Source organism: Thermobia domestica, chromosome 12 (assembly GCF_964235325.1).
Source record: "Thermobia domestica chromosome 12, izTheDome1.hap1.1, whole genome shotgun sequence".
Lineage (NCBI taxonomy): Eukaryota > Metazoa > Arthropoda > Insecta > Zygentoma > Lepismatidae > Thermobia > Thermobia domestica.
In genome coordinates, this window is record NC_137465.1 from 202,852,592 (window position 1) to 202,914,847 (window position 62,256).

The 62,256-nt window shown below is 36.7% G+C and overlaps 2 protein-coding genes across 5 annotated transcripts; both read right to left on the reverse strand.

The window, feature by feature from the left end:
- Positions 1–1,255: 1,255 nt before the first annotated feature.
- Positions 1,256–47,391, reverse strand: LOC145666940 (retinol dehydrogenase 14-like). 4 transcript variants are annotated; one of them, XM_081734556.1, is made up of 9 exons: positions 44,224–44,399; positions 32,115–32,256; positions 28,855–29,024; positions 23,704–23,796; positions 22,002–22,238; positions 12,386–12,571; positions 9,313–9,422; positions 8,234–8,323; positions 3,484–4,316 (listed from the first exon to the last, which is right to left on the reverse strand). In XM_081734556.1, exons 3-9 carry the CDS (start codon positions 29,009–29,011, stop codon positions 4,215–4,217), a joined length of 975 nt encoding a protein of 324 aa, XP_081590682.1. In that variant the 5' UTR covers positions 29,012–29,024; positions 32,115–32,256; positions 44,224–44,399; the 3' UTR covers positions 3,484–4,214. The 4 variants fall into 4 exon arrangements, with proteins under 4 accessions (XP_081590683.1, XP_081590682.1, XP_081590681.1 ...); XM_081734555.1 differs by lacking the exon at positions 32,115–32,256; XM_081734554.1 differs by lacking the exons at positions 32,115–32,256; positions 44,224–44,399 and adding an exon at positions 47,199–47,386 and having other exon boundaries at positions 3,485–4,316.
- Positions 47,392–49,667: 2,276 nt separating this feature from the next.
- Positions 49,668–60,117, reverse strand: LOC145665859 (sperm flagellar protein 1-like). The gene is made up of 4 exons (XM_081732973.1): positions 59,990–60,117; positions 57,349–57,464; positions 52,922–53,090; positions 49,668–50,103 (listed from the first exon to the last, which is right to left on the reverse strand). Exons 1-4 carry the CDS (start codon positions 60,114–60,116, stop codon positions 49,808–49,810), a joined length of 708 nt encoding a protein of 235 aa, XP_081589099.1. The 5' UTR covers position 60,117; the 3' UTR covers positions 49,668–49,807.
- Positions 60,118–62,256: the final 2,139 nt, after the last annotated feature.

Below are 62,256 nucleotides of genomic sequence, written 5' to 3' on the forward strand. Positions count from 1 at the left end.
TATAAATAAAGTGCGAAAAAGCACACAATAGGCAACAGGAACGAAAATCCACATAAATCAGAAAATGCACCCATGCGATATCTTACTAAAAACCTGTTATGTATATTCCGCAGCAAAACACCTGCAACATGAGCATGAAAGTTTATTGTGAAACGACGAAGTGTTTTGCTCCAAAATAAGTGTGCAGGAAAGGATAAGGAGGTTTCTCCTGGCATGATTCGTGCCACTTAAACGTCATATTGATTCCGTGCGCTGTAAGGCGTAATTTCACAATAAATTTACATGCTCATGTTACAGGTTTTTATGCTGTGAACTGTACATTCGTAGTGCGTGTGATCGCCCCGCACTGGTAGACGTGATTGCCTGCTGAGGATTAGGTTACCAATATGTGGCTGGAATTTGGCTCGCCATTGTTGGGATGGTACCTCCCTGAGCGTGGGATTGCATGTTAGGGCCATGTGGCGGCGTGCAATTCGCCTACCAAGCATGTTTCACGCATGTTGTAATGGGTTCAAGTCCAGTGATCGAGTTGGTAGAAACGAATCGTCGAATGTTTAAGTTTCAAGGTATTCATCCACTAATCTAGATCGATGGGGATGTATCATTCATACGAATAAAATCATGGTCCACTGTATCCGACACAGATGAGCATACTGGTCCAGGATATCATCCTGATTCTGTACACCTGTGATAGTATCCCGTGGGAAGATATAAAGGGGTTGAGAGACCCGAACATGATCCCAAACAACCCTACAATTTATGCACTGCTGTAATGGTCTAATTCAGTAACGTTAGCTGGAAAGAACCACACTCCAAGCTCTATTCAGATAAATATGCCGTGAATCACTGGAGAGACTACACCCGGATTCATTTGTAAATAGGGCGTAACTTCATTGTTCCTGGTTCACGTGTTATGTTCTCTGCAATATTCACGGCATTGAACAATTTATCATTGACAGTCGTTTTATAACCTGTCGTGAAGGTGTTGAATGGTCCAAGCGCATCAAGAATGGCCGTACATATTCTTGCTGTACTGTGCTGTGGGGTTACAACAACAGTTATTTGCTCAATTATCAGTTCTTTACTAAAAGAATGTGGGGATAGCACTTCGCATGGCAAGAGAGAAAGTACGTGGGGATCTGAGCAGTACAGCGCTGAAGTAATTAATTGGGGATGAATGAAATGAAATGCATGTTTTCTAATAGAAGAGATCACAGAGACGCAAAGGTTAGAAAAGGAAAAGGTTTACTGTACCTCAGCCATTTCATTGTGATGAGCCTCTTCAAATATTGGGTGAAGCCTTATCCTCCAATCCGTTGAGTGGTTCCGTCTGGTATCGATCTTGGACCTCACGTTCGAGAGTGAAGAACCTCTCGACCTCAGGGCAACAACTCTCAGATGTCCTGGCCTCTTTGGAATGACACCTCTGTCATGCAATGGATGGTGAGGGCCCAGGCGTGCCGACCGTCTCTCAATTGCTGCTACGACGACTCTTCTGAATAGGGGTCCAAGGTGTGTTTCTGGCGGCTTCTGTCACACCTCTCACCTGGAGGGTTCCGTGTCCCCTGGTTTTGTTCTACTTCCTAGCTTTCGCTTCTTCCTGGTGCTCCGCACGTGGATGACTAGCTCATCACAATTATCTTGGTTAATAGGGAAGTTTAATTGCTGAAACGGCGTGGCTGAACTTGTTTTGATGAAGTTACGGAAACTAGGAAGAGAATGGTAAGCATGAATTTGTATTGGGATGAGGTGACAACATAGGGAAGTCTCTTCTTTATTATTTAATAATTACAATTTCTTGTTTGAAGAACAATAACAACATACAGGGAGAATTCAAAATAGGCGCTAAGCCTGATATCCTCTACAATATGTCACTGACGATCTCGATCGAGATGAATCCCAGTCGACAGCAGTTATTTCTGGGAACATTCAGGGCATTGAACAGTTTATCATTGACAATTCTCTTCCAACTTGTCGTGAAATGGCAAAAATATTATCTTTTGTTAGGAACAGTAAACACTATAATTTATAACACTATAATTTATAATTCTAAAACATTTTTCCAGTCTTGACCGACGCAGAAGAGTTGAAATATGCAGTCGAATGATGGACCACTATGACCAGGAAGGCCAGTTTGAACCTCTAAAAGTATTCCTCGGAGGTCAACATTCCTATATGGATGATAAAGTTAAGAAGTGTGTATTAATATGGTATAGACGTGCTGACAAATCTTCCGATGCCGAAGTCTTCTACTCATCATTTAATCGCTAACGTACGAGAAGATTGTGCAATATATATATATGCAGTTCGCAATCCTTGATTGGTTCTTTTATTTATTTGTTTATTTAAGAAAAAGTTTCAGATTGAGTTGATCGCCCCTCGTATTTCATCTTTTACTTGTTTCCTTTGTATGAATTAGTTTGTATACCCTAGTATAGTGATAGATTGTTTGGTTAATTTAAGTTCAGCGTGCCTTTCAACATCGAGGCTAAATGGGTTGTGGATCTACAGCTTAACGTGGGGTGCGAACCACATGAGCTCTCACTGTCTTTCTTCACGCGTCTGCTTCCTTTTACAACTTGTCGTCTTGTCCAAGCTCGATCCACATAGCCTCCCATAGCCTTTGCTGAGAAGGGTAAACCTCCATTCGATCAATCTATCAGTCTGAGGTGTTCTCTATATCAGGAGTAAAAGTGAGGGGGAAACGCGGGGGTAGCCGCTACCTCACTTCCTAAAAAATATCTATGACATCCCTTCACTTCCTGAAAAATTACAATAGGCAAAGATAGGTACGGGGGACGGCATGACGTCATGTGCCCCCTTACCTTTTACCCCTGCTCTATACCCATTCAGACTGTAATTGAAGTGTGAAACAACGGGTAACAAAAGCACCGTGATAGTGTTACGAATCGAAAGAATCCAGTAATAAACCCCACCGATATCTAATCCGAATAAACGATTGCGTTAATAGATGTTGCTTGCCTGTATAATGAATTTCTTCAATCTGTACAAATAAATATCCAAGAGACTATGTTTGTGACTTCATCACTCTTAAACCACCCAACCTATCTCCATCAAATTTTCCCCATAGATGAGGTTTGGATATTGGATGCTTCTTGTCATTTCACTTTCACGCTGCAACTTACGGGTCAATATAAATGATTGAAAATCACCCATATGAGTGTCGAATCCATAGTTTACGGGGTCGCTGAGATGAACAATAACACTTCCGATGTCGTTTAAATCCAAATTCAGCCCAGCAACTTGGAGAAGGGGGAGGGTTTTGATTGATTTTTTTTAGATTTGATTTAGTATCTCTTTCAGCAGCGAGGCTATAAGAGACGTGGCCCTACAGCTTAACGTGGGATAGAACAACATGAGCTCCCACCGAGAATCAAACCAGGATCTCCCACGCCAAAGGCACGTACGCTAAGTGCTTAGCCACCAGGGAGCTCTGGGAAGGGGATATATATGTGTATATATATATATATATATATATATATAGATAGATAGATAGATAGATATAGATATAGATATATATAAGAGAAAATGATCGAAAATGAGCGCGCTTCAGTTATAGTAAAAAGTGACTGACTAAGGAAGCATATTACTAACTTTTCATATTTTAACCCAGCGAAGCGGGTAATTGTCGCTAATGATTTCATAAATATGTAATGGTGATTGGATAATTCAAAATTAATAAATTTGTTAAACGAAAACAGTGAGCGCTATTAATTAAGCACACTATTTGATATGCTGATCAGTCAATTAATTAACAAGAGAATACATTTTTAATCAACACATCCGCAACTGTTATGATTGTTTATCACCTCTTTTACATACATCAAAAATATTACATGCGAAATTAATATTATGTAATACAAAATACTTTACTATAGTGTACATTATTCGTGTATTATAACAATTCAAAATATATAAACGTGTGAAGTCATTTAACACTAAAAACAAATTCAGAGTAATTTTGCAAGGAGATATACACAGAGGCTATATTTTGACTACTCTATCCCAGCAGTCTTGTGATACGATTGACGTACAGACTCTGGCAGGCCTCTGTCAGGATGGTGTGTCCTGTGTCAATTCACAAATGTTTATGTATTAAACTTTTTTGCACAATGAAGAATTATTATTAGTAGTACATCCACACACGATCACAGCCACGCTTTCCTTTAACAAACATCGTTATTCTGTAAAAGCTAGGAGTCCACTCTAGGTCTGAGTCCCACATACATCTCACACTTTTCCCACAACTTCCTAGCCAGTGTTTCATCCTGAGCTTCTGACGACATTGCTGCCTCCTGAAATGATTCAAAATTGTCCTTATACAGAACTAACAATCATGCCAGTAATAAAAAGTACCAACGCTTGAGTAAAATTATAATTGCGCTTTTTATACTGATTCCAGAATGGTAAACCCAACGAGAGTATTTTTCAAATATATCCGCTCATGGCGCCACGAGGAAAATGACCTCAAAATTGGGATTTCTGATGCACCGCTTATACCAATAGTAAAAGTATCCAGGCTTCTACACGTTTCTAGTTGGACATTTTATATTAATTTGAAGACCCTGAATACAACGCAAGTATTTTCAGGCATTTCCGTCTGTAGAGTCACAAATGCATCAAGCTTGGGACATTTATGTTTAATTATATCTCAAATTTCAGATCACTCTTCTAGGCACCCTATGGAAACGTATTCTTAAAAACAGTTCTATTGGGTTCAAATTAATATAAAAATTGCAATTTGAAACTTATCTACGGGGTAACTGTTTACTACTGTTACTGTAACATCCTTAATCTTTTAAACATTACCACGTTAAATGCCAACATGTTAAAATTAAATGCATACATAGATCTATCTATTTATAATATACTTGAAATTATATATATAGTAGAATTATATATATACTGTATATAGTAGAAATGTTGTGTGTCCCTGCGAAAGCTGGAAGTACAAACGGTTGTCAAAAATGGATTATGACTAGACTACCAATATCTACTCTAATTTTGTGAATATTACTTTTGTCTGAATATTACTTTCTACATATTCTCAAAATGGTATTAGTATAGCGTCAACGAACTCATGTCGCTGTCGCACTCACACATGATTCTGAGGTGTTGAAAACATACCGAAACGTGTTGCCAACTTAACTTCAAGTTCCACAGTTATTTTTTTTTTTAACCCCAAGGGAGTAGTATGGATGGAAGAAAGATGTGAATGTTGGAGCAATGTTAAAAATACCAGTTTCGAATTGCACTAATTCACAGTAACACTCAGTTCTCTTCTAATGTACACTAGAACCTGAAACTTTAAAACACAAAGGTAATTTAGTGTGGCTGCAAGAGAAAGAAATATACGCGCATACATATTGAAATTATAACTTTAAAAACTATAAAATCTCCAACTAAACACGTTAAACACTTCTGAAAGAAGAAAACGTTATTTATAATGGAACTTTCAATGGAACTTATAATGGCAGAAAGAAGAAAACGTTATTTATAATGGAACTTTCAATAGAACTTATAATGGCAGAAAGAAGAAAACGTTATTTATAATGGAACTTTCAATAGAACTTATAATGGCAGAAAGAAGAAAACGTTATTTATAATGGAACTTTCAATGGAACTTATAATGGCAGAAAGAAGAAAACGTTATTTATAATGGAACTTTCAATGGAACTTATAATGGCAGAAAGAAGAAAACGTTATTTATAATGGAACTTTCAAGTAAGAACAAAGTAACTTTAAAAGCAAAGGGCCTTATGCAGAGTCGTTCTGACAGGTGATGAGTGCCATACTAAAGAGTCCGTCTAACATATGTTTCCTGTAGTAGTCAAGGTTTTAGTATGACGTTAATCAGACGTCAAAACGACTCTGCATAAGGCCCAAAGACTCTATTTACATATTATTATTCAGCGAACTATGGTCTATGCCACCCGAAAGTTCAGTGTCGCATTCACTAACTCCATTGACTTGTGTCCTTAGCCAACTACATCCTGTTTCTACTTTATATTCCTATTCCTATTTCTGTGAGTTCCATCTTAGTATTGTCCTCCTATCTGCGTCTAGTTCTTCCTATTGGTATTTTCCCGACTGAGTTTCCAGTTAAAGTTTGGAAAGCGTTTCTACTTCCTCCCATTCTGGCTACATGACCTGGCCACCTGAGCTTCCTAAGCCCGATTACTCTAACAATGTTTGCTAAACAGTAGAAATTATGCAATTACTCGTTATGAAGTTTCCGTCATTTCCGAGCGATTGAAACGTCCACCGAACAGTGGATATAAACACAACCAGTGGATAAATCGAGATCACAAGTACTACATTACAAACTCCATACATGCTCAGAAAACAGGTTAAGGTGCCCCATTCGTCGAGTTGTTGAAAAGGTAGGGTAAAAGTAAATTTCCCACTGATTTTTATTTACAAGCTCAAACCGAAATGTTTTGCATATTCAGTCACGAAAAAAATCGAATGTTCATTTGCACTAGGAGTGGGGAATAAACGTATCATACGGTGTTAGTTTGTGAACTTTCGTGCTGGTAATGCAACATTCAAACCTGATCCGGCAGTCACTGCATGTTCTGATGATTTCCTCAGGAACAACATGGTAGCGGATCCTCAGAAAAGTGTTTCTGTAATTGCACAAAAGTTACGTGTGCACACACCACTGTTCTTCGGCGGCTTCGTGCAATCGGTAATGACTCATGGGTACTACACCAGTTCAGTTCACTTCCCATATCAGTTGACACCGGTTAACAAGGATTGTTGTTTGCAGATGTGCAGTTCACTGATTGTAGGCATAACCAGGAAGGTTTCCTGCACCGGTTGTCACTTCCAGTGAAAAATTGATCTGGTGTAACAATCATAAATGCTTGGAATGTGGTCAATTTCTATGATTGTATCCAAAGCCACCGCTGTACACATAGAGTTGTTCCTGGTATGATGGTCTGGTCGGTGGTGTGGTGATCCGTCCTGGTTTTTTCGCGAGGCAGCACCTACCTTCAGATCGTTACAGTGCTGAACTTGACAAAATGTTCTCCAAATCTGTCAGCAAGCATAAAGAAATGATCGACAGATCTGATGTCCTCTTGACGCCCACACGTCGCTCAAACCATGGTGCTCTTCGTAACTTGTGCTATGATACCCTTCCTAATCTATCTATGCTTCTGACGCCTCTCCCACCGACTACCACCTCTATCGAAATTTCAATTATTTCTTGGCAATAGGAATTTCTCTGATGATTGGGAGATCCTTTGTGTCGTTGAGCATTTTTTCCTATGGCAAAGTCCAGGCTTCCTTCTTTATCAAATCTAAGTGTTGGCTGAGCGATGGCAGAAGGGTTTGGTTCTAGCCAGAGACCAGTTTGATTAATCAAGTATTAAAGTTTCATTTTTCTTTTTGAAATCGACGCACGTCGCTTGGACATTTCAATGCACCAACCCAATCATTCCGTATGGGTTTGCGTCAACACAACGCAAAGTTTTTTATTTTTCGATAATTGGTATTGCATATACAAATGCTTGTTCCAGGTTTCGCATAGCGTTGCAGTTAGCAAAATTTTGCGAAGACTGGTAGAGAATGTAGCCCGTTACACAAATTCTTTTATGTCTTCCCTTTAGCTTCAGCTCTGAAAAGAACAAATGTCGAAGAAACAAAAGGCCTTATGCAGAGTCGTTTTGATGTATGATTAGCGTCGTACTAAAGGCCTGACTACTGCAGAAAACTTGTTAGTCGAACACTTTAGTATGACACTAATCGTGCAATCCGAACAACTCTGCATAAGGCCCAAACTGTTCTGGGGATTTGGATCCCAAAAACCAGAAGACATTTGATGAAATATTATAAAAATTTACGCTCTGCTCAGTATTTTGTCGGAAAAGCTTCATCCCCTCTCCTCCCTGGAATTAACATAATGCCCCCTGTAGCTAAAATAAATTCAATTGCTATTAGATATAACTCTTGTATAGGCCACGTTTTCTAGCACATAGTAACTCAGTGCAGTCCGCTCACATTTTGATCCCTCCCTAGACAACTTTTTTAATTCAAAGTGAATGTAAAAAAGCATTTGGATCCATTGCAGCACCTTCCATTAAACTTGTGTTGTGTATAAGCCTGATATTATTATTATTATTATTATTATTATTATTATTATTATTATTATTATTATTATTATTATTATTATTATTATTATTATTATTATTATCTTTGTACAAACCTTACAATCGACGAAATATTTGCCAGTTACTCCTTCCACTTCTTCAGAAACTGATAAATAGATGGTTGTTTGGGCTCCTTCCTCTGGAGTCTAGAAGAAGGCACCAAAGCAAATGGTCGGACGATTAATTAATAACAAGATTTTGGTTTTAGAAGAAACACAATGATTGACTATATGCATACACCAAAATAACTGTTTGTTTATATTTCTAGTTATAAATATTATAGTCTTGTAATTAATAACTAACAGAACAAAACAATTTCAATATTAATAGAACTAAAAAAAATTATCTTTAATGAAATCACGTTACAAAATTCATGAACAATGACCACCGTTAAATCCTACCATCAAACTCACAAGAAAAGGACATGAACCTGTGAATGGGACGTCCTAATCAAACCTAATACATTCGATAAACATAACAAAGATATATTCATGCTCAAAAAATTAGGTGCCATGGACAACAGAGGAAGTCCTTTGGGCCCATTAACCCTGTTAGTATAGGGTTAATGCTGAAGAGAATGAACTGTAAATCATGACTTTCCATATAAACAGTGTTTATGCCATAGCTATTTCACTATGAACCTACGATTTTCTTTATAATAACAGGGCCCCAAGGACTTACTCTGTTGTCCATGGCACCTAAGTTTTTGTGCACGAACATATCTTTGTTATGTTTATCGAATGGACTAGATTTGATCCCGTTGACTGGATCATGTTCTTTCCTTGTCAGTAGCAAATTTCAATGAAATAAAAATAGAGAATATCCGTCGCATTTTAACATCACAACTAGTTAGAAGTGTGATGAAGAGAGACTTTTCTATTACGTGTATATATTTGCATGTTCTGAAGATATCTCTTTCAATTAGTGTCTGATGAAGATAACATTAAGTTGTTGAAACCGTTACACTGTAATGAACAATTGTATATACTCTGGCCAGAAGTGTTAATTATTCCTTTAGTAACAATAGATTGTTGTTACTTTGTCTTAAGAAAACTTCCATATCAAACTCATGGGTTTCGAAACGAAATTATTTATAGATTGAAGCTAGACTAACTTATTGTTAATAGTTACAAACCTTAAACAATTGTCTCGCAATATAATCAAGAATTGGAAGAATAAACTGCGGGACGTGTCTGAATATTTCTGTGTGGACTACTCCCGGATGAAGGCTGTTCACAGTCACTCCTAAAGAAAAAAAAAATACAATTTTAATATATTAATAATGGCAAGTAAATACAGAAATACAGACACAGTATATTAAAACTCTCACTGCGATTTGAAGAAATGTATCAAAATATATCATGGGTTGACCTAATATTACATCAAAATTAAAGTGATTTATAACTCCCCTTGAGGTCCAATTTCAACTGCATCAAGTAGCAATTACGAACCTTGATAGTACTTTAGAATGGACACAACGAAACATATGCGTGTTTAGCTCCGGTATATGCATGTGTATGTGCTATGTTCCGTAATAGCCCATTATCATTATAATCGATAACAATTCCCAAATCAACTGGACAGAGGGTTGTGGTTCCTTACAAACGTTCCAAATACCCCATTTTTATGTCAATAATACGCAAAGTCGACGAACAAAAACTGTGACTCTATACGACAAGGTTCAATGTGTGCCATAGTATGCGGAGACCAAGTTGCAGTTCATAGTACCGAAGCACTTTCGCGATCAATATCGGCGCAATCCTTCCTGTTAAAGATTGTATGTTTGATCCCTGTTTAGGATATTGCTACACTTTGCTGGCTATTGGTGCTGTACACACTTTTTAGATTGATATGCTGGAGTGTGAATGAGTACAGGTGGAATATTCCTTTGACGTCCGCAAAAAACGAATGGAGTACACGTTGAGGTTCTTTGATGACGAAGGAAACTTGATGACTTGCAGTATATTATGCTATGTCATTTCATTAATGCTAGTTAAGTATAGTTTATTCGTAAATTATAGTTTTGTAGAAGTTACGTATGTAAGTAATAAAGTCAAAAATAATTAAATAAGGCAAAACATCTACACACTTCTCCTGCTGAATTATTGGTGCTTAAAGCGTTCTCAAAAAGATATCAGTCTAAGATTTTAAACGAAGTTCTTATGTTTACTGTGCACAAATCCAAAATAGTATTTAATCTTGGGGATCTTCATAATCGTGAGTAGTCTTTAATCATGGATCATGGAGTAGTCCAAAGAAAATATCTCGATTAGCACTATAACTCTCTAAATATCCCTTTGTCTATAAGCTATGGAAGTTCTCCTAGAACGACCAAACATATCCATTCTGCGCCATTTGGACAAGTGGTGTACGTTCTTTAAGTTAAAATGGTTTTAATTTTAAGTTAAAATAAAGTAAATCTTTAAGTTAAAATAAGACTTTTCCTAATAGCTACACTAGTATCAAAGTAAGTTTCCCTATTGCGAGTCATGATCCCAACGCTCTTTACGATATTTCACTCCCATCCTTTGACAAGCAATTCTCAGTACAACCACGGTGGATAATTCTACATACAATGGCAGCCTGAAAACGAAGTTGTGTAAAAGGAATTTCTTAGAGCTGTATAAGCAAGGTTTTTCTGGAAAATTTTGTCCTGGAGGCAAAATCAAAGTGTGAGGGAGAGGGGACTACTGAGATACTATGTTGGTATATTGGCAATAGAAAATTAGGCCTCACTAATTTCTTGGTTTCCGCGGGCAAAGCCCTCTCAAAAGTATACCTGGAAGTGACACTTCTTGTAAGACTAGCCCTACAGAAACTTCTACGAGGTATCTAGACAGTGTAGCTACATACAGTGTTAGTCGAATATCTTCGGATATTTGGGTTTACATAGTTATCAATCAGGATTTTGATTATATTCTGAGTAAACCTACCTGTTTTTTTTTTTTTTTTCTTCTTCGATCTGTCTCCAATCTTTTCACTATCCAACCAAGTAGAATTCCAACAAGATGTATCATTTTGTGCCTATTACTACTGTGTTGTGAGACATCGTTTCATTAAATAGTTGTTCCTACTCTGACTATTCACGACAGATTAACCTGGATTGTTTTGTCGCCCACCTGCATGAAGCTCACATATCGTGTTCAACGGTGCCATAATATATTGTGTGCGTGGGTTTTCTCGGGATTCTTCCGTTTCCTCCCACATTCTTCAATCCACCATTTTATTCATTACTCATCATTACCGTCTCCTTTAGCCTAACCGGCATAACCGTGGGACGTAAAACTCAAAGATTTCATTTCATTTCATTTTCCATAACATATTGTGATACTTATACCGTCTAAGTGCTACAATGGTTTCTAGCGGATTTCGAAAATTCTTTAAGTCAGGCTTTCCTCCAGAAAATGTTGTCCAGAGGGGCTGCACTGGGATATTATTTGCTCAAGAGTAATTTGTAATCGCGATTTAATTTATAGTAGTTCCTGGGGCTCCCCCTCTCAGAAGTATACCTAAGAAAAACACTGCCTTAAGTCATAAGCGTCGTTGTAAATGTACTTGAACCTGTCACTATACAGGGCAAGTCAAAATGATGGACCCGATTCCAGGATTTTATTCTGTGAAATCTAAGAAACATATGTTATTGTGAAACATGTGCTAAGAAAGGTAAACACTGTCAAAGTTTTCTTCAAACATATCACCTCGCGTAGCACGACACACATCAAGCCGATGGTCATATCTCCTGCCAAACCTTTTGTGGCATGTTCAGGGCAATATCAACAATTCATTTCATGCTCACGTCTGACTCGTAGTGGTAGAAAGTGGAAACATTGTGTGGAAGCTAAACTTTGAAAGTTAACCTCTTCATATGTCTTACACCATACAAGACTATTATGACTATTACAAGTAGCATATCTTACAACATTTGATTATTAGATTTCGCAGAATAAATTTTTGAAATCGGGTTCACCATTTTGATTTACCCTGTATAAAGTGTCAATGCACACTCGCAATAATATCGGATATATCTTAATGCCAATAGTGCAGTGTTAGAAGTTTATTTTTACCTTAGCAAGTTTTCTATTTACTTATTTTACTTACACTTAAAATGTTTCCATATTTAAATTTTGAACAAACCTCTGAAAAGAGATCAACTGTGATCGTTTATTCCTATTGAAAGATAGATATCATGAATTTGGAACTTTACTTACCTGTTCCAGCCAGTCTCCTCGACAGTTCGTTTGCAAACAGAACGTTAGCCAGTTTGCAATGATTGTAAAGCGAAGTTTTCGGAAAATGTCTCTCTGAATTTAAGTTATCTAATTCGATATGGCCCCATTTGTGGGCGACAGATGATACCACGACAATTCGACTGGGGGCGCTTTTCTTTAGCAGATCTACAAAGAAAATTCATTCAACCATTCCAACAAATTCAATTCGTTCAGAACTACTTCTTGTAAACACAAGAAATAAATTTAAGTATTTTTCGTTAAGGATATCGTCAACCAACACAGATAAATTATTATAGTGATCGCAACGATTCGTGAAGCTTGGCCTAGATTTACTAATTTCACCACCCAATATAAAGCGAGAGTGGGTCCCTGTTCTCAACCCCACCCATGAAATGTTGCAATGTCATCTCTCACGCTATACAGACAACATCTCCTGAGGATGCAGTGTTGCCGGATTGCCGCTAAGTTTCGTTTTGTTACTGTTGTTATCGTTATTTTATATTTCTACTATTATTATTGTTACAATTTAATTTGAATAATTGTTAGTGTTGGTGTTATACTTCTTTAAGTGCTGTACTTTGTCGCTCGTTCGCTACGTTTCCTAAGTTGGACAACATTATTGCTGCATTTCTGTTGTTTCACGTTTTCTTAAGCAGCAGACGATTTAGAAAGTAGCTCCACGAATTGTACCGAATTCTTCCGATGTATTACACGTGAAAGAAAGCAGTTCTATGATTGCTGTAGAGTCCAGGCTTCACGAATCGTCGCTGTTACTATAGCAAAACATATTATTGTTAAATTTAAGATAAAGATAATTTTAAAAATACAATACGCTATACCAGCGTTTCCCAACCGGTGTGCCGCGGCACAGTGGTGTGCCGCGAATGGGTCGCTGGTGTGCCGCGAGGAAATCGGAACAAAATTATTAATTCTATAGCAATCAAATTGCAAGACATACAGAAAAAGGTATATTTGTATTTCAAATTACTACTATGAATCTAAAATTTAAAGTTTCATACTGTGTTACTTTTCTGTAGAACATTTTTCTGTACATTTCTAATTTTGAAAAAAAAAAAGTATTTGTTATCATTGTTATGACCATTATTGCTTCTTTATTGTTGCAGACTATTTCGTAACTTGAAATTTTAAAATATTATTCAATCCTTCCGGCAAAGTAAACATGCATACGAATTACCTATATTTGTGTTTTAAAAGTAAAAGAGATTCGTTTGTTCGTTCGTTATTTAGTGATCCTCCTTCTTAATGAAAGGTTGGATACAGTTTTCGAAAAAAAAAAAAGTGTATTTTTAACAACTTGAGCCCTAAATCTGATTGTAATTGTTTTCTATTTTTAAATTAAAATGAAAAATAAGCATAATGATTTACCACGGGGAAAAAACAGTGGTCTAGCTTTCTTCTCTGTGAGAAGGATGTCAGTAATCAGAAAAAAATACTACAGTATTTTATATTTTCAAATAATAATAATAATAATAATAATAATAATATGTGTGCCGCGAGAATTCAAGTTACCCTGAAGTGTGCCGCAAGTTGAAAAAGGTTGGGAAACGCTGCGCTATACAATGACTTCAGTTGATTAACAAGAAAGAATTAACTGTGTTAATAGCATCACAAAAAATATCTCTTCGTTCTATAGTTTAAAAAGATAGAAAATTTTACAAAATAAATAAACTCATATTTTGTTATTCATATGAAATCAAATAAATGGTGACAATATTAACTCAGTTTATTTTCAGTTGCGTACAAGACTCCATTACCAATATGCAGACACCATCCGCCTTTCGTTACATTTCAAGAGCAATTCCCTGAATTTTACATATGCAGATATTTCTGCAGAAAATTCCATGTCAGGATTATCTCTGGGGACACTGCAGCGAGGACTCTGGACCATCATATATGGAACACTGAAACAAATATAGTGAAACATGCGAGACAGTCTGTTAGAAATTGTGACGACGTCTAGGGATGCAAGGGCTCAGGGGAAAAATTGCTTTTTTTCAGGGGCAAAAATCCCCTTTATAACACTAAAAGCTACTATACAGGGTGGCCCACATGGTGTTTGACTGACTGTAATATTTGTAATTCTGGACAAAAAGTTTCGATATGGCAACAATATTAATACTAAGAGTGGGAATAACTGTTACTAGACACAGAACCATTAGTATATGCCAGGCGAAATGGTTATCTCTGAAACAGTGTGTGCGTTGTGTCCATTTGTATTCAGTAACAAACAATTACGCGGATATGAGACAGAGCTCGATCTCCCGATTTGAAACTACGTGACTTTTTCTTACGGGACATTTTAAAGGACAAAGTGTATCAACATCACATACGCAATGTGTTCGAACCTCGGGAAGCTATCACAGATGAGTTCTACAGAATACCAGTACATGTCTGTTAAGCAGCTTATGATAACGATGCTCTTCGTCTCTAGGCATATATGGATTTAGATGGTGCATTGGTGGACCATGCCATGTTGAACAGAGATTAAAATTCTTGTAAGGAAAGATATGAGAGTAATGTATTTATATTCTATTTTATGTTCAAGTTACGTTGTTAGTTTCTTTAACGCAATCTTTGAAACATCATTTACATAATTATCAGTGGTGCCCCCCTCATGTCCATGACGCACCCCCTCAATTGTCTATCCGTAGGTGTTCTGCCATGAAAAAAAAAACTTTTCGATTAATTTTTACACCCCCTCAAACATATTTATATAGATTTTTACCCCCCCCAAATATTCCAATGACGCAGTTTGCGTCATAGCCCCCCACTTGTGGGCACCCCTGTAATTATGGATCACCCTGTACAGAATTACTGTGTTCTCAAACAGAAACAACAGAAAATTCAAGAATAAGAGAAAACCGGTCATGCGAAAGGAAACATACGGCCGTTTGGTGGATTTTCTAGTTCCAACGAATATTATTTGTAGACTTATTACAGTATTGTTGAACGACAAAAATGTTTTAGTAAAAAGTTTCATACAGAAAGCAATAACTGTTCTGAAAATGATAGTTAGACTTCATAGAACAAAGTTATCATTTACAGTTTATTCATAAATTAAAACCTTAATTAGTAAAATACATTTTAGAAGCTAAAGACTATTTTTATGTAGAAGCAGACAAGGATATGTGACAAGGATATACAGTGAGACCTCAATAACTCAAAGCTGAAGAGAATAGATAAAAATTCGAGTTATCGAGTTTTTCGAATAATCGAGGTTGGAGTTATCGAAGTGGCCACAACAAAAATTAGAGATACCGAGATTCCGCGTTCCTCATGAGAAGCGATTAAATAACCTTTTTAACCCTTATCCGGGAAACCGGGGCCTCTCAGGCCCAGTAGCTTCATATTTTTCTTCGAATTTCTTAATAACCATAAATATTTCGATGCCATAAAATTCTGAATTCTTCTATCTTTAGTCGAAGTTAAAGTTATGAAGATATCGAGTTGGTAAGGCCCCAGTTGCAGTCTACGTTACAAAAATAGCTTGCCCGGATAAGGGTTAACTCGAAGTTCTATTCATTCAACCTCTATAACTCGAAATTGTGAAAGTTCCTTAAATTAAAATAAGGTGTCTAATAATAATAAAATACTAAATATTAAGCACAATTCTAATACGCATTAGCAACAATGATAATTACGTAAAAGCATAGAGCTATAGCTTTGTGTAATCGAGATCACATTAACAGATGAGACTTCGTGTCATCGACTTACAGAGGTAAACTTCGACTCGTAGAGGTTCGCAAATACGAAAGTTCGAATTACCGAGCTTTTTAAATATGATTATGAAACCCTTAAAACTCGATTTATCCGAGTTGTAGTTTTTAAACATTTGATTTACTGACAAGTAAACCTTACGTTTGGGTGAATCGAGTTGCTGACTGAGACACATATGAGAAAGTAGTACTAAATGTGGTCAGTATTTCAGTGAAGTTGTAGCTGCGAAGCTCCAGGGGTTTAGGAGATACAGCTACCAGAACATCACATGGAAGTACAGAATAATCTTCATACAGTTGGAGGTAAAATCTCTGTAAGACCTCTTGTAACGACAAAAGGTGAATAACAAATATATGGGTATATATTAGGACTAGGGGGAAGTCATATAGTAAGGGTATACCTGACGGCAGCCATCTTAAAATCCGCCATTTTGAATTAAAGTTAAGTTTTTAAAATAGGAATAGGGTCATGTGATACATGATTTAAGGCGCAAATTTAATCAGAAGAACAATGGTCACGTTAATTTTGAGTTACGCACAATTGGTAAAAAGTTACAGGGAAATTAAATATTGTTGCAGCATATGTATTAGTCCTTTACCCCACCTTGTAAATTTTGTTTTAATGATAATAATTAAATAAAAAGCAGGTGGATAAATATTAGGTCTATGGTAAGAGTTGCCTTGATGGTGGCCATGTTCAAATCCGACATTTTGAATCAGACAAAATTTTTAAACAAAACGCATAACAGTGATACCTTATTAATAGCAAATTTTACCATAAATCCAACGGTATAACAATTTTTGCTTTATCATGAACCAGATTTGTTATCGCATTCACAAGTTGCTAATTTAAGGAAAAATGACCAAAGAGGAATTGATTCATAATTGAACTTGGGTCTTTCTTCCAGAAAAGTCCTCAATTAGTACAATCAATATGTAGTTCAGAAAAGAGTGCATCACTTGCACAAATGCTCTGCTCACAGTGAGCACACCTGACAAAGGCAATCGAGTTACACTTGACACATCTGTCGTTAACAATTCCGTCAAAGCAGTAGTCGTAAGGAGCGATCCATTTAATTTTGTGCTCGTTAATGAAAAAGCAAAAATGGTTATACCGTTGGAGTTATGGTAAAATTTGCTATTAATAAAATATCACTGTTATGCGTTTTGTTTAAAAATTTTGTCTGATTCAAAGTGTCGGATTTGAACATGGCCACCATCAAGGCAACTCTTACCATAGACCTAATATTTATCCACCTGCTTTTTATTTAATTATTATCATTAAAACAAAATTTACAAGGTGGGGTAAAGGACTAATACATATGCTGCAACAATATTTAATTTCCCTGTAACTTTTTACCAATTGTGCGTAACTCAAAATTAACGTGACCATTGTACTTCTGATTAAATTTGCGCCTTAAATCATGTATCACATGACCCTATTCCTATTTTAAAAACTTAACTTTAATTCAAAATGGCGGATTTCAAGATGGCTGCCGTCAGGTATACCCTTACTATATGACTTCCCCCTAGTCCTAATATATACCCATATATTTGTTATTCACCTTTTGTCGTTACAAGAGGTCTTACAGAGATTTTACCTCCAACTGTATGAAGACTATTCTGTACTTCCATGTGATGTTCTGGTAGCTGTATCTTCTAAACCCCTGGAGCTTCGCACCTACAATTTCACTGAAATACTAACCACATTTAGTACTACTTTCTCATATGTGTCTCAGTCAGCAACTCGATTCACCCAAACGTAAGGTTTACTTGTGAGATTATTTTAACATTGAGTATTATGGAGTATTCAAAGAAATGTGAAAAAATTCAAGTTATTAAGGTCCAACTGTATATTGAAGCTTAAAATTCAAGGGAAAGAAAGTTGAAAACACTATCCACCCACAACTTCCCCATTTCAAAACATACTGATGCAATACAATAGTAAACAGAGAAGACATTTTGTGAATAATCAAGTTTTACCACCGTGTATATGACTTTAATTTTGTAAGCTGAACTTATATTAGTACTTTCTAAAAGAATATCAGAAGTTCACAATAAAATGTCTCCTAAACGAAGAGTGCAATTTAAGGCAAATTTTACACGAGAGTAAAAAATGTTTTTCTACCCGTTTCTTCGTTTATTGTACTTCCTTCTTGTCTGCCAGCCTTAATTCAGGCAACCCACAAAACTCATATATCAAGACGTATGTAACTTTGAGATACTTTAGTATGGATGTTATGCAACCAAAACGGCACTTGTAGTGTATTTGGTTACATAACTTATACTTGTTGGCAACCAATGCAATGCTAGTTTGAAAACCATTCCCATGGTCAACACAGAGCTTACAAGTACTTAAAGTTGTAAAGGAATGTTTTTAATAGTAGACTCCACGTTAGGAAAACAAAGATAGTACTTGAAGAAAATAATAAAAAGCCCAAAAAGCGAAAATTTCTGTTTTTTGTTAGTCACACATCGTTTCATGAAAAAACACCTCAAAAAGCTGCCTTTTTTCATCTCTAGTGAACGACTTTCTCCGCCAAGTGAACTTTGTGGTGGACAAACATCGAGTGCGAGAGTTTTCTCAGGGTTCTCCCGTTTCCTCCTAATTTCTTCATTCCACGATTTCATTCATTTCTCATTATAACAGTCTCCTTTAGCCTAGCCGGTATAATCGTGGGATCTAAAACTTGAAGTTTCATTTTATTTAACGACTTTCTATAGCAAGTTATGGCTGGATAGAATTCTTTATTATTAATTATATTTATTTAGTAACAATTGACAAGGAACATTTTTCAACTTAGTGTTACAATAGAGAAACACATATTTCTACCAGAAGATTACATGATTAGTCCATTATTCTACTACTACAACTCCATGTGAATGAAATAACCCTTCTCTATTCAAAAATGCTAGAATGATTATCATTATCTTCTTTATTAGTTCCAAGTACTGTGACCATTTTACACCTTGGTAAACATTTCCTGGGTAACACTTAAGAGCTCTAATCACTGCGAAATTAAAATACCCCTAATTTTACATTAATTATGTGATATCTTCAAATAGATAAAAGATCATCAAAATGTGGAACAAGAGCGCCATGGACAATATCATTTTACATGAAGTATTTTATCACGACTCACTTATCTGCTTTCGATTTCCAAGCCATTTAGAAACGCGAAATTAAATACCGATTTTCTAAATGGCTGGAAATTGAGAGCAGATAAGTGAGTCGTGATAACGGTACCTCATGTAAAATAATATTGTCTAACTCCACTCTCTTCGAGCTCTCGTTCCACTTTTCGATTATCTTTTATCTATTTGAAGAAATCACATAATTACTGTAAAATTAGCGGTATTTTAATTTTCGCCGTGATGAGGCCTCTTAAGGAAGCTTGTAAACTCTACATATGTATTTTTACAAGTCATTAACTAATATAAAGCACAAAGAATAAAACAACTAAAAAACTTATTTGTAAATGCTATTTGTAATCTGTAATAATTTTATAGTTTTATGTAAGTTGTATACAGCTCCTACTTCATTAATCTACAACCAGCACCTTCGTGAATATTACCCCTTTAAAATGGTTCAGTGATAGATTCTTAGCACAATGACTGTCAGCCATTTAGCGATGGAGAAGGAAGAAAAAACACAAATAACAAAATACAGTAGACTCTCGATTATCCGGCCTAGTTCCCAAACAGAAAAAGAAGAAACAAAAAGCTCCGTAATAAAATGAGCAACAATTTTCTTGAACGATCTACTTGACTGGTAACGCAATCATAAAAATGACTTTGCCAAGTAAAATAAGTCATCAATCAAGAACTTTTTAAAAAACTAAAAGCTGTAAGGTTTGAGTCTTTTACGCTTACCGTTTCACATTTGTGTAATTATTTATTAATGAACAGTGAAAGAAGATTAAAACATTTGTTGAAGAGTTGCGTCTACGTTTTATGTTAATATTTTGTTTATTTTAAAATTGTGAGTACATACATTGTAAATCATTTTATGTTTCCTACAATTGAGTTAGACACTGCGGCCAGTATTCAGCGAGAATTCGTTAATAGAACATTAGTCACGCTATTAGTTAGTGTCGCATTAGCTCCGTACTAAGGAGGATGTTATTGTTATTATTATTATTATTATTATTATTATTATTATTATTATTATTATTATTATTATTATTATTATTATTATTATTATTATTATTCAGAGTCTGCTTGGAGTTCAGCTAATAAGCTGGTTTGGGTGTAATTAACTAATATAATCCCAGTACCTCGAGTGAGAAAAATAAATGTGGCAATTACGGAAATCTAGATATGAACATACGTAGTCTGTAAAAATGAAAAATATTAGATACGAAATTCGAAATCTTTTCTTTGTAGTTTGACATCGTAACAACTTATAAATAGTTACGAAATTGAATAATAATTGAAGTATCATTTCTGAGGGATACAATTATGGGGAAATAAGTAGAAGTCAATTAATATTAGCGACAATAGAAGGATTATGTTGTAATTATAAGGGAAAATAATTTATTGATCAGCTTTGTGTTCCCTCAGAAAAGTGGAAATTTTCTACTCATCTCTTACTGTTCACTTTAAGAAACACTTCTGCTACTGTAAAGTACTCGGCTTAATAGCTGCTTCATAGTTTATTCAGCCAATGAGATGAAAGGAAAGAAAGAAAGACAGATAATTAATTGCTTTTACATTCTCATAATGTAAGTTTACTGTGGCTAAACCAGGATACCCTCTGCTCTAAATTAGTTAGTCACCTGTAGTTAGTTACCTTAGTCAACTATTACGCGCTTATCAGTTATTCTGAATACACTTCTGATAATCATACGTTAGTGAGTCACTTAGTTGGCGCTAATCATACGTCAAAACAACTGCGTAAGGCCCTGCAAATTTATCTTTAAAACTGTATAATATTTTTTTATTCAGTAATAAATAATTGGAACGCACAGTGGCTACACGTCATGGCAGTGCCGGCGATTGGACATTAAGAGTGGGGGGGCAAGACTTGACGGAAGGTTGTATAACTAGTAGGATACTATCTTTTTTTGTTAAAATACCATATATCGTATTTCATATTTTATCAAGTAAATTGACAAGACCAACGCAAGTAGGTACTAGCCCCTTGTACTCTTAAACAGAGGTTTAATTCTTTGCTCATGAACATCTTAAAATTCAAAGCGGCTGATTAATATATTGAATCCTTGTAAGAAGTGAAAGTATGCTGAAATTGTTGTGTTGCAATAGGTTAATTTTGGGGTTATTTTTCGTGGCAATTAAAACGCAATTTCTGTATCTTTCTTAACTCCACAGGAGGATAACCATCACATACTCACGCAACGGCGAATATTGTATGGCACCATTTTTTTCTATAAACCAGTAATACATACAAAAACTTTATATTTCCAAATGAAACTATATACATAAATGGGTTACATCAAAAAGTGAGGGGCAACGGCCCCCCTTTACCCCCGTAATCGCCGCCCATGCTTCGTGGCATACATTCATCAATTACTGTTCCCTAAGGAGTCAGAAAACATTCATAAGAACGATTTTGATTTTTTTTTTAAAGTGTATTTTTAATTATATGGGTGAGGCAAGGCGTGAGCAATATATAACTTCCACCTTTTCTCTTCTCCGGCCTCCCTTCTAACACATTAGATCGGATAGTCGGAAATCTACTGTACTAACATAACCATCATAAATTAACAATATATTGTAATTAAGAGAAAAACTCGTAAACGAGATACTTTCCTAAACAAAAATCTGTATGAGAGGTTATCGGCATTTTCTAGATTCAGTAAAAACATAAGAAATATTTTTGAAGAAAATAAACTTACCCAAAAGTAGATTTGTCAAAAGAAAAGGTCCAAATTGATTGACTTGCATTTGTAATTCCAGGCCATCATCTGTCTTTTTGTAGTTCAATCCAGCCACGGCTGCATTGTTCACTAAAACATCTAAAGACTTTTCTGTCTTCAAAATGTCTTCAGCAAAATGGCGGACAGATTGCAAAGAACTCAAATCTAACAGTTTCACCACAACATCCTCATTGCCTGTCTTCTGAACTATTTCACCTGCATTTCAAAATAATAAGAATATAAATCAGTGATGGGCAAATATGGTCCGCAGGCCAGATGCGGCACCCTGAAAGGTTATACCCGACCCGATTCCTAATGTGACGAATGAAAAAAAAAAGAATAGAGTTAGTTCGAAAGAGTTGTATTTAAAACAGACTAACAGATGATCAGTTAATTTCATTTCTAAAGAATCAGTGTTTCCCAGTTCAAACCGAACTGTGATTAACTCCAATCATTAATAAGACTTACCGGCTTAGTATTACAAGATTTTTTTTTAATTGTTAAGCAATTCTATTGGCTCGCCCAATACAGTTTCCTTTTTCTTTGGCCAACTCCTGAGAAAGTTTTCCTACCACTGATATAAATCTTAATGTTAGATAAATCTGATAAAAATCTCCTTATGTAGGACTGTCATATTTCTCCACTGTAAACACAAGACACGCATTGTCAAATAATAACAAGTAAGTATTTAATGTGCAGGTTTTCGGTAGGAAAATAATATAGGTATATTTAAAAATGAAATTCCTAGTAGAAGTTTCATGAAGTGAACATTGAGAAACTAGTTAAAATTTAACAAGATTGTAATTCACACAGTTGTAAAATATATTTATTTTACAATTTCAGAATATGGGGTCTACTATATAATGACTATAAATACTGTATAGTTTTTTTTTTTCCTACGAATGCCATCAAAGGTTGCATTCTATGGGCACTTTAGATGTATATCTTTTTTTTTTTTTTTTTTTTAATCTCACGCCTCCCACAACAGAATAACAATAGCGGCGCATATGAGTTAGGACCAACAAAAGTTGTCTTATGTCCAAAATCGACTCCTAATCATATAAAAGCTGATTCCATTGGTAACTACTAATTTTTACAAGCGAAGGCAAGCGAGTAACATAGAGGCTTAGGGTACCGGAGAGAAAATGTCTAGTTAGTGTGACAAAAATGTGTACGAGGTGCTAGATAGTTTGCGTTGTTTGTAACTGTGTCCCTTACGTTGAATAACATAATAACGGCACCCATATTAATTGTATTAATTCTATCTTATGAAATTAGTTAGATGTACGGCACCTGTATAATCCTTAAATACTACTCTTTCTTTGTGAATTAGTACATGTCACCAATAATTTTTACAACTAGTGCACTACATTAGTAATTTACACCAAAATAATAAATGAAAATGGACATAAAAGTGCCAACACCTAATAAGCATTATTTGAGAAAAAAATACTTGTTTTGTAAGTACTGGATATACAGCTTAAGCAATAACTAGATTTTGAGTTTTTACAAAATCAAAATATGACATTTACACGTCCTCGGATAATGTAGTCGTAAACTAATAACTTCAATGAAAGGCGTTGATTTTCTAATTGAGAGAGAGAGAGACAATTGTATTTTATTAAAACCATGAAAACAATAATACGTGGATATGACTAAATAAATAATAGAAGATACATACGTCGAGCCTCGTCAGCTCTTTTCATGCTTCTACACGCCAAGATCACTCTCGCTCCACGTCGAGCCAAATCCAATGCAGTGGCTTTTCCTATTCCTAAAAAATAAAATGTTTCTCTGTATGTAGCCTTTAAGATGGCTGTCTATTAAACAAATACCCTAACTCTATATAAAACTACATGAATTGACATAAAATAACAGGTACTTGCGATTGACGGGGAAAGTTGAAATTTGGCATAATTCTAGTTTTCAAGAACTAATCCACAGAAAAATTGCCAAAAGTGAATATTTTTAATTTTTAATGGAGTCTAAAGGAGGGATGAAGAAATTCTCCATGTTATTTAGATGAGCCTTTTTTTGGACCTATAATCTCATATTTTAGGTACTTGGAACTTTAATAAAAACTTCAAATTCGTATGCTTGAACCTTTTCATTGGTGTTACCTAAGCAAATCACCAAAACTAAAAATCTCAAACTGTAAAGTGGTTTTATGGGGAACTGAAAGATCTTTCCCATGTTATTTATATTGGACATCTTCCACACCCGAAAATGTTTGGGCACTTTCGGCAGGATTAGAATGATGAAATTTGACATGATTGTAGCCTTCCTGGACTAACCCACAGGAAAACTATCAAAAGGTAATATTTTTAGTTTTTAAGGAGTCTATAGGAGGATGAAGAAATTCCCATTTTATTTGAACAGGCGTTTTCTTGGAATACAAAAGCTTATATTTTAGATAGTTAAAATACGAAAAGAAACTTCAAATTTGGTAGAATTATGGGCTTAAGAGGTTCGAGGCTGTAAGCCAAGTAAAGTCGAGATCAGGGCAATCAAACTTAATGCAAAAGCCGATACATAACAAACGAGAGGCCGTAGGCCGAGTAAACGTAAGGGTCTGGGGGCGGAGTCTCCAGCTAGCCAAGTATTTTATATATAATGTGAAACGTGATTTTTAGGAAAAGCATAGTGCACATATATATCGATTAAAATATAGTTTCAATGAACACCACAATTAAAACCGTATAATATTTTAGTGAACAAATACTTATTATTCTTAAACATTATTATTATTATTATTATTATTATTATTATTATTATTATTATTATTATTATTATTATTATTATTATTATTATTATTATTATTATTATTATTATTATTAAACACATGTTTCAGTGAAATGTGGTTTTTGCCAAAATGAAATTCAAAAGTGAAAAGGCAAATCATGCTTTTTTCGTTTTTTTAAAAAGGTTTATAGTTCAATGTTACATAAACTTATGCTAATATTTTCCTCTCTCTCTCTCATTCTTTCTTTCATCCAGTGTTGGTTGATTAAGTCACTGAATCCAGGATTAAAAACTTTTATAGTTCTTGTGAAATTGATGGAAAATAAAATGTTTCGTCATTTTCTCTTCAGTCAATAACACCACCGATTGCTATTGTCTCTGCTGTCTGTATCGATGTATCTAATTGCTTGTCGTGCATATCGTACTTGAGAGCAGAATACTGTAATACAGATAACAGCACGGACAACTACCTTTTAATTAAAATAAGAATATTGTTTTCTTGTTAGATTAGAGAACAGTAGCACTATTTTGCTCTTACGTAATACAAGGAAATGTTTATTATTATTATCAGTAGTAGTAGGGTAATAATAATAATACACTGGAGGCCCTTCTACTCGATTTCAGCATCAATCATAAGCTCTTGGAGATTCTTCTCCTGTTAAAATTATTAATTTCAGAAAGCTAGAGAAAAGTACTTTATAGAAATGGTCTTAGAAAGTTTTATTATTATTATTATTATTATTATTATTATTATTATTATTATTATTATTATTATTATTATTATTATTATTATTATTATTATTATTATTATGCGCTCACAGAGAGGAAACGAAATGGCGCACGTGCCTGCCAGGCGATCGGGAGTTAGTCCGACCAATGACCTTCAGTAATTCAGGCATTTGCGCATATATAGCAATCATAGCTCGTCCAATGTCGAAGAGAAATGGAGGTATCGAAGCAGCTTGCTTGTGTGTGTTCGTTATATAACTTTAAAGTGTGCTTGTCAATTGTCGTATATACCGGGTACTGCCGTGAACGAATGCACCGTCATTCATTGATCCCAGAAATTCCGTTCAGGAGATGTAAGCCTTTCGGATGAACCTCACAGTGGACGACACATGTGTTACATGACGTGGCCTTGAAAGCAGCTATTGAGGAGGACAGTGGTCTAACGTATGATGAACTTGCAGAAAGGTTCCATGTTTCCGCTCAAAGAGTCAGACTACATCTGCATGGGATAGGAAAGTCATACAAATTAAGCCCCACACTTTGTCTGTAGCCAACAAGGAACAGCACGTAACAAGCTCTTTGTCCTTGCTCACTCGGCACCTGAACATGCCCATCTTTGATCCCAATCGTACGAGAGATTTGACACTCCCAATCGTACCAGATATTGGTTGTCGCCACGTAACCCTATTCCTCACATCTTAACACCACCTCTGCACCCACAAAAGTTTATGCTCTCTGTATAGTGGAGCTGTCGGCAAGTAGTGCATTACGAGCTCCTTCCACTTGGTCAGATCATCACTATGCATTGCGCCAGAAGGAGCCGGCATTGATGAATCGCGAGGGTGTGCTGTTCCTGCAAAACAATGCCAAGTCACATGTAGCAAAGAGGACCCGAGAGATCCTTCAGCAAGTTGGCTGGGAGACACTGTGACAGTCACCATATTCACCGGACCTTACGCCAACAGATTATCACTGTTTCATTTCCTCGACAACCACTTCCGGTTGAGATCCTTCGCAAATGAAGGAGACCTGCGGAACGCACTCACGGAATTCTTTGTATCCACGATCGGCGAGTTTTATCAACGGAGTATTGTGCAGCCGGAAGAACGTTGCCAAAATGTGGTGGATCCTGATGGAGATTACTTCGAAATCTAAAGGTATTGACCGCCATTGTATCACTCTTTGCTTATCACCGTTCTAGAACAACAAGAACTTTTTTCTTTTTGGTTACCTTGTATTTCTAGACTAAAAAACATTGAAACCCTATGAAAAATTACAAAATATTCATATTTATGCACTTACTCTTTGATGAAATATCAGAATTAGGTCAACATAGTGGTGTAACCAGCAAGTTGTTCTAAGGCAAGGATGGTTGTAGGATTATAATTTCAGGTAGGCCCTTCTCTCGCTTATATATATATATATACATAATATTTTCTTGGATAGTGACAGAAGGAAATTTTGGTAGATATTTTGGGATATGCAATATAAACTATTGGATAATTATAATTTGGATAATAAATCCAGAATAAGCGGATAAAGTAATTATCTAATTACCAGGGACGAATCCAGGACCGACTTCTGGGGGGGGGGGGCGATGGGTTGTCATACTGCTACTTTAAGGGCTCCAAACTTTTGGATGGTTTTATTTATATATATAAAATAAGAAAGTTTCCTTTTCTGAGGGGTGATCGCATCCCCTGGATCCGCCCCTGCTAATTACGAATCTAGCACCTTAAAAATAATTAGTACTAAATTTGAACAAAGCTTAGAAATAATTAATCTTTTTGGCGTTTATATTTTACAAAACTTACAGATACCTCCGAATATACCCAGTAAAGCCACTTCTATTTAAACGGAGAGAAGAGAAGGGAATTTACATACGAAAACGAAACCAAAAGTCTTCTTTCAGAGTAGAAAATATTAATAACCACCGTACTTACATACCATACATACGTACTACGAGTATACATTATTATTTTTTTTCAGTATGTTACCTTATTGAAAGGTCTCGATAGGCGTGAAGTTATCACCAGACATTGTTGGAAATGTACTAATAAACTATTCATTAGGAAACAACATTTGTGTATGGAAGTGCGTTTGCTTGATTTTACGTTTATATGGTATTAATGGCTTAAAACACCAACACTGTTATAAAATATTACAATTTAGTGATAAATTCTCAACTGTGTGAATCCAGTTAGGTAAGTAAGAGTAGCAAAGTGGATTATTAAATTCAGTTGTTTTAATTATTCTAACATATTGACGATTTTTTTTAAAATATTTTCTTTCTGTATAAATGTCCATCATTTGCAGTAATTTAGATCGCCTACCTCTTGTATGTTGGGTCCCTGGTTCGATACCCGGCCAAGTAAGTTTGTGATGGACACCGTATCTGTGGGTTTTCTCGCGGTACTCCAGTTTCCTCCCACACTCTCATTTCAACGATTATTCCATTATCATTCATTTGCCTTCAACATCCGTCTCTCTTAGCCTAAGAAGGGCATAAACGTGGGATATTAAACTGAAATATTTCATTTCATTTGCTGTAAGAAATAAACAATTTCAATACATCACAGAAGAAAAAAACATTTTGGGGACCAGGAATTATTTGGGGATCTGCCTCAATCCCTTCTCCCCGTAGCTACAACCTGGGTGTCACAAAATAGATTAACCCTGTAGTACAGTTGTGCCAATTTCTGAATGATTTTAGGGGGAAAAAAGCAAATTTTGTGGTTGAGTCACAAAACAGATTAACCCTGTAGTACAGTTGTGCCAATTTCTGAATGATTTTAGGGGAAAAAAGCAAATTTTGTGGAACCCGGGCCCCTCCCCCGGGATCGGCACCCATGACTGAAATCAAATCTTTAAGTTTTACGCCGTACGCTTATGTCGGCTAGGCTCAGGGAGACGATGATGATGAGAAATCAATGAAATGGTGGAATGGGCAGTGGGAGGAAACGGGAGAACCCCGAGAAAACCCACGCACATGGTGTTTGTCCACTACAAAGCTCAATTGGAGCCAACTGGGATCGAACCAAGGACCTCATGCACCAGAGGTGAGCGCTCTATCACCAAGCCACCGAGCCCATAATTGAGTATCGTTGATTAATAAAAACATGATTTTTTAAAAAAAAATATCGTAGTTGGAGTCCCGAACAACAGGATAGGAGGACTAATGACATAAAGCCCGGGACGTCTGTGAGCCCTAATCCCCGTTAAGTGATCAGCGAAAATGAATATTTTCATTTTAGGTTTATCTTGACAAGGAGTACTCTATAAAAAAGAATCCTGAAATTTAAAGTTGTAATGGCTTCTACTGCTGTTTTGTTACATTATTTCAATAATTAAAATGACTTACCAGTGTTAGCACCTGTGACAATAACAGTTTTACCATCCAGTCTTCTTTTACTTCTGCAAACACCACAGGTCAACTTTATGTAAACTTTTATTCCAAGAAGTAACAGGAAAAAGACAATTATAACGTAGGATAACACATCCCAAATTACACCAACCATGGTTGCAGACTACCTGTTAATTTTTTTTAAAAGAAAGATAAAAGAAAACGGTGGCATTAGTACTGTTAAAAAAAACTTAAACAATAACGTTTCGTACCTGAGTGATCCATACAGAGAAAGAGAATGTAAAACTGATCACTAATCAATTATTAACGCTGTGATGTTTACAAAGATTGAAATAAAATTCAGCATGTACATTTTTCCGTTTTAACATAGCATGAAAAAGAAAATTTACCGTGACTGGCAACAGTGGTTAGTATACAGTTCTTCTTACTGAAGTCCTGTAGCCGGGAAGGAGCTAGAGTGGACAGTGCCTGCTCCAAGTTATTTTTTGCCCCGACCTAAATTAATTTAAAACCAGATATAAAATTCTTGCAAGTTTATGAACCAAATTAAATTTAATCCAGCAGATTTTCTTCGTTTCTGCATAAAATAATATGTTTTCTTGCTAGATGCACCAAACGTCTTCCATTACTCTTTTCCAATTTGAAGTATTTTAAATCCAATTAATTAGCTTAGCATTTCTAATGGCAGCATCCAAAGCATGGGACAGACATATGAGGAGTGTATTTCCAAAACATGCTAAATCCAAAAATATCCGATTTTGAATTGAATATGGAAAAGTATACTTTGGAACCTCTTACGTTAAATTTTGTAATTATTTTTCGTCGAAACACATTATTTTTTGTAGTAAATTCTGCTTGAAATACCACCTGCCATAGTGTTTCAAAGTAAGAAGGAACAGTTTTTCGACATTTCTGAAGAATTCTACTAAATAGATTTAGCATGTTTTGGAAATACACTCCTCATATATGATCAATTTCAAGCGATATTCCTTTCTACGCTGCAAAAACGTACAAGTAAAAACGTAATCGAATGAACCTGATATCTAACAAACAATATTAGTCTTTATCCTTAATTTCTTTATTGCAATAGTACGCTTCCGTATTTCCTCACTTCGAATATTACCTAAGGAGAAACTCTCGCGATATCATAGTATCCAGACTCTGGGAGTAGGCCTATGCAGAAATACTCTGACCTGAAATTTCTTTACAAAATAGTTAATGGAAACTTGAGATCGAAAACATTACTTCAGAAACTATCCTTACGTGTCCCTCCCCGCATAACCCGGAACACCCACCTATTCCATCTTGCCCGCCCTAGGTTGGCAATTATAGTTTTTTTTTTTTTTTTTTTTTTTTTTTTTTTTTTTTTTTTTTAGAATACCGAACTGTTATAATCATTTAACAACTGATGTGGACATTTTTTGCGAGCTACCCGGTGTTTCAAAGAGCAATTACAAGAGTTTTGGAGAAATAATATTACTTTTGCACTATTTGTTGACATTGTTTTTGTAGTTTTGTTCTTTCTTTTTCCTGTTTGTTAACATTTTCCTGTGTAAAATAGAAAAAGTTATGCTATATCTGAGAATTTGTTCAATAAATAAATAATGTGCAATTTAGATTACAATCTTAATAATAATTTCCTTTCTAGTTTATTTTTCATTTTATGAAGAATTCCATTCAAATGAAATGAAAAATTACCGTAGTTTAGAAATACGCAAAAAAAAAAAAAAAAAAAAAAAAGTAGAAGTCTAGAAAGAAAAAGTATTTTACACTCACCCCCTCGTGCTCACTGGGGGTTAGGCGTAGTAATCTAGAGAGAAACAAAAAGAGAGGGGAGGATTTAACGACTTTTTCCCCGAATAGGAGGCATTTCATTTCATTTTCCATTTAGCGATTTTTGTGTGAAGTTTTCGGCAACACTGTAAGTCTTGTACGCTCGATCTTTCTTTCACATTACCAACTGCCGCACATTTATTTAGGTTTTGAACAATACACTCTTTAAGAATCATTTATTTGAGCAATAAAACATTTTGGGAGATAAAAAAGGTTCGAATAAATTTACTCAATCGAACGAATAATAATTGAATAGCTCACAATTACCAGAATAAATATCCAATATCAAATATGAATAATTTATAATACGATAAATGTGATTCGAAGTGTTTCTAGTGTGCGGTTCCAAAATAGGCTTGTGAAACACGGTTCGAATTCATCCTCTTCGTCAGGATGAAGCTTCTTATTTGTACTGGGGAAATAAATTACCTATCAACTTGAATTTTCCTTCTAAGGAAGAGTACGTTAAACAACTGAGATTGGAGTGCTATGGGGATATAAATGCAGTGGTACATGTTCATGTTTATGACGCCCCCCCCCCCGCAATTGTCTATCCATAGGTATTCTTCTATGAAAAAAATCTTTTCGATTAATTTTTACACCCCCTCAAACATATTTATATAGATTTTTACCCCCCCCAAATATTTCAATGACGCAGTTTGCGTCATAGCCTTCCTTGTGGGCGCCCCTGATAAATGAAATAACCAGGCTCTTCCAACAAACGCACTGTCTTCTGATATTTCTACTCCCTTGCCGTACATAAATTACGTCCCTGCATTATGAGCGCTTAGCGAATAGCTTAGGAGACTCAACCCATCAGCGACTTTTATGTAAAATATAATAGTACACAGAATAACAATAACCAATCATCTATCTTGCAAACTAACATATAACCTCTGTCTCAAAGAAGAAAAAGAAGCGTTTTCATTGAACAAATACAAAATATAGTCTCAGAACCAATAAAATAATAAATCAAACCACTACAACTAAATAATTTATTCCCTCTAAAGTGAAAGCAGGAGCGTCATTATTAGAAACAGAAGGAAAAGCACACAACAATTTGCATGTATATTGTTCACTTAATACCTCCCAGTTTGTAGTTCCTTGAAGTGATCACACTGGCTTTTAATATACTGTGACGTCTGAAGCTCTTCCGAAATCAATACCACGGAACAGGATACTTTGAAGTTCAAGTGGCAAAAGCAAAAGCAAGTGCTTTTGTCTTAGTGCGTGCTAAACACTTTCGTTTAATTTCATTCCCTCGTTAAGTTTGTGAACAAAATATTATCAATTACTATTGATTCGTTGCTTAATTTTTCATACAATCATAAAATGTCAGAAAGCAAAAAATGTGTAGCGAAAAGTTTCAATTCATTTTTATTAGAAAATATAGTAGATATAGAGTAAATTAAAAAGGTACTCACGCGTGATATAAACTATATCCGACAGTTTTGAAGAATTATTCATGTATTGGTAGTTGCTTCACCCACCTTAAAAATAGCTACAGAACCAACTGATAACGCGGTTCTATAGGGTTTTGTTTATATTGGCACCACAGACTCATGACTGTCGAAGGGAGGGAATAAGATATAATAGGAATCAATAGATTTCTACATTACTTTGGAGGGGAGAGATGTTAATATATTTCGTTATCAGATATTGTCTAAAAGATATCTTGTTAATGAGAACTTTAATACAAGCACGGACAACCAAGATATTCACAGGCTCTGCACAAATTTGGGGTGAGGTCAGATTTACATTCAAGTTGCACCACCCGATCGTGACGTAATGTCACGTAGTATTAGTCCCATTTGCACACAACTTTATTGATTAAAAAAACAGTGATAGTGATTTACTTACGCTACAAAACATAAGTACCTGAGCGAGCGTCAGTGAGCGCCGGAAGTTAGAAGCCCCAGAGTGCTCATTTTATTTCACCTTTTTCACAATTCACAGAAAACACCCCTTTATAGCCGATATGCTGCCATGATAATACCACGTGACATTGCGTCACGATCGGATGGTGCAACTTCAATGTAAATTTAACCTCACCCACGCATTTGACTACCCCCTAAATTTTCCTCCGGGAAGCTGGCTTGTAGCCAGAACACAGACAGGAGGTAGGAACCGAGATAATTTTTGTACAGAAAAAACTTGAGTTCACGTTATTATTTATAGTTTCTCAATTCATGAACACTATTATTATAAAAGGCATTTGTATCGCAGAGTTTCATATTTCTCAACTTACTCTCAGGCACATAAGCTAAGATAGCTACTGCATATATATATATATATATATATATAGTGGTGTATCCAGGATATGATAAAGGGACGGGCTAAACCATAGTTTGCCGCTTTATCCACTGTACAGCAGGATTGAAGCCCATTTTAAACAGTGAAAACAACCATTAACCCTTTGGGGATCACATGGTACAATTTGTACCATACGGGGTGTTTCATGGTACATTGCGTTATAACTCTCCTATTTGAGCTTTTTCGTACGTTTTTTTTTTTTTTTTTTTTTTTTCAAATCAAGAGGCATTGTAGAAGACATTACGTATGGTTTCACACCTTCCTGCGTCGAGACATAGGAGGTGATGACGTCATAAGTCTAAAATTTATTTTTTCGTGTAATACTTTTTGGGGGGGTTATGTAAAGTATTTTTGGCGGGCTTATTTTTGCACGTAGAAGATTTAAATTTTGCACAAACATGCAGTCCACCGAGTAGTATTTACCAGATTTTTTTTCAGATTTCTACATTAAAACAGGGGGAGATCCAGAGGGTCAAAAAGTTGAAAAAAGGGATATTTTTACCCAAAAACCCCGTTTTTCCTCATTTTCCAGTCTTAGATACATGATGGAGACAAGTGAATGGTACCGCCCGAAAGGCAGTTCTATTCTGAAGAGAATGATGTGCGACACATGGCCCTAGGGTAATTAGGGAAGTGTCAGGGAATTTTTAACAAAATACACTTCTGTATAGGGGAATTTTGGACATTTTCTGTATTATTTTTTGTGGGCTTATTTTTGCACCTAGAAAATTGAAATTGTGCACAAACATTCAGTCCATCGAGTAGTATCTACCAGATTTTTTCTTCAGATTTCTGCGTTAAAACAGGGGGGGTACAGAGGGGCTAAACGTTGAAAAAGGGAAATTTTACCAAAAAATCCCTTTCACGGGATTTTCCCGCCTTAGATATACGATGGGGACAAGTGAGTGGTACTGCCTGAAAGGCAGTTTTATCCTGAAGAGAATGATGGGCGAAACATGACCCTAGGGTAATTAGGGATGTCTCAGGGAATGTTTAAAAATTTCCCTCTGTATACGGGAATATGGGACATTGTCGGTATATTTTTTTTTGGCGGGCTTACTTTTGCACCTGAAAATTGGAATTGTGCATAAACATTCAGTCCATCGAGTAGTATCTACCAGATTTTTTCTTCAGATTTCTGCGTTAAAACAGGGGGAGATCCAGAGGGTCAAAAACTTGAAAAAAGGGATATTTTTACCCAAAAATCCCGTTTTCCATCATTTTCCCGCCTTAGATACATAATGGAGACACGTGAGTCATACCGCCTGAAAGGCAGTTCTAAGCTGAAGAGAATGATGGACGAAACATGGTCCTAGGGTAATTAGGGAAGTGTCAGGGAATTTTTAACAAAATACACTTCTGTATAGGGGAATTTTGGACATTTTCGGTATTATTTTTTGTGGGCTTATTTTTGCACCTAGAAGATTGAAATTGTGCACAAACATTCAGTCCATAGAGTAGTATCTACCAGATTTTTTCTTCAGATTTCTGCGTTAAAACAGGGGGGGTACAGAGGGGCTAAACGTTGAAAAAGGGAAATTTTACCAAAAAATCCCTTTCACGGGATTTTCCCGCCTTAGATATATGATGGGGACAAGTGAGTGGTACTGCCTGAAAGGCAGTTCTATTCTGAAGAGAATGATGTGCGACACATGGCTCTAGGGTAATTAGGGAAGTGTCAGGGAATTTTTAACAAAATACACTTCTGTATAGGGGAATTTTGGACATTTTCGGTATTATTTTTTGTGGGCTTATTTTTGCACCTAGAAGATTGAAATTGTGCACAAACATTCAGTCCATCGAGTAGTATCTACCAGATTTTTTCTTCAGATTTCTGCGTTAAAACAGGGGGAGATCCAGAGGGTCAAAAACTTGAAAAAAGGGATATTTTTACCCAAAAATCCAGTTTTCCCTCATTTTCCCGCCTTAGATACATAATGGAGACACGTGAGTCATACCGCCTGAAAGGCAGTTCTAAGCTGAAGAGAATGATGGACGAAACATGACCCTAGGGTAATTAGGGATGTCTCAGGATTTTTTTACCTGAGATCATGGTGTTTTACGGTAATTTGGGGCATGGTGGGAATTCCTGATAAAATTTCTCCCGCCCTTGGTATTCAAGATAGAAACTTGAAATTTGGCACACACATTCAGTATACCAAGTACTATTTATCAGATTTTTTTTTATATGGCTACGTTCACACAGGGCCGCTCCAGAGGTTCCCAAAGTACGAGAAAAAAATTTCCCTCCGAAATTTTCCCTTTGACATCATTTTTCCCGCTCGTGGTATATGGTATGAGCATGCAAGTGGTATCATTTGAAAGCCAGCTCCATTCTGAAGAGAATGAGGTATGAACCTTGATCCTAGGATAAATAGTGACGATGCAGTAGCTGCTTGACTGTAAGTCTAAAAAAATAGCCCAAAAAACCAGGTGCCGGAAAGGGTTAAAAGAGGGGCTTTAGCCCATATAGCTCCCTTGGATCCGCGCCTGCATATATATATATATACATATATATATATATATATATATATATATATATATATATATATATATATATATATATATATATGTGTGTGTGTGTGTGTGTGTGTGTGTGTGTGTGTGTGTGTGTATTATATTATTTTACTCCGTCTTTTCGCCTGTATTTTTGATTATTTGCTTCCACCTTCTTGAGTGCCAATCAACATCCTGGGAAGAAACAAAGCGAGAACTATAAACGTCCATTTTTGGACAGAATATTCCCTTTCCATGAAAGCTAGAAATAGGAAATAAGGGAAGTAGAAGGGAATTCAATTTTTATTAGAGTATCTCACGAGCTCCTACAGTTCGGAAGGTGAAACTCAACATACAATCTTCTCTTTAAATAAATAAATAAAAGCAACGTCTGTTAATAAAGGAGGAAAGGGAGGCAATTTCTGTAATACTAAAATTTCCTATTATTTATTAAGATAAAAGATGAGATCTCGTTACCAGCCTGTCTTCATCATATGCCTTCTACCAAGCAGCATTCCAGGCAAGGGAACTAAATTTTAAACGTAAGCATTTGAGGGAACTCTCACTTTTTGCATTATTATTATCCATGTTCTCTTAAAAATACTTCACTGATAAAGAAATTTAGAACGCAATTTGTCGAAAAGGTCTCATTTTTTTACACACGTTAAAAGTCAATCATAATCTTACACTATGCACTTATTATTATTATTATTATTATTATTATTATTATTATTATTATTATTATTATTATTATTATTATAAGTCTCTTAATAGTAATTTATTGATCATACAAATCACACGCGTCACATGGCTTGATTTATATAAAATACAAATTAATTTTGTAAATCCAGTAGAAACTCGGCGAAAAGGATGGAACTTCAGGACTTTAGATTTCTAGGCTTTCGGCGTCTATGGCCATTTAGCCCGGCGAAGGAAAAGGAAGGAAGAAACAATTCGGAAATGAAGGAAGCGGCTTGGGACCTATAAGTTAGATACCACCCCGACATTCGCTTGGTGTGAATGACAAAACCCAGGAAAACCTTATTCAGGGTGACTAGCCTGGGAAGGCGTTTTACACTTTTTCGACCGAGTGCCCCCATCGGGAATCGAACCCGGGGCCGCTCGCACCGAGGGACCACAAAACTCGGCGATACCTTAAGTAGAAATCAGTAAAGACCACATGATTAAAATTCGAGTTGATGTCAAAGAAAACAGAAAAAATAATCCCCATATAAATCAGTGGCTTTACAAACAAAGAGAAGATAGAACTGAACACCATTAAAAACGTGCCACCGGTACTTTTTTTTTTTTTTTAGCTCTCCCCAATGGGCTAGTGGCTAGCGTATGAGTCTTCGGTGGACATGGTCGCAAATTTCATTCCTAGTGGGTGAGAGAAATTTGAATTGATTGCGTAGGTTAGGATTCCATTTTAAACTATAGAGCCACGTTTCATATAGCTTTGAAGATGAAAAGGGACGAAGAACTTGAACAACAGAATGCTACTTTCTAAAATGTATTATTGTATTGAGTTGCACACAAAAAGAAAAAAAGAAAGAAAAGCAAAGAAAAAAGATTGGAGCAATGTAACGAAAACCCTTAAGAGAGAACGTACAAGTACCTGTACACTTACTCACCAAACGTCCGAAGACTCAGTAAGCACTAGAGGAGAATTCAGCTCTAAATAAAGCTTTTTAATATGCAGACTGTGTTTACCTAAACTTCATACAATTCACATCATGTGTATTCTTTTAACACAAAAGAAGAATATCTCGTTAAAATTCATATGATATGTTCAGTTTCGTTATTGTTAGATTTAGTTTTTGCTCTGATATCTGATACTTAGACATTTCCCAATGAAAGTTCCCAACATTCGAGTTCAAGGTTAGAGAGCGCATGAGTAGACGAAGAAAATTCAGTTCTTCGCAAATTGCCTTATACAATTCCAAAACTATGTTGTATTCAGTTTTGAATGAAAATTATATCCAACTAACTCTCTATATAAGGTCACATTGTCATACGTACATAAAATATGCCATACGTACAACAAATTTAATATTTTAACTCAAACATATATCTTAATTCATCAGAGAACACATAATTATCTTTTTTCTGTTTTTTGGACACCTAAGATTTATTTGAAAGGAAGGCATGAGTGATCAGATTATTTTTAAAGAATACTTTAGGCACAGTCAGAGGCAACCTCAAGGCGAGGTCATCTATTTGATCCTGTAGCTTTTTAGTCTATGTCCCATTGTGTTCCTTCCTTCAAAGCACAAAATCAATCACGTTTTCTCGTAAGCCTTATATCTGGAGAAATACATATAGTGTAGCCAACCCAAAGTATCATTTAACTCAGTATGAAGTGCTTATTTCGTAGAAAATACGAAAATTCGATTTATGGACTGTTCTAAAATTGTGTGGCCCCTGATCCAAAAACTAATTATTGGCCAAGAATACAATCTTTTGATCCATTTTTTTGGATCATTCCTAAAATTATTTCCTGTCCAGTGTAAAATTAATTATTGACCAAGATTGCAATCATTAGATTCATTTTTTCCTTAAAATTCTTGTTAATTCAGAGTTCTCCCATTGTTTTTCCATCAATTCTTCTACGCATGACCATTCATTTCTGTTCATGTGATCCGTGTTCTTTGGCCTGAAGCGCGTAACGGTGAGTCGTTAAAATACGGTAAATACTTCATTCATTTTCATTTTCCCCATCCTAAATTTAGCATCACGTACTTTTCGTATATGACCTTGTGACAATACCGTTGTTGATTGTCGCTAACCTACAGGCGATAGATGATAAATGCAAGGGAATTAGCAGTGGCGTATTTAGAATTTTGTTTCGAATGGGGCTATGTTTAATAACAGATGAATAAACATTTACATTTTTCCTGCCGACAAATTTTAAATGAAGTTCATTTTCCTTCCTTGAATTTTGTATAATGCCACTTCCAGGTATGAAGAATGACAGCATCTAGTGAGGGTGGGGAGAGGCCAAAAATAACCGAAAGGTAAAATAATATCTAAATTCGCAGGGGGAGGCATGAAATTCGGTGACGGCACATTTTAGAAAAATAAGTAACCTTCGAATAAATTAAATACAGACCCGCGATAAGAAAAAGAAATGTGTCATTTAAAGGAAAAGGAGAAATTTGAATTAAATAATCAAAGAATAAAACATTTATTAAGAATTGAAGGATATTAATATTATTATAGTATATTTTATTAAACAACATACAAGATTTTGTTCTTATATAATTTTTCAACACTTATTTAATAACTTCATATTTTTTAAAACTGTTCCTTGTGAACAGTATGATGATTAGTGCCTGTACTTCATACTTCCTTAGTTTTGGTGTCCCTGACGACTTGAATCACAACTAAGAATTGTCGAAAGTATGATAGGGGAAACGAAAGAAAATAACAAATAAGAAAAAGAAACAAAAGAGTAGAATGCACGAAAGAAAGAAAAAAGAACGCAGTTCTTACATGAATTGAAATTTGACAGATACAGTTGAGCTGATTTTAGTTTAGCGTACCTTTCAGCAGCAAGGCTATATGAGACGTGGACCTAATGATTAACGTGGATTCCGAACCACATGAGGTTACGGCGGGATTCGAACCCGGGTCTCCCACGCTAAAGGTGCGTACGCTAACCGCTTAGCCACGAGGGATCTCTTGACAAATACAGTATTATTTTTCAACAAAGAGCATTAAAAAATGAAAGTCAATGAAATTCCTAGAAACGGTGAGAAGGATTATTGTTGTACGTGGAATACGAGAAACTATCAAATTTGTTTCAAGGAGGTTTGAGCCCGACTGTCCCCTGAATACGCCAATAGCAATGAGTATGAAGGAATTGGCAGAACGAGAGTAAAAGGGTAACAGGACAAAGCTCATGGAAACCGTGTTGTTCCCTACTAACCCACATGATCTGGAATCCCACTATTGACCCTATACATAGGTTTAGAATATTTCTGTTATTGTCAAACGAAGCACTTTCATGAGAGATTTATTTTCACTCTTTCTATCTGTATAATGTACCTAACATGTACAAGATCCATTTTTACCATTCGTATTTCAATTGTGCTGGATGTAGGCTATTAGTAATATCATAATAGTCCGGAAAGTAACACAGGGCTTAGACCCAAATATTACAAATGAAATATATACAGTGCCTTGGCGTAATCATCCAATATTCAAGTGTACGGGTACTATAAATTAAGATTACCGTACGTAAGTAGCAAGGGCGCCGATCCTGGGGGGACCCTACTGTAGTTGGGACAAGACTTCTCTTAAAAACTGATATGTGCCCTATCCAAATATCCATCTTTCATAACTCTGCGGTACTCCCTCAACAATTTTTATAGAGCTACAGTAGTTGATGAGTACTTCAAATTACATGCCCGTTACTCAATCTCCCTCTATAAAAATTGTTGCGTGAGTACGTTAGGATTCTCAAACTAGCGTACATATTAGTTCCTAAGTGAAGTCTTGACCGACTACGGTAGGTCCCATAATTTTGGAGCTATGGACCTTTAAAGTTCATTTTTTTATGTTTTCGGTAGCCTATAACTCTGAAAGGAAGCATTTGTGCACCTAGGTTGGTCTATACTTTTTGTCTTATCTCTGTGTCAGGAATCACCTCCCGACTGTTGTCGGTGTTGTTTTATAACACCCTGCCAATAGGCTTCAATAGGCTTTAAGAAATTAACAGAATTGAATATATACGTCATCTCTGTTTTTAGTTGATTGATTTACGTAAATTAGCAATTAGTATTTAAGTTTCTTTTGAAATGAAATGGAAATTTTAATGTTTTCATTTTACTAATTACTTGTTCAAATATATTTAAGTGCGTCTTACTTAATAAAAATTAGATTTTTGTTATATACCGTACATACGTACAGGATCCGGCAAAAGACCTCTCATATTTGGAGAGGACGCTGTGTGAGTTGTGGTAGGGATACGTTGACGGAGGGGTATCTATCGATAGCAGTACACGTGCCATTTTCAGTAATCGCAATGGCGCGGCACAGTGAGCATCGTGCGTTTGTTGTGGAGGAGTATATTTCTAATGGTGGTTTGTGATTACCACTGAGCGGGCATTTCGCATTCGATTCTGACTTGGACGACGTGATTCTGTTCCAGATAGAAAAACTATTCAAGTAATGGTATTAAACTTTAGAGCAATACCGGTACGTTCTGCACCGAGAAAAGATTGCCTGGTCAACCTCAGACCGTAACAACGCTGGAAAATGTGGCGCGTGTGGTAGCGCCATCCACCAATCTCCAAAGCGTTCAGAACTTAAACAGGTCGGTCAGGCGATTTTTTTTCTTAAAACAGAACCTGTTGCTCTAGAGTTTGATACCCTAACTTGAATAATTTTTCTATCCAGAACAGAATCATGTCAGCCAAATCCGAACTGAGTGCGAAAGGCCCGCTGAGTATAATCACAGAACCACCATTACCAATTCTCCACAACAATGCTCACTGTGCCACGCCACTACGACTACTGAAAATGATAGGTATACCGCTATCGATCGATGCCTTCTCCGCCGCCGTATTCCCACCACAACTCACACAGCGCCATCTCCAAATACTGGAGACCTTTTTGCCGGACCCTCATTTAATAATGAAATTTAATTCAAGTAATATTAAATGTATAATGTAATGAAAATTCATTGAAAAACTGGGAACATTGAACTGGGCTTGAAAAGAAATCAAATCATCTATATACTAAAATGCAAGAAAAGTGTATATGTTCCGACAATGATCGGGGCCGTGGTGGCTCAGTGGCAGAGCGTTCACCTCTGGTGCTTGGGGTCCCGGGTTCAAACCCGACCAAGTGACATTTATGGTGGACAAACACCGTGTGCGTGGGTTTTCTCGGGATTCTCCTGTTTCCTTCCACTTTCTTCATTCCACCGTTTCATTCATCCCTCATCATCACTGCCTCCATGCCGACCAGATGCCGCGGTCGGATTGCCGGCGCCGGCATCTTTCCGCGCGTTTTTCGACCGCGACGAATAGTTGTCTTGCTGAGCAGTCGGCAAACAACCGTAAAGACACAGTAAATGTGCCGGTGCCGCCGTCGAAAAGAAGCCGGCATAACGAGTCGGCAGAGGGTCGGAAAGAGGCCTTTCCGACTGTTTTGCCGACTTTGTTGGTCGGCAATAGTCGGCAAAGGCCATTATTTTATGATTTTCGATTTCGACCGCTTGCCACCTCGGGAAAAGGTCGGCAACTTTGATCAAGTATATCGTCGAGCCGCCGCGGACGGTTGCCGGCTGCCTCGTCATGATGGGATATATATATATATATATATATATATATATATATATATATATATATATATTTGATCTAGGAATTAATTCGTGCGGGTGGACAAGAGATGGCGCAACGAACGGAGCGTCCCACAGTTCCGTGTATCCACACATGTGTTGCAAACCCCTGTCATCGCGTATCGTTCGTAGTATAGGGCAGTGGATTAAAGCGTCAACAACACCAGTTTGTAGTTAAGTGAACATGGCGCAATTTGTGCCTGATAAAGTGTTTTTGCGGGGTGTCCTGCTGCATTACTTTAACATGCAGAAAAGTGCAACTGAAAGTCATCGTATTTTGGTGGAAGTGTATGGTGACCATGCTCTAGCTGAGCGAACGTGTCAGAAGTGGTTTGCACGGTTTAGAAGTGGTGATTTCGGCTTGGCAGACCAAGAGCGAGCTGGACAGCCAAAAAAATTTCAAGACGAAGAATTGACAGCATTGCTCGAGCAGGATTCGTGTCAAACGCAGGAACAACTTGCAGCAGCATTAGGCGTTGATCAAACAACAGTCTCCAAACGCTTGAAAGCCATGGGCATGATTCAAAAGATGTCACATTGGGTTCCACATGAATTGAAAGACCGAGACGTTGAAAGACGAAAAACCATTTGCGAATTGCTGCTTCAACGACAGAGCAGAAAGGGGTTTCTGCATCGAATTATTACGGGTGATGAGAAGTGGATCCATTACGAGAACCCTAAACGAAAAAAGGCCTGGGTGAAACCAGGTGAACCAGGTCCATCACAACCAAAACGAGATATTCACTGTGCAAAGGTTATGCTGTGCATATGGTGGGATATGAAAGGTGTGGTGTACTATGAGCTGCTGCAACCGGGTGAAACTATGAATGGAGAACGTTATCGACGACAATTAATGCGTTTGAAGCAAGCTCTGGCCAGAACACGACCAGAATGGGAGAACAGACATGATAAACTTATTGTTCAACATGATAACGCTCGCCCACATGTCGCAAAACCGGTCAAAACCTATTTAGAAAATGTCGGATGGGAAGTTTTACCCCACCCGCCGTATTCACCAGACGTTGCTCCTTCGGACTACTACTTGTTCGATTGCATGAACAACGATTTGATTGGACAGCGGTTTACTTCTTCAGAAGATATCGAAACATGGGTCTCTGACTGGATCGCTTCCAAGGATGAGGACTTCTTTCGCCACGGAATTCGTACATTGCCTGACGGATGGGCGAAAGTGGTGGCTAGCGATGGACAATATTTTTCTTAAGGTATTTATGTATTTTGTGTTTGTACTACAGCTTCAATGTGTGCGTACCAACCGCACGAATTAATTCCTAGACCAAATATATATATATACATTTGTCTATAGCAATTCACTCCATTTAAGAGTCTTCCTGTTCTTTACTTGTCTTCGTAAAGGGACTTACACAGATATAGTGAGAAGTGGGGAGGAAATTTACGATCATATTAGAACTGTGCGCTGTGCAAATGGCGCAGGTACAACTAGTACATGTAATTAAAGTTTCGGTGCATTTGAAACAAAGCAGAAAATTAGCCCTGATGTAAACACGTATAAATGGTCTAAACCAAAGGCGGTTACATACTCAACATCATTGACTGGATTTCTTTAAAAGCCAACCAGAAGATCCGCCGTGGACTCTTTCTTAGACAGTTATTAGCGATGAGAAGTAACCGTGGAATAAAGCTCACTGAGATACATGTAATTTTCTATACTTTTTTCCCTTTCTTATCTCAAAGAGAAAATGATATCGATCACTGCAGATCAATGATAGGAGGTCCTCCTGACAACTAATAGAATAGTACAAAACTTTAACATTGATAAAATCGTTGTCATAATCATAGTGGCGGCACTTAAGGGAAGTTACATCACTAAGAATTTAAGCTTTATCGCTACACAAGCTAAGAGAACGAAGTTTCACACAGCTTCACAGAACTTTATATAAGAATCAGTAATTAGGTGAGCTTTCTTTTGGTCCTTAGCTTCTTAAAAAAAAAAAAAAAAAAAAAAAAAAAAAAAAAAAAAAAAAAACTGAAATTTCTATTGATGTGACCTCCCCCCAAAGAGACGCCAGTACATAGTCCTAAACGAAATAAATTCGTTACAATCTTACCAGAAACAGAAAGTCTGCCTACATTACTATGATCAATGTACTAGTTTCAAATTGCAATGAACCTCGCTGAGTGCTTGTAAAGATTTCATTGATTTGATAATTTCTTCTCTTCACACGTGGATCGATGTATAAACGATACCATTATCTCCCGTAAAAATCTCATAAGAGACAGTCGCTGACTAGTGAACGGTATATCATAATATTTAGCTAAAATAAAAGCCAGTAAAGTTGCAAGTAAAATTACTCTAAAATGACTATTTAAATTATCTTTAGAAATTATTTACTCACGTTGGCAAGTGAATTCCAATTGATCTGGCACTCACTGTCACAAGAAACAAAAGAAGTAACTACAGAAACGTTATCACTCAGATAATGTAACTTCTCTGATTACGTTTGTGTCTTATCATCTTCAGAAATACCTTTTGAGCATCACCTGTCTCTCTTGAATTGTGCTGCGTTGTAAGTGACAACACAGAAAGCGCGACTCTTGATGTAATGGGACGAATCCTATTTATAACTACACCAACATAGAGTGGTAATCAAAGTGGGAGGTAAAACACAAGTATACTATACAGCTTATAAAGCTTTTAAAAAAAGGCGATTTGGACTCATGGTGGTACAGCGGTATAACGCTCAACTCTGGTTTCAAGGATCTCTGGTTCGATACCTGCCCTATCCAGTGGTGAATCAAGCTCGGGGTCGGAGGGGCCTAGGCCCCCAGTGTTTCGAGTGACAAAAATAATTTAAGCTATTATTTATATATTATTGAAAGTTTATAATAAACTCATGATATACATATCATAGTCTGGGTTTTGGCTGTTGCCCCCCCCCCCCTGCAGTTTTACCCTCTAAATCCGCCACTGCCTATCCAGCTTGTGGGTGGCAAACTCATTTTCCTTTATTTTCTTTTCCTGCTAATTCTTCCATCACGATTCGTTTGCACATGATATTCTTCTCTTCTTTAACCTTCAAAGCATGTAAACTGTAAACACAACAAGCAGATACACACCACTTTTTAGACTTATGTCTAGAAGTATGGGCAATCTTAAAGAACGGCCATATCGTCTGTCCGTTCTTCGATCTGTCGACAGGTATTACAAAACACATGATATTAGACAGCAAGAAACAATTTCTTGATATGGATTCTCTTTTATTCTTCTATATTAACCGAAAGTCGTAGAAATTTTTGAAAAGAAATGCTTCAGATTAATGTCCCACTATTATACCCGTTAGGCTAAGGGATACGATGATTAAAGCAAGCGAATGATGCAATGGCGTATTTAGGGGGGTGGCTTCCGGGCTTAAACACCCCCGAAATCTTGCTTAGTATAGTAAAGTAAATGAAATATCTTGCAGAATTTTCACATTTCCAGGCAAAGCCCCCCCCCCCCGAAAGTTAGCAAAGCCCCTCCCGATACAAAATCGTAAATACGCCACTGGAATGATGGAAGAATTGGTAGAATGATAAAGTGGAGGAAATGGGAGTACTCCGAGAAAACTCACGGACACGATGTTGTCCACCTTAAACTTACACGGCCGGGGATCGAACCAGGGTTCCCACGCACCAAAGGTAATCATATTGTGCCACCGTGCCCCTTACTAGAAATCTATTATCACGTCCAGCGCCGGATTAAGGGGGGCTAAGAGGGGCTGTATCCCCCGGGCCTCCAGGTGGACGGAGGCCTCCACTGTGATCAAAATCTCAGCTGGCTGTCTAAAAAGAATCATACAAAATACAATCATCATCAAAAGATAAAATATGACCAAAAATATGAAACATATTCCCTTAAATTTCCTACTGTATTTTCACAAAAGTGTATTAGGCGAAGTGAGCAGGGGCCACATGTTTGCGCAGGGAAAGCTTCAAAGTCGAAAATACAGTCCACTTTTCTTCGTTTTTCTCTTATTTCTTTTTCTTTCTTTCTTTCTTTTTTTCTTTTTCTTTTTTTTTAATTTAATGTCCCACGAGTATGCACTGAGGCTAAAGCTGAGTTGTCACTTTACAAGAATCTTATAGCTGTCATAAAAAAAAATCTTGCAACTCTACAATATTTCTCCATATAAACATAGTCTTGAAAGAGACATACAACATTTTTTTCATCTTGCAAGGGGTCAAACCATGTGCAATTTTCCTGATCGTCTTGCTTGCTAACTGCTATCGTCCTACCACTGACATGAAAAAAAAAAGGTTTTACCGCTTCCGAAACGACGGATTCTTTTGGACGGGGAGGGGAAGCGCGCTAAAATACATGTTTTTAATGAGGAGATTCACTATTTGTCCACTAGAGTGCAGTGGTGCATGGGTGGAGATATCTTTCTTGCTTTCAAAAAGTTGTAATGTGTAAATAGTAAATAGAAAGATCGGGTTGCAAGATTTTTTAATGACAGCTACAAGGTTCTTGAAAAGTGACAACCCAGATCTCGATCCACTCCATCCGCTCTCCTGCGAAATTCACGACTTAAGTCACATTTGCCTAAAGGCATTAAAACAAATTCAAGTTCAAAATTTGGGAACTTCACTGTAAGTTTGCGCAACACGCTGATCTTCACTTGTCATAGCAGTGGTGCCAGAGTGTTGGTTGAAGCTTCAGTGCTCTATTAAACAGTTTTGAAAATGGCATTTTCTATTGAATAAGAAGGCTGTTCCTAATATTGAATTAAAGGCACAACGAAGTTTACTACACAAATTCTTGTTCCTCTTTGTTAATTTTTCCTCTACTGGATTATATTGGGGGGGCGAGGACCCCACCTTTAAATATTGGGGGCCAAATTATCCTGCCCCCCGAAGTCGGTGTCTATGTTCACTATCATTCAATTGTGGCTTCAAAAGCAATGTACAATATAGCAAACCACTTAATAGAAGAAAGTACTCGTGCTGTACTATCTTTACATACCTACCTACATACATACATTATATATACCCAGATTCTAACACAAGACAGTTCAACAGATATCCTGGAAAAATGCAAGTAAGAATTGTCCTGAACAAGACCTATACAAAACATAGTCCGTATTTAACAGGTTAGCAAATTTGGATCAGAAATTATTTACAGACGTGTAATATCTTTCGAGCTACTAAGATTGGAGGGTGTCCGAACCTGGCGAACCCTGTGGATGCACCCCTGGCGTGATGTGATACTTTTCTTGAAGGGAGAAAGAAGCAGGTTCGAATCTCCTCAGCGATCGCCTTTTCCTTCTTTTCCACATGTGATCTGCTGTCTGAATCTACCGTTATTGAAACATAGAAATATCTTTTTCCTTACCTTTAACGTTAGGACCTAGTGTTTTTGCAACATTCACATCTGTGTAAATATTATCATAAGAAGCTATCCACACATTACACTGGTTCTTCAGTAAAGGATATAGGCTTATGTGCTATCTGTTTGCTATCAAAAGTGATTTCCATTTGTGGTTTCGACACTCAGTCTTTTGTTTCGTCACTTCAATTTTCTGCGAAGGGAATAACGGAAATCCTACAAATTGTTTGCATTTCTTTCTTTGCTTGGCCTTCCCTTCCCAACCAATTCATTAGGCAGGAAGTGAGAAGTGGTTTTGCCTTCTTCACACAAAGGATGATCAAATACATTCGTTGGGATTCTTTTCTATAGAGTATAGCGCTCTGCAAGTTATATTAAACTTTTCCCAAAGGAAAAAAAAAATCTTGTGAAATTCATAACGAAATATAAGCGCCTATCAACTGAAGGTACTTCATCCCACGAAGTGAAAATCAACTGATCGCAACTAACTTTATGGACTATGGAACCCGGACGCTCAATGCAGCGTTCACAAAAGCTGTCCCTACTCAACTGGATACAATTTCTACTTTGTATTCCTATTTCTGTGAGATCAATCTTCATTTTGTCCTCCCATCTGCGCCTAGTCCTTCCTCATGGTGGTTTTCCGATTGGATTTCCAGTTAGAATTTTGAAAATGTTTCTACCTTCTTTCATTCTGGCTACATAACCTGCCCACCTGAGCCTTCTAAACTTGATGATCTTAATAATGTTTGGTGAACGGTATAAATTGTGCAATTCCTCGTTATGAAGTTTCCGCCATTCCCCATTCCCGTCTCTCTTGGGCCCAAATATTCATTTCAGAATCTTGTTCTCAAAAATTTTCAGTCTTGTTCTTCCCTCAGAGTAAGCGACCATGTTTCGCTACCATACAGTACAACAAGCATGATTATCGTTTTATCTATATTTTAAGCTTCAAATTCCTAACTGAATAATAACACGAATTCCCTGCTTTTAGTCGGCATTTAATGTCTTCCTGAATAAGATTTTGGTCTGTTAATATTGATCCTAGATAGGCCTATTTGAAAGTATCCACTTTGTCAAATATTCAACCGCACGAAACTACTGAAACCAAATGTGAGACGGCGTATTTACGATTTTGTTTCGGGAGGGGCTTTGCTAACTTTCGGTGGGGGGGCCTTTGCCTGAAAATGTGAAAATTCTGCAAGATATTTCATATACTTTACTATAGAAAGTAAGATTTCGGGAGGGCTTAGGCCCGGAAGCCCCCCCCCATAAATACGCCACTGAGTATACTAACATGGTTATTGAACAATTGGGCCAGGGATGTAATTCAGGGTATACAGCAGTGTACGGCGTAATTCAGTTTACACTCAAGTTTAATTCAGGGATGGAAAATTGGGTGGATTTATTAAAAACTATTGTACACCCAAACAATTGGCAGTATCACAGTGGGGAGTACACAGCGTTAACAGTGGCGGATCTAGGAGGTAAAAACTGGAGGGAGCAGCCAGAACACAGACTATGATACGTATATCATGAGATTAATATAAATTTTCAAAAATATATAAAAAATTGCTTAAATTATTTTTGTCACCCAAAAAACTAGAGCGCCTAGGGCCTGGCCCAGCACTAGATCCGCCACTGCGCGGGAAGGAGTTTGGTTAACTTTTTCTTAACAAGTTAGACTTTACCAATCTACTTATTGCACCTTCACAAAGATTGTTGTCAACTGAGAAGAGCTTCCTTTCATTCTTTGAGATCCGAAATTGTGGACATTATTTTGAACTCAAATGGTAGAAATGTTCCAATGGACGTTCAGATTTGTTTCGACATATTCATACAGTGCCGCTTGTTCAATATCCATCTTGGTATCAACCTGTCATATTTCGAACATGAAGTTGAATAATAATAATAATAATAATAATAATAATAATAATAATAATAATAATAATAATAATAATAATAATAATAATAATAATAATAATAATAAACATGCTCCACGGAACATTATTCTTCCACTCAAACAATGAACTTCACATATGAAGTAAATGTGCTGCCCTTTCTCACTCTTATGAATAATTTATTGAGGGCAGCTTCGTCTCCCATATTCCTGACGCTTCTTGTTTCGAACCACTCGATGGACTAAGACCATTGGTGGTAAGATATACAAGAGATAAAATATTAAATCGGCTAAAGAATGAAAAAACAATCAGCATAAAACAAGTAATGAAACTAAGCGACGTCGCATCATATGTCGGTCGCCGAAGGTGCATACACGGGTCTTATTTCCAGACACTACCAATTAAAGTACCTTGGGAAAATACTTTCTTGGAGTGTGTATACTACTTTACGAAGGATTACCTAGCAGTGAGGCTTCCATTATTGAAGCAGAGCATCATTACTTCCGACAAAGTTCAACCGCTTCGGTTAGCTTTTCAGAACCTACTAAATACGTACCCATGCGGAAAAAAAAACTTTGAAAAATAACACAAGGACACATTTATTGGCACCAAACCTTTTAATATAAAGTAAATACAGGTTATCAAAATGCCCCCTTCCCTCTGTCGAGTAACAAACGGCACGAATATTTACAGACTAATCCCAATAACTTCCTGTCACACTCTTTTAATCTCCATGTTTCCAAGAACCTTTGTAGTAAATTTGTCTTTGTCTTTGGCGCTTCCACGTCGAGAGAGTTCCTGGTAATGCTCTACTTGGTTTACCAAATCCCGAATCCTCTGATCTTTGAGTTTCAACAGCGACTCCAGATGAGCAATTTTTGTCCTTAGAGCACCAATGGTTTCTTCCTTCTGCTGAAGCTCTTGTGCTTGCCTTTCGAGCGTCGAACACGAGACTAGCTGCATTTTCTCAACGTCCTCTTTCTGTCTCTCGGCTTCTTCCCTTACGCTCTCTGCAACAATATAAAAGCAAGATATATGAGTTTGATGGAGGCTACCAAGCCAATCGACTATTGTGACAGTGCAATGAGTAGCTAATGTATTGGTGTGTAGCGAATAATTGCTATAAACTTTGAAATAAAGGGTGGTTATGACATGTTCAGGAAATTGAAAGAGAGAACAAAAATGTATTGGAAGAAATTACAATGTGTGGTTTGGTGTTGGAAATCGGACGAGTAGAAGAAGGAAGATCAAGAAGTATTGCAGTATTGTGAGTTGTGATAAAATTACAAAACTGAGTGCGTTCTTGAGCTAAGTGACTGTGAAAGTTTAAATTAGGTAGTGTGATGAAATGATTGTATTAGGCACATGAGAGAAGATAGCGGATGGTAAGGAATTGCTTGATCTAATACAGATAATAGCGAGTAATTGCTATAAACTTTGAAATAAAGGGTGGTTATGACATGTTCAGGAAATTGAAAGAGAGAACAAAAATGTTATTTGTATGGCAAGTTATTGCGAAACCCAATGACGCCTTCTCCATTCGCTCTAAGTACTGGTAATGTGCTGTTGTTCCAAGAGAGTCGACAAGATACAATTTTTTAAAGGAACGTTTCATCAGGAAGGAAGAACCCGATATGCTCTCCGAGTGATAATGCCTGGAAAAAGTTGTTTGATTTTAGGGAGGAACGCATGCTGTGGAAAGTTCAAATTCATGATGAATATAAAGTTAAGAGTGGAGTTTTGTAGCGAGTTGTATTAAAATTAACATAGTTATTCGAGTAGGGGACATAGAGAGAAACGTTAAAAATTTGTTTGACTGCAAGAATAAATTGTTGTAGTACGTGTTTCCGATGAAGGGAATGAGTGTTCTGAAGAACAAGAGTGAGAAATTCCATCAATTTGTCTACTGTCGCCGGTTCATCGACATGCTGATCTGTGTTAATGGAGATGCACTGTGTCCGTAAGAACTTCGTCAGGTGCAGATTTCCTTTTGCACTTATACCTACAAAAAGAATGCTGGTCTTTGCAGGTAGTACATTGAGGAAGTAGCTGTATATCGGACAGCGACATTTTTGGCGTGGACCAGAGCAATAGCCAGGTACTGCATGGTTCGTGCAATAAACCTTTGAATGGCTGTTGTACACCTAACATTTCTCACAGCGCAATAGCATAGGTGCAGGTGACCGAGAAGGTTCTGCATGATGTTCGCGTTTATAGATGCATGCACCATAGATCAGAGACGACCTATTGTCGCCTGCGATGGTGTAAGGATGCGTCAGAAGCCATGTAGGTAGTCTTAATGTTATTCCGAATACGTTTTATTATTATTATTATTATTATTATTATTATTATTATTATTATTATTATTATTATTATTATTATTATTATTATTATTATTATTATTAATCGTGTATCCCTCCTACTGTAACTTCTTGGTAATTTCTTTGCCTGAATAACTAGGATCAACTCTGTGAATAACAACAGATAGCACTGGAGGTCGTTTAGGCAGAGGAAGTTGCTTAGATCGCGCAAAAATGAGTGATGTGGTGATGATCTATTTACCGAAGGTTTTAAGGTATGATTTATTTCGGACTGTGGTTGCGAAATTAGAATCCTTGAATGTAAAGATATAGCCGTTTCGAGTTTTTACAATTTACTGGAGTGGTACTTGGTATATGTTTACGTCACTGGATGATTTTTTTTTTTTTTTTTCGTTCAAGAACTTCGTTTGTATCGAAGTTCTGTAGTAACAAACAGTGTAGAGGTGAAGCAAAGTGGAATGATATATTGAAATTGCCAGATGTTTTGTGTGCTGGTGTGGTGACTTTGATATCCATATGGAAGAGTCAGAGCCGGAAACAAAACGGTGCTTCTTTACTGGAGGTGAATGTATTAGCCTGTCAACAGAACTCTGGTGACTATGCACAGACCTCGTTCGGTTTGAGCGCTCTAAAGCTTGTCTATGTCTCTCGCTGCATTCTTTACGCTTCTCTACCTATATGGAGTGAGTAGAGGGACCAGAGAGAACAGGTGATAACCCTTCATGGCGACATTTCAATGATTATCCAGAGACTGAGCCAGGATCTGCTATCAGGGAAGCTGATCGTGAGGGATAAGGCTTAAATTACGATGGGAGGCATTGATGATATGAGAGGAGTAATAAAAAAAAACTGAAGGTAAGACGGCTAGTTCTGGTAGCCGCCAAGGGTGAATACATTCACTGGCCAAATCGGTATGACGAGAGAAAAAATCCGGGATTAGGAGAAGAAGGGTGGTCAAAAAAATCAGTAGCAAGTTACTGATAACTTTGAATTCGCAATCGATCGTGAGCATGCTATATTTTGTCCGTCGTCCAGTCTTAAGTAAGAGAATTAATCAGGTAATAGTATTGATTGAATAATAATAGTCTTAATGAATGGGATCGATGGAAATGTAGGCTGTCTAAGAGATTATCATATTTATTATTTATTGTGCATTATATTAATATTAATTATACATTCAATGGGGTGATCCAAGGAAAAGCACACAATTAGTAATAAGTAAATTGGTAGAGTCCAGTAATGGATATAACCATTTATTACAAGAACACAATTTATTCGAGTAAAATGAATGAATATGGATGATGAAGTGAATGAAATTAAATGCAGTGCTCTAGACGCCACATTACAAGGTTTTGTTAATTCAGACAAATGAAGTTGTCTTCTCTTCCTGGGACGATTCAGGAACTGTGGTGATTGATGTTTGTTTGTTATAAGTACGTGAATAACTAGTTAATGTGTATGAATTCACTTTGGATTATTTATTGCCTGATGAAGCAGCTAAACTTGCCTGGAATATTTGTTCCTCCGAAACACTTGACCATCTCTTTGTCATTAATAAATATGTTTTCAATCTTCGTCTTCAGCTCATACAGCAGCCTCTCCACAAAACCAGGTTTGGCCGCAGCTAGTTTCTGTATGTTACTCGGCGCTATGCTGATGTTTAACTTGCTCAACACCTGCAACAGTTTAATTATATATTCAACATTCTCATAACGGCACAATTCAAATAAAACTATTTAATATCTATTTTAAACTATCATATATTACATATTCTACACCTTAAAGTTTCTTCAGTACCCATAACAGTTCAATTCTTTCTTTGTAGTAATGATACGAAAAAAAAAGTATTACGACACATTTAACGTTTTCTCGTCTTTTACACTTTTTTAAAGGTTCCTTCAGTTTCCCAATACTTACAACACATTGAGAACTGAAGCGACCAATTTTGAAAATATGTCTGTTGTATCGGTGCCTGTTGTCCTGTATGTTTGCGAAACATGGTCACTTGCTCTGAGGGAAGAACGTAGACTAAATGTATTTGAGAACAAGATCCTAAGACGAATATTCGGACCCAAAAGGAACGGGAACGGGGAATGGCGGAAACTTTATAACGTGGAACTACATAATTTATACGGTTTACCAAACATTGTTAGGGTCATCAAATCTAGGAGGCTTAGGTAGGCAGGTCATGTAGCCAGGATGAAAGAAAGTAGGAACGCTTTCAAAGTCTTAAGTGGAAGTCCAATCGGAAAACGACCATTAGGAAGACCTTGGTGCAGATGGGAGGACAACATTAAGATGGATCTCGCAGAAATAGGAATACAAAGTAGAAAGTGGATGCAGTTGGCTAAGGATAGAAGTCAGTGGAGAGTTTTGTGAACGCGGCATCGAACCTCCGGGTTCCATAGGCATAGAGCTTTTAATTAGTCCGCTCAAGTATTTGAAGTATGTGTGTCCTCTACAAAAAACTTCATGTGGTTGATCCGAGTATTGATGTATTCAGAATGTCCTTCACTAAACTTAAAAGGTAGTAAATTCTTTAAGTGCCAGAATCAATAATTAACCATTCATTAAAATTATCACTTGTCTATTTATTGTTATATGTTTATCTGTGTTGTGAATAGTGTAAATGGGTATGTTTATCTGTAGTATTCATCTCTATAAATAATTACATAAATATCGGTAGTATTCATCACTAAATAATAAAACGAAGTGAATTCAGAACTTTTTGCTGGAAAAAAGTGAGCCGTTCATGAAGAAGAGAGTTTTTATTTTCTTTTTGACTTCTAGATTTATTTGTTAATATCCTTCCCTCGGAACTTTCCCCTACTCACCCCACTGAATGGAGACACCTAACTTCGTTGCTGATCAATTTATTCTACTCCTCAAAGCGTACACACTGAATTCAATTTCTACTTCTTAAAAAAATCGCCTTTATCCCTGTGGTCTTCAATTGTTAAGACTATTCTCCGAAAATTTTGAAAATAAGCCAGATATAATTTACAGAACCCTATTATATTAACTTTAAAAAAAATGTTTTGCAGCCCATATAGTATGGACACCCAAAGTTCGAGTCTGTAAGAAAAAGCTAGGAAGCGGTTATTGTTTCATTTGATGGCGTTTTGTAGATACAACGTCTCTTCATAAAGTTCGGTGAGTGACGTCATACTGCTCACGGTCGTAAGAATGCGTCACCGCCGCCCCCGCGACGGACGTATATATTTTAATCACGCTAGACCCTAACCATAGGAGATAACTACACGGTTTTGATTGGTTGAAGCTATCCGTTTCTCGCCACGTAGCATACCTATAGCATAAATCAAACGCTAGCTGCTGTCGGTCCTCGTGGCAGAGCATGCTAGCGAATTGCCTTTGGCGTGGGTTTAAACCCCCCAAAGGAAAGTTTCTCTCTTTCCTTTTTACATTTTCATAACACTTTTATCATTAAAATAAGATAAGAATGATACTCATTTGCCGTTGTACGTGATATATAATGCAGAGATGCAAATAACCACTCGCCCGCGGCCAGTAGTTGGATAAGTGCAAGCTTTGTTTCTGACTCGTGCCCCATACTTTAACTCCGTAACGAATGGAACTTCGGCTTGAAGCCTGTGAAGACGTCATCGACATGGTGGATCGAGACCCAAATTTCCTGAAAACTATCGTCACAGGCGACTGGATCTGGTGCCAGAGGTACGACCCTGTGAAGACAAGCGTCAAACTATGGAATGGGGGGGGGGCTTCCAGGGGCGCCAAAAGCAAGAAGGTGCGAAATGAGAGATCCACGTCAAGGCAATGTTCCTGGTTTTCTTCGACACTGAGGTCTCATCCTCCGTAAGGCCACTACGTTAAATGCCACTACGTACATGGAAATACTGAAATGTATGCTGCAACTGATTAAGCGAGTAATCCAGCACGGCAGCATGATAATGCGTGGCTACACTCTGCCTTTCCGGTGCAGCAGGTCCTGGCCAACAGGGGAGTTGTGTCACTCAATCGCCCACACTACTCCCGAGAATTGTCTCCCTCGGACTTTTTTCTTGTTCCCCAAATTAAAATCAGTTCTTAAGGGCCAGAGGTTTTCGGACATTTCGGACATCCAAAGTAATGTTACGACCCAGCTGAAGACCATCCCTAAAGACAAGTACGCCAGGAGTTTTCGGGAGTTATACAGCCGTTCCCAGAAGTGCATTATCATCAACGAGGATTACTTTGAAGGCTTCTTTCACATTATTCGGCAATTTGCCGGATCTGTTTCCGGCAGTTTGCCGGATGAGAAGTGTACCCTTTCATACTATCCGGTGCTTTGCTGTGGATGGAAAATATGCGAGGAGGGTTGCTGTGCAACTGAAGAAACAAAATCTTATGACTTTTGTCGTGTTGTGGTAGTTGCAATGGACAGATGCAAAAAGTGTCTTTTACTCGCCTTGTTAAGACAGACAGGAAAAAAAGTCAGAGACACATATGGGTTCACTTTTTTTTTTTTTTTTTTTTTGAGAAGTAGTACCTTGAAGGAGATTTTTCTATACTGTTTCCACAAGTGATAGACTTGAGCAAAATAGCGGCCAGGTTCTGGATATTTAAAATACGATCCCGATATTCACCTGTTGTAACTGGGAAAACCAGAATAAAGTTCTTTCAGGATAGTCGGTGGTTGAGATCTATCCCAGAATGCAGTGGCGGATCTAGAAGGTAAAGACTGGAGAGGGGCTGCCAGATCCCAGAGTATGAGATATATATCATAAGTTTACTGTAAATTTTCAAAATATATAAATAGTAGCTTAAATTATTTTCGTCATCCCGAAAACTGGGAGAAGCTAGGCTCCCGGACCCGCGCTAAATCCATCACTGCCAGAATCCCAAGTCAACACAACCACTGAGCCCAAGGCTGATCTGTAGGCATTATTTATTATTATTATTATTATTATTATTATTATTATTATTATTATTATTATTATTATTATTATTATTATTATTATTATTATTATTATTATTATTATTATAGCACATTTCGGGTTTATTCTTTTGTTTTAAACTTTCCGACTATTGACTCAAGTCTCTTTAAAGTACTGCTCTAGTCCCTGTACTCAAAGAACTATTCAAGAAATTACAACGATAGAAGTATTAAAGATAATTATAAAATATATAAGGTACGGTATATTTATCAAATATCACATCATGAATTCTCTCTTGCTTTGCGAAAGTACATAAAGGTATTATTACTAAATATATAATATTGCTGAAATATTTGATAGTGTATATTTCAATTTTGGGGCACCTCAAATTTATAGAATTACAAGCTCATTTGCCCAGTGCTACCCGGACATTTATTTCATAATCTTCCATTACATAAAAAAAAATAATTTATATTGATTTGGACTCTTTAATCAACGACCTATGGACCTATGGATTACTGTATATACGTAAAACACGCGCATCCATATTATCACAGCCTCTCTACTCTTTCCTGGCAACACTTACTTCCTCCCCCAACACCCATCCGGCAGTTTGCTTCGTATATGTGAAGAGCTTAATTGCTTGTAATGTCCCGCTTGGCTATACACGGCAATCTGCCGCGCCGGATTCTAGCAGGGAGATCCGTCTGTTTTTGCTCGCCGGATAAATATCCGGCGACCGCCGCACATATGTGAAAAGCTCCATTGCTTGCAATGTCTTTCTACCTTGTCCGGCAATTCGCCGGAAACGGATCCGGCAAATCGCCGGATAATGTGAAAGTGCGGTAAGAGCTATTTCAGCAAACTTTCTGGGCAGAGGATGTGTTACTTCTTATCTCTCTTATAGTATTCATTCCCTTTAGGCTATTCACTAAAAATCAAGAAATAGATGTGAGCTTAGCGGAAAGCCTTCAAACCACTTAGAATTCATGGAACCAATTGTTCGTTCTAGTCTATTTTTTTAAAAAATAAAAGTTACCTTCCTATTCAGAGTATTCCAATTTTCAATTTTCATGGCGATTCCATTGGCAGGAACGTAGTTGTGTAAATCAACAAGCCTTGGGAAGTAGTATTTTAAAATTTCAGCAACAGGAACTGTAAAAACAAAGCATCTATATAGACTTAGATAATTTATAATGTGACTTGAATCTTGGCTACTGTTGCTAAGGGCGCCGATTTCTCTGTAAATTTGGGGGGACCATTCAGATGCAAAAGGTATATATGTGAGGATTTTAGAATAAATTGCATTCAAATTATGCCAAATATTGTATATTCATAAATACAATAGGGGGCATACATGAGCTTTGGGGAGCCCGGGCATCCTGGTCCCCCAGGATCGGCGCCCTTGACTGTTGCCCGCGAGACGAGAAATAAAATTTTCTTGTCTCATTCCATAAATTTTGAATAAATCTCGTCTCGTCTCAAAGAATTATCATCTCGTCTTGTTTAGTAAATTAACCCCTTCACATATGACTTCTTTCGGATTTTTTTTTTTTTTTTTTGCAATGGTGTAAACATCTATGCCTCTTCTGGCGCTTACTTAAACTAACAGATGTTGACAAAGCACAGGAAACCTGTAAGCTACTGCCTTCTATTGACAGCAAGCGGAATACAGCCGCTCAAACATCGGAACGCGTGACACGCGTCAAAATACGGAAGTGAAAAGCAACGCGTTCAGCGCGTCAAAATATGGCAAGGGGTTAATCTACAAAATTTACGACCTTATTTTATTTTATCCTAATTTCACCTAGAAGCTATCAGAATTCTTCCGTGTCACGAAAGATCCACGAAATATAACAACATTTAAATTGTATTTATTATTGGAGTATACGTATATTGTGTACTGACTTGTGTATATTTAAACGTTGATTGTATTCGTACAATCACTTTATCTATTTATAGTTTTCATACTATGAACCATGCAACACTAAAATACAATGTTTGACAATCTAAGACTTGGATAAATTAATGTTGAAATAAGATGAGATGAGATGTCTCATGGGCAACATAGATTATAGCATTAATCTTAGGCCTAATATTCTCAAGCAAATTGGTGTGGTTACAGCTTGAATTAGTCTTGGAATAGGTTACTAGTCATATGAAACCTATGTCAACAAATGGATTAGGTTCTTGATTGGTTGCAGGCCCTTAGTCACAAACCATTACAAATTGCACAACACAACATACAATTCAATAGTTATTTTCAAAATACGCTGTTAGTTTGCATTTAAATAATATCCGTTACAACTGCATTTATTCCGAAGTTGGTCGTCTGTCTGATTTTCGACAAAAAAAAAAAAAAAAAAAAAAAACGTAATAACAGCTACGAAAATTTAAGAATCATTGGGCCTTATGCAGAGTCATTCTGACGCGTGATTAGTGCCATACTAAAGACTAACATAAGTTTAATGCAGTAATTAGACCCTTAGTATGGCGCTAATCATACGTCGAAACGACACTGTATAAGGCCGATTATTTTTTGGACCGCTTTAAAAGGGTGTAATAGAGTAAGGTAGCATAGAAAAATGAAATGAAATCTTGGAGTTTTACGTCCCACGGTTAAGCCGACGAGGCTAAAGGAGACGGTGATGATGAGAAATGAATGAAATGGTGGAATGAATAAAGCGGGAGGAAACGGGAGAACCCCAAGGAAACCCACGCCCACGGTGTTTGTGAAACACACAGTAGAGTAAGATAGGGATAAGAAGGGTAGAGTAGGGTAGGGTTAGCTTAAGGTTAGGGAAGTGTGGACTCATTTTGTTAAAATTAATAAGAGTATAATTTCTCTCTCTGCGTAAGGATACCAACTGGAACGTCTCTGTACGCCTACAGCAATGTTCAGAATACAAATGCTCTTTACTTTCTCAAAATCCAACCATGCGATAACCTTGCGCGAAGTAGTTCTCTTCACTTGCCAAATAGTTTCATGTTTATAACTGCTTATAAAAAAAAATAAACACAACTTCCACTTTTCTTACATATTATCAAGAAAATTTTCAAAATTCTGCTAGAAACAGGCGACCAACTTTGGAACTTAACCCATTACGGCTACAAAGTTTTCTTATGAGACTTTTTTTTTTTTTTTTTTTTTTTTTAAGGAAAGCACGGTATAGCTTAATAATAAAGTGTTCACCTCTGATAGCAAGGTCTTTGGTTTAATATTAGCTCAGGTGAATTTGTAGTAAACAGCCTTTCATCCGTTTGCTTTCTCTGGATATTCCACTTTCCTCATTTTGCCCATTTTCCAACGATCTAAATTTATGATATCCTAAAGTGCATAACCTTAAAAATCTCACTTCATTCAAACACCTTACAACTTATTCTGCTACATTCGAAAAAGTTTCATACCTATCCTTTTCATTATACACATTACATTAAAATACAGAAATAGCATTATCTCTAAAATCAATAATCTGTTTCTGATATGAATTCCATGTTTAACCTCTAGATTCTGGTTTATATGATCTTTTGATGAATAAGGACTAACTACACAACCTAAAATCATGTTTTTGTACTATTTACTTCTATAATCACTTTTCTGTATCTGTATCTGAGATAGTCTGATAAAGGCGTAATTAGCTAATCATTATAAAGTAGGGATATTTCTGTAAGTAACTCACTTGCATCTGCGAAATCTCGAGCTATGTTTCGCTTCCGTTTGCTTAGAGGTATTTCATCAACCCATGAATAAATGTCTTCTAATTTAAAACAGTCGCCAGAATTATCAGAAATATCACCTTGAGACATTGTCCATCTGCTTCTGACACCTCCACAGATAAATTTATATTAAAAATATCTTCTTTATCGTTTTTAGTTTAATTAATTTTGACGATAACCAATGATTATCGGCCTACTTTATTTTTTTGCAAGTAGTAGCACTTTTCACCACCGATTTATAGCTAATTGTCATAAAATCTCCTCATGTGACTTTCAAGAGAACAGTGTGTACAATATCCGTAATTTATCTGTTTGTATAAGGCTATAAAATTATCAGTATAATGATAGGCTATAAAATTATCAGTACAAAATATCCAAGAAATTAGAGGAAATTAGTAGGGATGCGCACGAGTCGAGACATGTCTCGAATCTCGACTCGACTCGATTCGAATTCGAGTCGAGATTCGAGTCGAGACACACTTTGTAAAATTCGAGACGAGTCGAGACAAACGTATTTCTCGACTCGAATTTTCGAGTCGAGACACGAGTCGAGTCGAGACAGCTCGTAAAAATCTCGACTCGACTCGAATGTCTCGAAAATTTTTCTATAATTTTTAATATTATTTTGAAGAAGACACTCATTCAGAAACACTCGGCACGAGAATTTCGGAAACTGCAGGACTTGTCAGGTGTTCGAGGAGTGCTGTGGTGAGTGTCTTTAACAAATGGCGAAACGACGTCCGAACGTCGAGGTGCTGGGCACCCCCACCTCATTACATATGTCGGACGTCGTAGGCTGAGTAGATTGGTAAAATAGAACAGGCATCGAAATGCGTCGGAACTAACGTCAGAGTTTAATGCTGGGCCAAGTAGAAGTGTGTCTGAACTAGTGTTGTAAAATTTCCGGAAATTTTGAACCTGTTGGTAAAAAACCGTTTTTTTTTTTTCGATTTCTTTCCGGAAAAATGGGAAAGATTGAAAAAATAAATGTTTGTATTAAGTTAATTGTACTAGTAATGATATCCTTTTTTTTTCAAACGCATGAAAAATATAGGTACAAAAATTTCAATATTGCGAATATTAAAAAATATCACTCGAAAATAAAACTATTCCAATTATTATCTGTATTAAAATACTAGATTTACGCGTATATGTTTGTCCCCACAGAAAAGTTTAAAAGTTTACCTCCAGTCCTTTCTACAATGAGATATTGAACCCACAAATGCTAGAAACGTGCCGTTTTCATTGATCGATTCCAAATTTTTTGTAAATTGTCCTGTTCTAATGAATATTTAAAAAATATGGCCATTAGTTCTTTATTAAACTTTTAGGGGTACACTGGAAGTACTGAAATTTTTGAAAAAGTAAAACTTCATACCCTACGAGTTATATATTCCAACATCACATAGCTAGTTGTATATCTCTCAGGTGTTTGTTTCATGGCCAAGTGATAAGAAAACGAAGGATAACCATTTCTCCAGTCTAAGATGAATCTTCATTGTTTGGAAAGCTTTTTTTAAAAAAAAAAAAAACTCCATATATAACTGACATAATTAATTGTGTGTGTAATTTATTTACTTATTACATAATGCATGCAAAAAGAAAGAATACACTAGCCATATATGAATTAGAAATTCCAACTACAAGTGGGCTCAAATCTGCAAACGGTGCGAGATATTGAAAAAAATAGTCGAAAAAATTTCCCCTTTATGATACTCCTTGCCGATTTGTATGGGGGAGAGAGAGAGAGAGAGAAAGATAGATATAGATATATACATGATCAAAAATGGCGGTCGAATCCATACTTTACGGGGTCCCTGAGATGCCGTTTAAATCCAAAAATCCAGTACCATTAGTACTCCTAAGAGGGGACGGGAACAGGTAACGGTAATTGAAAATTACCGACATTAGTGTCGAATTCATAGTTTTGGGGCTCGATAAGTTCATTGGTGACAGTTTTGGTGCCCTTTATGTCCAAAATGAAACGTATTCTCCCCGTGCAAGCTATTCGGCTAGTCTGTAATAATAGCGAACGGAAGTTTCACATATTCAACCCTTTAATATATTTCTCGCTGCTCAAATTTGCTTACTTGGCGGTATATGTGTGTATGTGTGAAAAACCATACAAATAATAAAGAGCGAGGATTTTACCAGAAATCCGAAAACTAAAAAAGTAAAATTAAAACCTGTTGCTTTAAGTATTTTTCCTGTTAGCAAAATATATTGTATA

Bases quoted from the DNA above. Each gene is read 5' to 3' on its own strand.
- LOC145666940 (XM_081734555.1), bottom strand. From the start codon at position 29,011: ATGGTTGGTGTAATTTGGGATGTGTTATCCTACGTTATAATTGTCTTT. The intron at 22,239-23,703 runs GTATGTATCTTC...TTTGAAATGCAG, and splicing joins AAGAGCTGACGAGGCTCGAC to GTGAAATAGTTCAGAAGACA. The intron at 8,324-9,312 runs GTTTGTAACTAT...GCCTTCTTCTAG, and splicing joins TTGCGAGACAATTGTTTAAG to ACTCCAGAGGAAGGAGCCCA.
- LOC145665859 (XM_081732973.1), bottom strand. From the start codon at position 60,116: ATGTCTCAAGGTGATATTTCTGATAATTCTGGCGACTGTTTTAAATTA. The intron at 57,465-59,989 runs GTGAGTTACTTA...TTGTTTTTACAG, and splicing joins TCGAGATTTCGCAGATGCAA to TTCCTGTTGCTGAAATTTTA. The intron at 53,091-57,348 runs GTAACTTTTATT...AAACTGTTGCAG, and splicing joins GGAATACTCTGAATAGGAAG to GTGTTGAGCAAGTTAAACAT.